The 52,786-nt window shown below is 55.6% G+C and overlaps 1 protein-coding gene across 16 annotated transcripts; it reads right to left on the bottom strand.

Annotated features, from left to right (window-relative positions):
• Window positions 1-2,856: 2,856 nt before the first annotated feature.
• Window positions 2,857-46,656, bottom strand: RIMBP2 (RIMS binding protein 2). 16 transcript variants are annotated; one of them, XM_056115602.1, is made up of 23 exons: window positions 46,585-46,622; window positions 36,162-36,259; window positions 34,921-35,025; window positions 29,090-29,140; window positions 28,654-28,674; window positions 24,010-24,193; window positions 22,639-22,781; window positions 21,901-21,977; window positions 20,622-20,731; window positions 18,742-19,524; window positions 18,296-18,447; window positions 17,648-18,097; window positions 16,597-16,740; window positions 14,348-14,506; window positions 11,914-12,573; window positions 10,725-10,842; window positions 10,250-10,434; window positions 8,664-8,832; window positions 8,405-8,505; window positions 7,900-7,971; window positions 6,118-6,252; window positions 5,557-5,603; window positions 4,061-4,167 (listed from the first exon to the last, which is right to left on the bottom strand). In XM_056115602.1, the coding sequence occupies exons 3-22, from the start codon at window positions 35,020-35,022 to the stop codon at window positions 5,577-5,579; spliced, it is 3,843 nt and encodes a 1,280-aa protein (XP_055971577.1). In that variant the 5' UTR covers window positions 35,023-35,025; window positions 36,162-36,259; window positions 46,585-46,622; the 3' UTR covers window positions 4,061-4,167; window positions 5,557-5,576. The 16 variants fall into 16 exon arrangements, with proteins under 16 accessions (XP_055971580.1, XP_055971574.1, XP_055971582.1 ...); XM_056115605.1 differs by lacking the exon at window positions 5,557-5,603 and having other exon boundaries at window positions 2,857-4,167; window positions 46,585-46,656; XM_056115599.1 differs by lacking the exons at window positions 5,557-5,603; window positions 46,585-46,622 and adding an exon at window positions 38,819-38,930 and having other exon boundaries at window positions 2,857-4,167.
• Between the last annotated feature and the right edge of the window lie 6,130 nt (window positions 46,657-52,786).

Genomic DNA, 52,786 nt, shown 5'->3' with positions numbered 1-52,786 from the left:
ACGCGGGGCCTCATGGGATGGGGGTGGAGCCGACCCTTTCCTCCCCATCCCAACGAGACCCCGAGTGGCTGCCCACTAATGGCTTCTCTGGCTCCTGATCAAGCTGCTTAATGGCCATGATCCCAGAGACTCAGAAATAAATCTCGAAACCCAGCGGCTTTTCGCAGAAATGCATCCAGACCGCGCGGTAGGTTACTGTTGCCGGGCCATCCCAGGGGAGAAAGGGTAATGTCCTTTCTCCTGCTCCCCCTTGGCGGCTCGGTGGCTACCATCCTCCAGAGGTCATGGGACAGTCAGGTTTGGGCCCTCAGTGATGAGACACATGGGGCCTCATGGGATGGGGGTGGAGCCGGCCCTTTCCTCCCCATCCCAACGAGACCCCAAGTGACTGCCCACAAATGGCCTCTCTGGCTCCTGATCAAACCGCTTAACGGCCATGATCCCAGAGACTCAGGAACAAATCTTGGAACCCAGCAGGTTTTGGCAAGAAATTCCTCCAGATTTAATGGTTAAGATTTCGGAATTTCAAAATCGCGTGGCCACTACTGCAGCCACGTGACATCATATGTTATTCATAACCAGCAATAGAAAACAAATTGTCTACTGTTGCCTTTTCAGCCGATCTGAGTGTTAGGGTAAAATCCCAAGTAATAATGGTGGGTCTGGTGTCAACATATTGAATGTAATCAAAGTAGAGAGAAATTTAGAAATCATCTGCCCCACAAGTAGGGGGAGGGTGTGGTGGAGAATGGGCACTGGTGAAGGTACAGGTGTTTCATTGTATGACCGAGACTTAAACCCAAAAGCTTTGTAACTGCTCTCATGGTGATTCAATAAATAAAATTATAAAAAATGGAAAAAAATAAGGTGGAGTTCATGCACAATTCAATCAGCCTAATCAGTGGCTGAATAAATATAAGTACTCCTACATAAAAAAAATAAAAGATTTGTCTCAAAACTTTGGGACATAAGTGGGAGTTCACCCTTGTCTTAGAGAAACAAGCATACACAGTGCCTGTGAAATTACCACTGCAGAGTAAAGGCACAGACCAAAAATGAGAAGCAGGAGGGAATGAAAACAGGCACAGCAAATTTCTACCTCCCCTCAAACCCTTGGCATTCAGGACACTAAAGTTCCGGTTCTTTATGGCTCCGGTTCTTTCCGGTTCTTTATGGTTCTTATGGTTCTTTACGGTCTGACTTGTCCAATGAGGTCACTCCTGGGGTAACTGCTGTGGTATGTGGACCTCAAGGGTACATTACAGCAGAAAATCTGCTTGCTTTTTTTGGGTGTGTGTGTTTTACTTCATAGTTTTACCTGCTTCATAGTATTCTCTAAAGCTTGTAAGTCCTGTCTAAAATGTTTCTTTCTCAAAGTCATATTCACATCACAGTCTGTGTGTTCCTTCTTGAGCACCAGGTTTGCTCCTCAAGCATCTAGCTGGATTCTGTGATATGGACCCTCATATAGTTCAGGGTAAATTCTAGTGTACGCAGATAGGAATCTGACTGCTTGCATTATTTAGGTAGATTTCAGGGCTTATATTCAGTTCTATTTGGATTCATTATTCCAACTCAGATTCTCAAGTCCCTGATGAAAAACAGAAAAATATTGGAATTTTCCAGGAAACCTGTCAGAGGTACTTCTAAGATGGTAGCAATTGAAATTCTGTATTCATTTAGTTTCGTAAAGCCAGGTACTTTTAGTTGCTTTTTCATTTTACCATAAGCAGGTTGGTGCTCACACTTCACTAGAATCAGCCCTTTTGTTGGAGATTCGTTTGTTTGGGGGCCACATGCGGTGGTGCTGAGGACTTACTCCTGACTGTGCTCAGGGATCACTCAGAGAGGCTTAAGGACCACATGGGGTGTTGGGGACCAAATCCGGGTTGGCTACATGCTAGTCAGACACCCCACCCATTGTACTATCTCTCCATGCCCTGAAGATTTTCTTCATGACCAGTTTTAACATTCATGGTTTTGATGTACAGTTGTTGCACCTCCCACTAAGACCTCACCTACCACTGTCCTTAATGTCTTTTTGAATCCACCTCTTTATTCCCTGCACCTTACTTGATCATCTGTTTTGCTTGTTTGGTTGGTTGGTTTTAGTACCAGGCCACACCTGGAGTACTCAGGGACCATATGTGATGCCAGGAATCCAACCAGGTCTCAGCTGTAGCCCCATAATAGGCAAGTGCCTTAATTTGTACTCTCTCACCAGCCAGGTGATCTCAGTTCTATAGTTAGTTGAAGAACTTTTTAACCAGGCTTTTAGGAAAATTCTTTAAGAGGTTAAATTTATCATTTTAGGGACCTGAGTGATAGGACAGCAGATGCTTGCCTTGGTTGCTGCTGACCAGGGTTCCATCCTCAGCATTCCATATGGTCCCAAAACCTGCCAGGAGTGATCCCCGAGCACCTCTGGGTGTGGATCAAAACCAAAAATTGTATCACATTAGGTTAGCAATGTTTTCTGTTTGAATCATTTTAATTGATTGACAAAGGGAATATGACAAATCTGGCTTGAATTAATTCTCAAATTGGTATCAGGAAAAGCTGATTTGTGAAGCTGGAGTGGGGAGGGCAATTGACTTGCATACAGCTGGCTGGGGTTCAACCTCGAGCTCCCCATATGATCCCGAGTGTAGAGACAGCTGAGACTGAAGCACTGCTAATTGTGTTTCCACTGAGTAGATTGTCACTGAAAAATGTGAATACGACACTCGATAAGTTACTTCCAAAACACAGGTCAAGATTTTCTTATACATGGGAAAGAAAGGGATTTGGTTTCACTGGGACAATAAAAAGTGTCTTTGCTTTTGTTTTTTCTTTAAGGATACAGAACAAACAGCATTGTACAAAATAACAAATTTTATTTTTATAAAATATTTTACACTAACTGTACACATGCACACACCCACACAGTAATTAAGCAATTTCCTCATAATCAATCTACGACATACTAATATACAATTTACAGTCATTTTTGAAGACACATGGGGAAAAGCTTTTTCATTCATTTACAAACCTTCCATAAATTACAAAAGAAAGGCAGTCTGAAAAGTATGTATAAAGAGTAAAAACAATTTACAAGCAAACAAGAATTACAAAATAGTAACGTCAAATACATCTGCCAGCAACTTTGTCAATCTTCAAGTGAGTGCCAATGATGGAGAGTGGTATGAGATATTTTGGAAAAGACTTGAATTTGGGAGGTGGCTTATGCATCATGTGAGTTACTTTGTGTGCTGCTCATTGTTGAATACTATGCATGGCATCTTGACAAATAATGAAAGTAACAAATCCATATGCCACAAAATGTAACACTAAAAGCAAATGAGTATGACCAGATGGCAGCCGGCTAGTGGGTAGAGGACTTTTCCAAAAAATTACTTTCTCTCCTCTCTCTTTTGAATGACTTTAGTAAGTAAACATTTTCCTGTGTGTTGTCTGGCTTGCATTGAAAGACAAAAAGCCAATGTCTAAAGATGCACAGCCTGTAAAAGTGGATTTCAGACCACTGTGTGTGAGTGAGGATGAAGGGCACTGAATGCACAACACAGACAATGTACACACCGTGGGTTTTATTAGACAGTACACACCATTGTGCATTTTTATAAGGCAGAACATCAAGGCGGATAAAACTAGTAGTTTCAAGACCAGAGTCAAAGTGAGCGTTATGCATCATGAGGCAAGCATTTTGAAAAGGGAGCAAAGCTGAAATCATTCCTTTTAAGGGCAGATGACGAATGCACAGAGACTGGGGTCACAGGGAGGGCGGGAGCTGCGGGGGCTACAGAAGACCCCCGCCTCGCCTCACCTCCGGCAGAGCTCGGACGCCTGGAGCAAATGCGCTCTGTCCTGGCGTGGTCGGCACGTCCCGCCCGCCCGGTGTCAGGGAAGGTGTGTCTGGGAAGCGCTTGAGTCATGAAAGCCCTAGCGAGGGTTACTGGGCGGCTGTCCGGGAGCGCTCGGTCATCTCACGGCACCCAGCCTTTTCAGCAGGTTCTTGCCTCTGGTAAGCAGCCCCTTTTTCTTTCTCGAGGACATTTCCCTGCCTCGCCCGGGACTACCAGTACCCAAAGATGACGTAGGTGACCCCGAATGGAGATGGACTGTGGGGGATGGCGCGCTCCTTGCTGTCCCTGAACCCTCAGGAGGAACCTAGTAGGCACATGGTGACAGTGTGAGAGCGCGACACCAGTGGCGCCCACCGACTCGGCCGCCCCCTGCTGCCCACCCCCCTCCAGGGAGGCCAAGGGCTTGTTTCTTCTTTCAAGCGTCGACGTATGCCATGAGCACACACCCCTCTCCCACCATGTCAGAGAGGGGCTCGCCATCCACACCAGGGCCCCACTTGGCTGCAGGGGAAGGGCAGGGTAGGGGCTTGCTGCTTTGACAAAGCAGAGCTAGGGGACAATTTGTCAGTTCAGGCCAGGAACTTGGAAAAGGATTCAATTAGGTTGACAGTGGAATTGGCCGAGTGCCCATCAGTAACCGTCAAAAGTTCTGGAAGGGAATTCTGTTGTACTTGAAAACTATGTGGGTATAGAAAAGCCTGATAGTGCATTCGTGGGTTAGTATTCTAAAGAAACACTGCAGATGGCACACTGGTTGAAAGAAAAAAAACTAAAATGAACCTTAATTACAATCAAAGAAAGCTTAAAGGCCCTTCTGGTTTGCTTTCCTTGCTCCCGGTCACGTTTCTGAGGGGGGCTGAGTCAGCAGTGCTGCTGGACGGCCAAAGGCCACACGCCTGAGGACAGCACGTGTCCTCTCCCCCTTCCCTCTTCCTAATGCGAGTGTTCATCACTCAGCAGGCAAGTGACTAAGCCAAGGGGCTTCAAGCTTGCTTGGATTTAAAATCAAGGTCTCATTCTCATGGAAAACCCCTAGCAAAGCATCCCAAAGGACACCTGAAGATACCATCGCTCCGTCTAAGCAATCATGAGCTGCGTCTCGTAAGACCTGGCATTGCATTGGTACGCCAACAGGCCTGTCTCCCCGAATGCCTGCAGGCACAGAACACACATTTGTGCTTTGAGGAGAAGCATAAGCTCCTGAGACAGTTTGGGGTCGTGAGAAAAGTTCACTTGGTATTGAGGCCAGCATGTGAGGGGTCAGAGACGGCCCCATCACCCACTCTCACTACTCAGCTCTGGGTCTTGAGTTCTGGTTTTGCAAGCAGAATTGCTACAGTAAACATCTGGTAGGTTGTGCTTTGCCCAGGAGTGGCTAACAATGCAATACGCAGCTCCCATTACGAGTGGACATCAGAACACTCTCTGAACGAACAGCCTGCTAAGAAATATGTTCCCAATGACGGCCTTTCAAATAGTCTCAATGTGAATAGGAAGAGATTGTTAAACACTATTTGGCTACAATTCAGTTGCTTTACAACTGAGGTCAAGTAAAATCTAATAATTTAGATCCAGTGATAGTTTTGAGACATATTTCTTTTTCGCCCCACAGTGACCCTCAAGTCTACCACATTAGTCCATCTAAGGCAGCTTAGGCCGGTATCTTTACAGGTATCTTCAGTTGCTCACTTACGTGGAGGCTACATTGCCTGATTAAGGTGTGAAATGAACACTCTTCTTCTGTTTCCAAGCAGATGAGCAAAGAAATAAAAATATATATATAAAAATAGAATATATAAAAACTTGTTGTGATGAAATAAAAATAAAAAATGAGACACTACACATGAATGTGATCTAATAGTTAAATATGTCGGGGAGGTCTTTGATCTGCTCTTTTTAAAAAAAAAACAACAAACTAAAACCCTAAGCGAGCAGATGGCTCTGCTGCTCGCCGCGGCTGCCGACTCGCTACCTCTTTCCACTCGTAACCGAACTGGCATGTGTGTCTCGAATGTAGGATAGGAGGTTCCTTGGTGAATAAAGCGGACTGGTTAGAAGTGAAAGGGTCATTGGAGTGAAATAAACTTGGATTTAGAATTGAGGACTTTGAGGCACACGCCATGGAAGGGCAGAGAGAAACTCGGTGCGTGTTTTCCTTCGGGACCCAGATGTGGACCTGCCGGGGCTACTTGGACCGTGGGGCCGAGCGGGGCTGAGCGGGACCAGGAGAAAAGTTAACGGAAGTGTCACTTACCCTTTTGGCCTTTGGTCGCAAGGGCGTGTCCTGTGAGTAGTGGGATGGCGCGTCCGAAAGATAGACCTCCACATCATCAGGCACCTCTTCAAGGAAGTTGGAAGGTACAAGGCCTTTCTGCCCATTAAGCTCCCCCTGCAAGCACACCACAGGCAGACCATTGGCTCCTTCCACGCGCACCTGCATACAGACCGCCCTGAGTGAGCCCACTGGGGAGAGGGAGCAGTTTTGCTGAGTAACTGCTGCTCTGTTAAGTTTTCTAAATGTGGGTTGGTTTTTAGTCGTCTCAATAAAAAGTAAACTAAGCAAATAAGAACTTTAGATTTTTAGGCCAATTCTAATCAGCTTCACAAAATGGTTCTGAAAGCAAAATCCACAACCAGAGAGAGATAAGAAAGACACGTGTCAATGTCGTTCCTGGAATCAAGATTCATCCTCCGAATAAAATGTCAGTAAATCAAGACAATTGTTCTAAAGAAGATTCTAAGTTTCCACTGTCCACCAAGACAAACAGCTGCCACAAAGTCAGCCTGGCTAACTGAGATGGGGTGCCACAGTGCCGGGGCCTTGCTAGAGCCCTTCAGGGACCACCTTTTGTGGCTCAGAATCCCCCAAACAACACCATGGGACAGTAGAGAGATGACTGTGATGAATACTGTAGAGAGACCCAGGATCAAGGTCTGAGGGAACCAGCCAATACATTGAAAAAATCTTTGTGGAAGTACTACAGACACAACCTGCATGTGCATCTATTTAAATACAATACACATTCACAAAATACAATTTTCTAATCAGTAGAGTATGTATGAGAAAAAATTTATGATAGCCAGACATTAAGAATGAACTTTGTGATCTCAAAGACAAGGCACATTATAGCAGTAAATTATGAAGAGGTAATTCAAAAGAGATTTGGGAGGAATGAGGAAAATTCAAGATATTTGACACAGCAAGAGGAAAACCTCCAAATAAGAAGTCCTGACAGGGAAAGAAAAAGAGAGTGGGAGGGCAGAGGGCAGATGCTAAGAAGCTGCCCAGTCTGAGGAGGGAGATAAGAGACTGATCCAGGAGGCCCGAAGATGCCGAACAAAACAAACACTGGCAGGACAGGCTGGAACCAAGACTGCAAGAATATTTCTTCCCCTCTTCGAGCAAAAGAGCTGAATGACAAGAACCTGCATTCAAGGGTCAGTGATCACCCAGTCTCAGGAAAACTGCCAATGACGGCATCATTGCATGTTGCATCTGACCCAGCTCTGCAAGAAACAGAGTGCCCTACTAGAAAAGTTCAAGTGGCAATAGCAAAAATGACCGAAGTCCATATAGAAAACTGACAAGTTTCTATCAGTTGTTTCTCTGAGCATCACACTCCTATGGAAGGCAGAGAGTCTGCTCAGGAGCAAACTCCAAGTCTCTGTGCTCACTAGAGGTGCCTGTTCTCTGGCAGCAAGCACAGCTCTGGAGCGGAAGGCTGGGAAGGACGGAAAAGCTAGGGTGGCATACTTGTGTGAAGACCAAAGAACATCAGAGCTAATAAAGCTACAGACAGGGATGGACGTCCCATACCGGCTAAGGGGTCAGTGAGTGGCCAGGAGGACTCACCTGTCACCAACAGTACACATCCACTCAACTCTTTCGGGGGCTGGGGGGAGGGGGCTCTCCCGGTGGTGCCCAGGGCTTCCTACTGGCTCTGCACTCTTGGTGGGCTCAGGGGACCATATGAGGTACCGGGGATGGAACCTGGAAGGCACGGGACAGACTGGGAGAGCGAGGCCAAGGACTCACGTAGTAGAAGCCATCCTCATCGATCTCCCCGAACACAGTGATGATGTCCCCAGTGCAGAACGTCAGCTCGGCCTGCAGGGAGAGCACAGGGGCTGGGCCATACTGGGGCCATTCCGTGCGCCAAGTTCCTCCTGCCTTTCTGCCTTTCCCCATCTCTTCCCTTCTCTCAGCTGGATCTGAACCCACTCTCAGTCGGGTGAGTCTGTGCGGGCGGGCGCCTCCTGCTAGGGGGCTCTGCTGTGGGGCTGCTGCAGGGGCTCGGCTCGGAAAGACCTGAGGGAGCAGGGCAATGGGGGACAGGACGGGGAGCAGCTCCTGAGCTGTGGGGGCACAAGTCTCCCGATCTGGGGGGTCCTGGCCTCCCAGACTGCCTGCATCTCTGGAGGCTCCACCTTTGGCTCCTCAGTGGGGTGCAGGTAGCAGCCACTGCATGTGAGCAGCCAATGGGGTCCCTATCTCTCACCCAGGGTCCCCATCGTCCCCCCAGCTCAGCATACACAGGTACCTCCACGTCCACGTTGGGTGAGCTTTCCCGGGGGTCATAGTCGTACAAGGCCACCATCCTCCGCGTGGAGACCGAGGGCCTCCGGCCGCCTCTGCTTCTCTCTTTGGATCACAGGGAGCAGATGGGGGCGCTTTAGAGGGGGTGGGCCCCCTCGCCTCCATGCCAGCACCTCAGCCCCAAGGCTGGATTCACTCTGCATGGGAGGGGCCTGCAGCTGTGCCCCCACCCCCACCCAGTGTCATCCTGTGGGTCCCCTCACCCGGCTTGCCCACGGGCGTGCTGAGTGGCAGGAAGCCCTGTCGGAGCAGCTGGGCCATCATCTCCTCATCGTCGGCCTGGATCTCCGACACCATGTTGCAGGGAATGAGGCCGAGGCGCGCACAGGTCTCCCCGCGGTAGAAGCCATCAGCATCTTTGTCACCGTAGACCTGGCCCACAGACACAGAATGGATGCTGGCAGGTGCGTCCCTGCTCACAGCGTTCCCTACCTGTGGCTTCACAGGCTGCTCTCCATACAGCCCCCAGTCTCGGCCTCCCCAAGTGCTTCCCAGGATCAAAGTCCAACCACTTCCCAGCTGCCCTCAGAGCTTATGGGAAACATCACCCTTAAGACTCCTCCATTTCAAGCGGGGTCTCACAGGATGGGGGTGGGGTGGCCCTTCCCCCAACCCCACCCCTGCCCGAATGAGACCCCGAGTCGCTGCCCACGAACAGCCTTTCTGGCTCCTGATCGAGTTGCTGAACAGCCATGATCCCAGAGACTCAGAAACAAGTCTCGGAATCCAGTGGCTTTTGGCAGAAATCCCTCCAGATTTAATTATTAAAATTACAGAATTCCAAAATCGCGTGGCCATGGCTATTCATAATCAGCAATAGAAAACAAAGTGTCAAAGTACAGAAAGAGTAATGTGGACATCATCTGCCACACAGGTAGGGGGAGGATGTGAGATGGGGGTATACTGGGATTGGTGGTGATTTGGAAATGGGCACTGGTAAAGGGGTGGGTGTTTCATTATTGTATGACCGCGTCTTAAACTTGAAAGCTTTGTTAACTGCTCTCACGGTGATTCAATAAATAAATTTAGAAAAATAACTTGAAGAATCATAAAAAAAAAAAGACTCCTCCACTGACAGCCCCCGAAGTGCTCTTTCAAATAGGCTGGAGCAATAGCACAGCGGGTAGGGCATTTGCCTTGCACGCGGCCAACCCGGGTTCGATTCCCAGCATCCCACAGGCCTGGTGAGATCAAGCCTGAACCCAGACAAGCCCCTCCCCCTCCCACCCCTTCTCTCTGTCACTGCCACAGCCATGGCACCTCTCAGAGCCTTCTATACACTAAAGCAAGTGTATTTGGTCACATGTGGGCTCCATGAATCATGTGAACTCTGTGATCTGCACGTGATGTGCATGAGTTGGGTGTACATGAGCTATGTGAGTCATATAAGGTATGTGTATATATATATATGTGTAGGTGTATGGGGTGAATTGTATGTGTATGTGTGTGTATTGTGTGAATACATGTATGTATGGGGTGTGCAAGTATATCTGGTGTGTAGGGGTAAGTGCATGCGTATATACATGCATGTGGGGGTGTATATATGTGCACGTGTGTATCTGTGTGCATGTGTGCCATCCTGCAGGCAGGCAATGTGCAAGGGAACCCTACTTTCCTGAGAGGCCTAAAGGGTCTCTGAAGGTGCCTATCACCCCAAATCCACTTTCACTGAGTGCCAACCAGCTGCGCCCTCTTCCCTGGGAGTAGTAGCCAGCAGCTCCAGGAGCCCCTCAGAGTTCTGATAGTCCCCCCATCAGCCCTCAGGACCCCTTACGGGCCCATGGCCCACCTTGATAATCTGCCCCTCCTTGAAGGGAAGCTCCTCCTCCGCAGCGTCCGGGTTCGGGGACATGGTGAGGGGGTCGTAGTCGAACAGAGCCACGAAGACACGCGCAGGGAGCTCCTCGGCCCCGGGGTCAGTCTCCGACCCCTCATAGAAGTCTGGGGAGAGCAGGTCCCGCCCACTGGAGTCATCTGGAAGGACCAGGAGCAGGTGGTCAGGCCACGCCCCCACCCCATCCTGAGTCTGCTAACATGCAGAGAGACACATCCCATCGGGCTGGCTGAGAGTGAGATGCAGGGACCCTGGTGAGGAGCCCAGCGCTGCTGAGCTCCTTAGGGGTGGCCAGCGCCCCTACCCGGACCATGGGCACCGCACAAGGAAAAGCCTCCGCCCCAGTTCTAACCGGGAAAGAAAGTGACCCCACGAGAGAGAGCATTTCTGACACAGGGGGGTGGGACGAGGTGCCACTAGGGTCACTGACCGATGGCCGGCCCCTTCCCTGGTCGTGCCCGCTGGGGGCCTGCACTGCCGCGGGGAAGCGTCCGGCCCCCATGTTCTGCTCTGTCGGCCCGTCCCGCAGCCATCGGGGTCCCGAGGATCTGGAGAGGAACAGCACAGGTGTGAGCTGAGCGGGCTCCGAAGGCCATGCCAGCTGGACCGAAGCAGAAGCTCTAAAGGCAACTAAACTTAGGTTTTAACTGAAAGGTTAGCTGATGGGCCTGGCCTCAGGAACTGTCTCTGCCGCTGCTGCTGTCACAGGAAGCCGCAGTTTGGAACCAGAATGCAGACAGCCACAGGCCGTGGGCAGGACAAACCTGCCCCTCAGCGCAGGAACGCCTGCACGCTTGGAGACACACATCCCCAAAGTGGCAGGAGCCCAGGGCATGGCCTCCCCCCTCAGCCTCTCCTCTAGCATGTGTGAGAACCAGAGCCGGCCCCCCGCTCAAGGGCAAGGTGTTCAGGGGAAGAAACACTGCGGGTTTCCCTCAAAGGCACTGCTACATGTGGGACAGGTGTGAGCCCAGACCGCGGTCAGCACTGCGGGCCAGCCCAGGTGCCCACATCACCAGCCCCATCTCACCAACAACATGGTGGGTGCCCTGTGGGAGCCTCCTGGGACCCCAACACTGCCCGGAGACGGGTGGGACCTACACTTGCGTCTGGAATCCCCTGCACACACACACCCCCAGAGATAGGTGAGAGGTGTGTCTAGAGCTGATGATGGAAACTCCTAGCAGTGGACACAGGAGAGAGACGGGGTGAGGGAGGGCCGGGAAAGCTGGTCTCTTCTGCAACTGCTCTCTGCGCATTCCCAGGCAGTGACAAAGCCCCCGAAAGGCACCGCCACAAAGGCCAGATCCAAGAGAACCCCTCCCCACCCGCCGGCAAGAAGTCGAGACAGGCCCTAAAACTCATTTTGAAAAGAAACTGTGTGTTGCCAAACATCTGAGGAAGCACAGCTCAGCTAACCCTTAATTAAAAGTTAGATTCAGTTGTCCTTTAATCAAAGCAGCCGTGATCGGCCTGGTTCGGGCTCATTCTCCTAAAGCCAAGGAAGGGAGCAACGGGTTTTGTCAGACAGGCAGGACGAAGGAGGAGCGAAGGCCCCGGGTGCAGAGGAGGGGGATGGCGATGGGGGGCGTGGCAAGCAGATGGGGTGATGGACACACCCAGGGACCTCCTGCAGCCCGGGCGGGCAGCTGCGCGGGGTCCCGGGGGGCGGACGGCGCCGGGCCACTCCTCCAGGCCGCCGGACACTCCTGCCCCGGGAGCTGCTCCCAGCAGGCCTTCCCGGACCTCTCGGGGCTCGGCGGGGGCTCATCGCTCCAGATGCCATCACGGGGGTCCACAAGCTCCCCAAAGTCCCCCTCCACACTGTTCTGCCGGGTCAGTGTGCGCCGCCGGGCCAGCAGGGGCCTGAGGCAGTGCCGGCAGGGGCAGGGCCCGGGCTGCCATGGGCCAGCAGGGGCTGGGGACGCTGCCCGCAGGGCCTGGGGCTGCCTCCTGACACGGACCCGAGGCTCCTCCTCTTCACTCCCGCAGTCCAAGCCACTGTCTGGGCTCCGGGTGGCCAAGCGGCTGCAGCGGCCACCCCAGTCCTCCAGCGGGCAGTCCTCGGCGTGGGGCCCGGGGGCGCGGGGCCTGGCCAGGGGCCTGGCACCCCGGGCAGCTGCACCCCCCCAGCAGGGCCTGGACCGAGTGCCAGCACCCCGTGGGCGCCAGGCCTCCCGCTGTTCCACGTCCTCCTCGGCCACCTCGGGGATGCTCGACAGCATGGCACAGTGCTGGGCCTGTGGGGGGCACTCGGGCTGGTCCAGGGGAGTGCCGTCCTGGGGGCATGTGTGCGGACAGGGGCCAGGAGCAGTGAGCGGGCGGGGAGGAGAGAAAGCAGAGAGTTAGTCTCCGAGGCGCCTGCCTATCTGGGCCTGGCCTGCCGTGGTTCTACAGAGGAATTAGATGCGGTTATGAGGTCCCAGGGAGGGAGTGCCAAGAGTCCGCGATGCAGCCTGAGTGTGGCGAGCACTTCCACATTTCGGGCTCTGGGCCCCACTGCCTGCTGCCTGCATACCCGGGGCGGGCGGCTGCTACCCTGTCTGCAGCCCTCAGAGCTTCCCTCCTCCCGGACCTGCCCACCCGAGGCGGCCCTGGGCACAGCAAGGCTGTGGGCAGACACTTGGCTCCATGGGAGCTGCTGTGTGGATAGAGCCCAGCACACCCTCCCCATCTCTGGGGGCCACCTGTGTCACCTCCAGGCCAGTTCATCTATAGGGCCACTCCCTAAGCACACCCGCTCCTGGACTCGTAGGTGCTATCAGGGCTGGCCTGGGGGTGTCTCCAGACTTAGTCTTGCCCACCCTGCCCTGTGGGGCACAGCCCTGCGCTCAGACCTGGCTGTGTTGCCCACTGCTGCCACCATCTCTGATCAGAAAGGTACTGGGGAGCAAGGGGAGCAAGAGGAGCAGAGAAAGGACTCTCGGAGGAAGCCAGACAGGGGTTTGAAGCACCCTGGCCAACCCTGTGGAGCTCGGGGGCTGCTCAGCGCAGCTCCGCAAGGCCAGAAGCCATCAGGAACTGGAGGGGCAGAAACGGTGGCCTGGCAGTCTCCGTTGGCCCCATGGGACCACGTGAAAGCACGGCCTGCTCTGCCCACCGGGACACATGCTGTGAGGCTGTCCAGGCCTCCTGCCCATTCGAGGTACCCACGAGCCCCCTCCAAGGACAAGCCCTATGCAAAGCCAGGTCTGGGGCTCCTGGCCAGCTGTGCCATATCCAGGCCACACCAGGAAGGACTCTGATGGTCCCAGAGCCTTAAGCGTGCTTCCCCAGAGGGTGACAGGCCATGTGGGTGCGGTTCTACACCGGAACTGGCCCCACAGGCCCTCAGCCCTGCATCCCCATGGCCTGCACAAAGGCCCTCAGCCCTGCATGCTGTGTCCCCGTGGTCTGCACACAGACCCTCAGCCCTGCGTATTGTATCCCCATGGCCTGCACACAGGCCCTCAGCCTTGCACAATGTGTCCCCATGGCCTGCACACAAGCCCTCAGCCCTGTGCCCTCGTGGCCTGCACACAAGCTCTCAGCCCTGAGCACTGTGTCCCCATGGCCTGCCCACTTGGGCCGTCACTTGGGCCTTCAGCCCTGTCCCGTGACCCTGTGGCCCACACAGGTGCTCCCTCGCCATGGTCTGTCTTCCTGGGATTCAGCCTGGCCTCATCAGTCCCTCCCAGTGCAAAGCCAGCCCGGGGTCCCCCAGCGTCCAGCTCATCACTTGGCCACAGCACCGGCCAGCAGAGCTGAGGCAGCAAGGCCCCAGAAACACCAGGACTGTAGCACAGGGGCATGGAGGTAGCCCAGCAGCAAGCGGTGCCCCGCACTCTCCCCGAGGGAGCTTTGCTGCTCCTCCTTCCCAGCCTGCTACAGAGCCCGGCACTCGTCCATCTCTCAGCACCCCACTCTGGCAGAGTCTGTTCCAAGAACTCCTGGACGCCCTTGAGAACTGAACCCGAGTCTGTGGGTGCCGACTGCAGACACGACGCCCGGAGAGCCAGGACCACCCAGTCCAGGCGGACGGGAGGGCGCGCCTGGGGTTACGGGGGCACTGACCTTGAGGGCGCTGTGGGAGGTGCCGCTGGGCCGCCGCCGGCCGCCCTCCTCCAGCTGCATCTCCGAGTACAGCTCCTCCTCATCCTCCTCCATGATGTCCGAAAGGTCGGAGCCCCGGCTGCTCTCAGTGTGGTGATCATCTCCGTGGCAGCAGTGTGGCTGCGGCCGAGAGAGGGATGGGCGCTACAGCCCCCGCACGGCAGAGCCGGCCCAGCCTGCAGCCGCTCGCCCCCTCTCCTCTGCTCCCATGGGAGCCAGCACCAAGAGCTGTGTGTGCACACGAGTAAGTGTGAGGGTGGGTGCTCATGTGTTTGCATGGCCATGTGTGCCTGTGTGTGCACATGTGCATGGTCACGTGTCTGTGGGTGCATGGGTGCATGTATGGTCACATGTGTGCATAACTGCATGTGTGTGCATGTGTTCATGATCATGTGTGGGTGTGTACACATTTGTGTGCATGTGTGGTCACATGTGTGCATGAGTGTGTGCATGGTCATGTGTGAATGAGTGCACATGTAGGTGGTCACATGTGTGACTATGTGTGTATGACTATGTGTGCAAGCACACATGTGACCCACTGACACGGGTCAGAGGGTCACATGTGTGCATGAGTGTGCATATGTACATAGTCATATGTGCATGAGTGCACATGTGTGCATGTAAGGTCATGTGTGCTTGAGTATGTGTGTGCATGTGTGATGGCCATGTGTGCGTGTGTGTGGTCACATGTATGCATGAGTGCATGTGTGTGTGCACAGTTGTGTATGGATGGGTGCATGTGTGTGTGTGTGCGGTCACATGTGTATCAGTGCATGTAAGTATGTACTGTGTACATGTGTATGCATATGGGGGTGTGCATGTGTATGTATGTGGGTGGGTGTGTACATGCGGGTGCAAACATATGTACATGTGCATGTGTGTAGTATGCACATATGTGAGTATGAGTGTGCACACGTACATGCACCACCCGCTGAAGGAGAGAGCAGGACCTGGACCTTCAGCTGCCCACTGGTGGACTGGGAAGCTCCCCATGCCAAACCGAGTCCCCTCTCCCCCGTGCTCTGGACTGGTCAGAAGCCACTGGACTAAGAAGATGGGAAAGGCCCCTCCCACCTCCTGGCAATGAAGCCAGAGCCAGAGTTGGCACATGGTGGCCACCAGCTCTGTCAGGCTGGAGCAGGAATAGATCAGGACAGCGAGCACTCAAGTCTCATCTCTGCCTTCTCATTTGGTGGAGTAAGTCAGCCCTGAGGGAGCAGGAGGGTCCTGTCCCCACTGGTGCTGGCACACGACTCTCCAGTCTGGTGAGGCGCCTGCAGAACCAATGGACTTTCTGGATGTTCCCTCAGTGAAGGGGAAGGTGCCTCCTGTTTCCAGCCAGCTCTTTCTTGCTTTCTTGGGTCACAGGAGGGTGTGAATGCTGACACTAGGGAAGCCAATTTGTGACAAGATAAAGGAGGACAGAGTGGACAATTCGGAAGTCACAGACAGGACAAGCCAGGCAGCTGGCTGGGCCTTCTTGGGTTCACATGGGCTTCCTTGTTGGTTGGGGTTCTGGCTCTTTGTAAGAACAAATAAAACAGAATTTTTCAGTTTTGCAGATGGAGACCAGGAGGCTGGAGGAAGCAGCCAGTGACTGTGGCAGAAGCAGGTGGGGCTGCTGCCCCTTGTCCGGGAGGTCTATGTAGGGCCTGGTCACTTTGGTTCCAGAGCCATGAACTGCTCTGACCATGCTCTTTTCCTGCTGCTGTTGTCCATGAAGGACACAACCACCCTCAGACATGGGCGGGCAGAAGCAGAAGTCTCTCTCACTCTACTCCAGGCCTGCGTGCCCTGCCCACTCAGACATGGTTGGCCAGCTAGGGCAGGCAGGGGACAGGTCATGTACAGGAATAGTGAGGCCAGGTGACCCCAGAGGCCTGTGGGTGTGAAGGTGTGACTCTACACTGGTGGGGATCCATGTCTACACCGGGTGGGAATTGTGTCTATATGTCTACACTGGGTGAGGATTTGTGTCTATACCGAGTGGAGATCCGTGTTTAAGTGGGAATTCATGATTTTATCAGGTATTGGTCCGTGTTTACAGCGAGGACATCTGTGTCCATACTCAGTGCTGACACACATCCAAGCCTGGTGTGGTTCCGTGGTGGTCCCTGCCTGCAGGGTGGCATACGGGAGCCTCGGCTGGTGCTCAACTCACCTCCAAAGGAGAAGCCGCTGGCCACCAGCCCCCAGGCCCTCCCACTCACCTGCTTGCCCAGCTCAGAGCCTTTCAGGAACTCGTCCACGCTCACAGCCCTCCGCTGGGTGCCAGGGGACTCAAAGGCATCCTCCTCATCTGAGTTGGCGTAGCGCCCAGCACCCCTGTCTAGGAACAGGCTCCGTTTCTCTAGCTTGGAAGGAGAAGGGCATCTGAGGTTGGCAGGGTCTCACCTGCTGTGGCCAGCAGCCCTGAGAGGATCTGAGTCCCCTGGCCCATGGACGGTGCCCACAGCTCCCCTGAGCCACCAGGACCCCACTGGGCATTGAGCAGATGCCCCCCTCCCCCTCCCCTCCCTGGGCGCAGCCGCCATCTGACTTGAAGAGCAGCAGAGCCCCTGCCCAGTCCTGGCCTCTGTGCTCTCAGGATGTGGAAGGGCAGCCCAGGCTGCTCTTTACTGCCAGCGAATGCCCAACCATATGCGGGCTGCTATCCAGGGAGCAGTGAGCACGCGCACGTTTGCCGCAGTCCAGCAGGGGGCAGCCCGGGCGCCCCCTACCTGCCATTCTGCCCCTCCTTGGGCTGCCTCCTTCTTCACTTGTCAGGAGCAAGTGGGTTGTGTGTCTGTCAAACATGTTTGTGTGTGTGCAGACATGCGTGAGTCTGTGGGGCTGTGCTTGTCCATGTGTGCAAGAAGAATGTAGGTGTGTGCCCACATGCGTGCACACATGCTTCTGTGTCTGTGCATCATGCAAACCACACGCGTGTCTTAAATCTCATGTCTGTGACTGAATGCATGCACCCTTATGAACACACATGCAAGTGTGTATGTGAGCACATGTGTAGCTGTGTGATCGTAGGCACACACATGAATAGAAACATAATCTGCGTCTGCACAGGAGCACACACACAAGCCTGCCCACACAGACCCTCACGAACAGCAGGGCGCAGGGCCCCAGCACTGACCAGCATAACAGTATCTGGTCTCAGCACTGTGGGAGCTAGGTTGGGTTCATGTGTGCCATCAAGTGTCCTTTCTCCCACCCAGCTGACCACAGGGACTGACCCTCTCAAGGCAGAAGAGAAGGAGCTGGCCTTACCCTGCTGCTCTCGGCTACCCTCTGTGCGGCTTCCCGGGCCATGGCCTTGGCCACGGAGGAGGACACGGGGACACCCTGCGGCTGCGGGAGGATCCGGCTGGGCGAGGGCGACCTTCTCCCGGGACCAGGCGGCTCCAGCATGTGTCCGTGTGCGGGGGCGGGGGCCCGGCTCGGCTCCCAGGCCCCGCCCACCCTGGCCTGGGGCCCTGGGTGCTCGTCTTTGGTGTTGGGGACTCCCATGGCACCTGATGACGGCTGCGGTGGGGGAGCAGCTCTCGGATGTGCGGGGGGAGGCACCAGGAGGTCGGGGGGGATGGCGGCGGGGGCCGAGTCCTCTGACTCGCCCTGTGTGGACAGCGTGCGCACGCTCACGACCTTGGCGTCCAGGCCCCGCAGCCGCAGCAGCTCCACAGCCATGCTGCCCGCCGTGGGCGCCATGAGCTCAGCCACCTGCCAGAGAGGGACACCTCAGCAGAGCCCAGCGGCTCCCACACACGGCAGGCTGGGCCGAGTAACCAAACCCACAAAACCCGAGGCAGGCAGGGACAGCTGCACGGGAAGGACCAAACAGACCCTAGGCAGTGAGCAGGGCTTCATGGGGTGCCTGGGATCTGCGGGGGAAGAGGGACAGGGCAGGGCCTCACTCACCCGCTGGCCCTTTGCGTATACACCGTAGCCGGTCACATCAGCTCCATTGGACAGGCCAGTGGCACTCAGAGCCGGCGGCCTCCAGGAAACCAGGACGCTGGTGGGGGTGGGCCCAGCTTGGACGGTGACATCTTGGGGAGGGGCAGGAGGCCCTGGCAGGGGACACAGAACAGGGTTAGGGTTAGGGGCCACCCAAGGCAGAGGCAGAATGGACACAAGGTATGGCAGATGGCAGGGGGCAGCTATGTCAGGGGACGTCCACCCTGACCCCAGATCAGTTGCTCGACCTGGAGACATTCACTTGTCCCTCCCTCACCCCCTCTTCACTAATGTGCTTGGCACACCTGTGGGCACCATGGCCCCATCCCAGGCACACACCTGTGGGCAGCACGGCCCTACCCTGGGCACACACCTGTGGGCAGCACGGCCCCACCTTGGGCACACACCTGCGGGCAGCGTGCAGAACTCCACGGCCGCCTCCTTCTTCTCTCGCTGCTCCAGGGGTAGCTGCCAGGGCACCTGGTGGGGCCGGGCCAGCACCTTCACTGTGTAGGCCGTGCTGGGCCTGAGGTTGACCAGCTGGTACTTGTACCTGGCAGCCTGCACCACCCCCAGCTCCTCCTCGTTGAGGAAGATGGCGTGGCTGTAGTTGCTATTGGTGGGCACCCAGGAGAGCTGAGCCGAGACCTGGGTGATGTTGTCCACACGCAGGTGGGAGGGCGCCACCACCACATCCTTGCCCACCAGCAGGGTGCACTGCAGCTGGTCGGAGCGCCCCCTGCTGGTCACGCACTGCACGGACACGCGGTGAGTACAGGCCGCCACACTGAGCTTCTCCACCAGGGCCTTGGTCCTGCTGCCCAGCGCCAGGCTCAGCCGCGGCTCCTGGTCCACCAGCACCATGTAGCCGCTCACGGCGCCCCAGCCCGGCGGCACGGCTGGCGGCTCCCAGCCCACAATAACACTTTTGGCGAGCTGCTTGATGAGGGTGATTTTCCGAGGGTAAGGCACGGCGTCTTCTCCGAGGTCGGCGAGGCTGGTGTCCAGCGTGCCGCTGTCAGGGAGGCTGGGCTCGAGGAGCGTGGGGGAGTGCAGATCCAGGCTGGAATGGTTGATGAAGTTCTGCTCGGGCTCGCCGGCCAGAGTGTTGGCCAGTCGAGTCTCACTGTCCTGGACAAAGTCCACAAAGTTGGAGGGCACCAGGCCCCGCTGCCCATCCAGCAGCTCACCTGCAGGCACAGGGGTGGGGTCATGGGATGGGGCCTGCACGGGCTGGACAACTGCCCAGCACCCTAAGGCTGCCTCAGGACCCTGCTGTCCGCTCCCTGCAGACCCTCCACCACTCAGCAAACTGCCTGACCCCACCTGGCCTCCATCTGCATGTTTAGGACAAGGCTCTGGGGTGAGGGACTGGTCTGCACCAACTCTCACCGAGGTGTTTCTGGAATGACACTGGCACTAAAGCTTGGGGGTGGGGGGTTGGGCAGAAGGGCACAGCCAAAGGCCACTTGTCACCCCAGGGGATGGGAGGGGAGGCCCTGTCAGAGAGTCCCCGCATGTCCACTCAGAACAAGCAAGGCGCCCCATGGCCTGGGGCTGGGCTGCCACGGGATGTGCACTGCCAGCCCCTGGGAACCGGAGCTGAGCCCGGGTAGCTTACACACGGCAGAGCATTCCCACCCAGAGATACCCACAGGGTCACGAGACCAGGAGAGCAGGAGGCCCAGTATCAGCATGGCTCCAGCTGAGGGGTCAGGGGGCCCAGCCCCCTCAGCCAGTCTAGGGAATCCCCTCAAATAAAGAGGGGTGTCTGCTCCTGGCACTATCTGGGTTCTAGAACTGGCAACGTTGCCTAGAAAGAACATGACCTATGTGGTGTGGGGGAGGAGGGGGCAGGAGAGGGAGGATGGTGAGGCATGGAGATAATGATGGGGATGACGGGAAGTGATGGGGATGAAGATAATGATGGGGACGATGGTGGAGATGATGGGGTTGATGAAGGGATGATGGGGGGGATGGTGGGGATGGAGAATGATGGAGATGAAGGGGAAGAGGGGGATGGGGATGGAGGATAAAGGAGATGAAGGGGAAGATGAGGATGGTGGGATGGTGGGAATGATGGGGATAATGGGAGATGATGGGACAATCGTGAAGATGGGGATGATGAGGGATGGGGGGATGATGGGGGAGATAATGGGGCCAGATCCCCTGATCTTCCAGAGGGAACCCCTGGTTGTGGGGGCTGCTGTGACTGTGACTGTGAACAACAGGTCCTTCTGACTACCTGAACCCACCAAGCACCCGGTCCCCAAGCCCGCTGCCCGACCTTCATAGAACCCGTCCTCATCCATGTCTCCGTAGACGTAGAGGTATTTCCCTGCTGCGAGGGGAAGTTCTGCTTCTGGGTTCTCATTGGGCCCATCAAAGGGGTTATAGCTAGAGGAGAGAAGAGCAAGTGAGCCAGCTCAGGGGACCCCATGCCAGCCTGTCCCAGACAGCCAGAACACAAAGGGAACCCTGCTGCAGCCCGCCCCGGACATGACTCAGAACACACAGGGGACCCCTCTGCATCACTGGAGGCTGCTGCCTGAACTCCGGCCTGTGTTGGCTCTCTCCAGATCTAAAGCCAGACAAGGCTGGTGGCCAACACTGACACTGGCAATCCTGTAGCAGGTGATACATGGCCAGCGTCTGCCAAATTCTGAAATCCCAAGTGGACAAAAGCACTGACTGAGCAGCACTGGAAGGACACTGCCCAGCGGTCTTGAGTAAGTACACACTCCTTTCAGCTCCAGAACTTATTACTGACTTCAGTTTAATAAATTTCCCAGGAGAGAGGAAAAAACTTTTAAAAGCTTTTCCCCACACCAGGCATCTCAGGGACAACTGGAGGGGAGGAAGGAGTGTGGATGGACAGTATGATCCCCTGCATACCCAGACACCCCAAGCATGAGAATCCCAGGGCTGAAGAGCAAGAGCCGCCGCCACAGACCACATGATGTCACACTACAGCCAGAGAGTGGGAGGAGATTCGGGACAGGGCGGACAGCCATAAGAAGGCTGAGGACAGGGTGGACAGCTGTGAGAAGCTGAGGGCAGGAAGGATATCTGTGAGAAGGCTGAGGGCAGGAAGGATGGCCGTGAGAAGGCTGAGGGCGAGGATGGCCATTAAAAGGCTCAGGATGGGGCGCAGGTGTCTGTGGGGACACCATAGCCCAAGAAGTGTGAAGGTGCTTAGTGTGGGAACTGTATAAGTCATGAAGTGGGTGGGTTCGCTGCTCGGGGCTGGGAACTGTATGGGTCATTGGAGTGGTGGTTTGCTGGTTGGGGCCAGGAATCAGGGCACCTGGCCCCCTTGATGTGACCTGTGTTGACCTGTGTCCCTAGGCCCAGGACAGAGACATGCTCTGGGTAATGGTCTTTGCAGATGGAACACTTCTCAGATGGGTGGCACAGGCACAAAGACACTGGGGAACAAGCCACCCCACACTGAATCCCAGGAAGGAGCCACTGCTCAGCCCTGGAGGGACCCCAGGACCAACACAAGACCCAAAGTTGCCAAGTGGCGCTCAAACCCCAGCCCCAGACACAGGGCGCTGCCCTACCTGTAGCGGGCAACACAGAGGCGTGCCTTCCCCGAGTATCTCTGCCTGGAGGGGCCGGAGTTCTCGTCATTGTCCATCTGCCCAAAACATAGAGTCGGGGCAGAAGCTGTGAGGCCACGTCTCATGTCTAGACACCTAGGAGCCCCAGGTCTTGACGAGTCTAGCAGGAGCCCCCTTTCCCAGCCTTAGGACTCCCAGCCACACCATGGGAGTCCAGGTTGCTCCTTAGGACACAGGCCAGGCCAGACACGGCCCCTTTGCTCTCTGCCACCCCATCACAAGAGTCTTGGGCCAGTAGAAGCGAGATCACCATGGGCAGGGGCAGCAGAAGGTGGCAGCGCACCCAGGAGAGTGTAGATATGTGAGGTGCTGCGGACCTCTCTAGTGGCGTCCCCCACTTCATGGCAGAACTGAGCACCCCACAGTCCCTGTGGCCTTTCCCAGGACTACAGCCCACCCCACACCACACACACACATGCACATGCGCACGCGCACGCACGCGCGCGCGCGCACACACACACACACACACACACACAGTGACAGAGCAGCTGCTCCCATGCTTGACCTCTGGGGCACTGGCTGGGGCTAGTTCAATGCTGGCATGTTTGTGGGCCAGGATGGCTCCACGTGACAATGAGGCCAGTGGTCACCAGCTGCTATAGTGGGTGGGACCCAGCCAAGGGCCCACACACTCACGCCTGGCTCATGGGGGACACAGTCGAGGGCCCGCACACTCACGCCTGGCTCAGGTCTGCATCGTGGGCTGTGCGGGAAGGCGGGTGTGGCAGGCAGGGGCTCCGGGCTGCCCCCAGGGACGGGCAGCAGGAGTGGCCGGGCACACTCACCGAGCACAGTGTGACTCCCCAGGATGCTTTCGGGCCCTGCCATGGGGAAAACACGAGGCAAAAACAGGTGAGCCTCCCCTTGGAACACACCACCCCTGCTGGGGTCTACACCGCGGCCGACAGCCCACCCCAGCCAAGCTACAGCGATGGGTAGTTGGAGTGGATGAGAGACAGCCAGAGGCTTGGGCGGCTGTAGGTCAGGAGGCACTTCCTTCCCTGGGATAGACACGCAGGGTAGCCCTGCAGCCACAGGAGCATGAGGAGGGGCTGGGCAGGAAGAGGCTCAGGCAGCAGGGCAGAGAGGAAGGAAGAGGCCCTGGATCGCGCTGAGCCTGAAGGTGCACCACTGCCTCTCGTCCAGACTCCTGTTGACTCACAGCCTTTTAGAGCTTGGCTGTCAATGACCCCAGTGTGGCCAAGGCTGGAACTTAGGATACACACTGACCAGAGACTCCAGGGCCAGGGAAGCCGCTGGGAGTGCTACACAGGGAAGCGGCCTGGGTGGGGATTGGACGCTGGATGGGGCCCAAGCAGCAGAGCCCCATCCCGTCCTCACTCCTGCCTCCCTGGAGCAGGCCAGGCAACTGCACAACCGCAGGTCTCCCACACGCCCCGGGGGACGGCCTAACCAAGCCCCCAGCTCTAGCCCGGGAGCAGAACAGACTCAGGCCCCAAAGGAGTCGGGTGATGCCAAAGGGCCGACCCCAGAGCAGAAGTCAGCCGAGAGGAGCAGGCAGGCCACACCTAGTCTGAGGTGGAAGGAGGAGCTGTCCTATTTCAGGGGAGGAGCCTCTGAGAGCATTCAGAGGACCAACCCCTGTGCTGGGGGAGCACCTGGAGCACCACCCCTGTTCTGGGGTCTGGGCTGTATCTGCTCTTGGCCCCACTGCTCCAGGCCATGTCCCCCCAGTCGCTAGCAGCTCACCCCCATGTCCAGAAGTGCGCCCTCGGTGCCCTGGCTTATCCACAGCATGGGAGGGAGACAGCCCAGAGGCCAGTGTGGCCAGTCACGTGACCTGCTGAGCCAGTCCTGCTGGGCAGGTGCCCACAGCAGCCCGAGTCTGGCACCAAGTCTGGTACCTGGGTAGAACTGGCTGGTGTCCACTGCAGGAAGGGCTTCTGGGGACCAGGGCAGCTGTGGGGTATCCTTCATATCTCTGTGTCCTTATCCAAGGGACACCCCCCCAACACGCATTGGTCCACCTCCATGCCCAGGCCCCTCCCCCACTCATCTCCCACCGCCACCTCCCACGCCAGCGCCTACCTGTGCCAAGGGAAGTAGCGAATCCGTTCATGAACTGAGGGAAAGGCTTGCCGGAGGCCGTGGGGCTGCTGGCCAGCAGGTCGACCCTCCCTGCCTGCTGCCGAAACTTCTCCAGGTCCCGCGACAGCAGGCTGAACTGCTCACTCTGCGCCCGGCATCGCTCCTCCAGCTCCCGCACCTTGTTCTGCAGGGCGAGCACGTGTGCCCATGAGTGTGCATGTGCGCCCATGTGTGTGCCCAGGCCTCCTGCCCCGGGGGTCTGGCACCTGGGACCGCCAGGATTCCCCGTGCCAAGGGTGTGAGCGTGGGAAAGTGTGGGGTGCCAGAGAGCAGCTTGGGGCTGGCACTCTGGGGCTGGCACACCGCCTTGGGGCTGTGGGAAGGTGGGCGTGCAGCCACAGCTTGGCCTAGGTGTGGGGCAGCTCGAACGCGCCCACACTAACACATCTTCCTGGGTCCCTGCCCTGACCTTGAGAACCAGAGCCACCCCCCGGGACTCCCATAGGGAAGAAACAGGTGGCCCTGTCTGCCAGCCCCAGCTGAGGAAGCTCGGCCACACTAGAACCAGGCCCAGGTATGGACATGCCCGCCAGAACGACCCTCAGCCTCCTGCCATTCCCAGGCTGTGCTGTCCCGGGCTGTAGGTGGTGCCATCTGGCTCAATGCTCCCCCCAGCATCCTGGGGCACTACATGAGAGGCGGCCCCTGCTCTCCCCCTGCTCTCTCCCTGCTTCCCTGCTCTCTCCCTTCTCTCGCCCAGCTCTCCCCCTGCTCTCTCCTGCTGCCTGCTCTCCCCTGCTGCCCTGTTTGCTCCCTCCCTGCTCTCCTCCTGCTCTCCCCCTGCTGCCCTGCTTTCCCCCTGCTGCCCTGCTCTCCCCCTGCTCCCCTGCTGCCCTGCTATTCCCCCTGCTCTCCCCCTGCTGATGCTCTCCCCCCTGCTCTCCTCCTGCTGCCCTGCTCTACCCCACTCTCCTACTGCTCCCCTGCTCTTCCCCTGCTCCACTGACCTACCCCCTCCTCCCCTGCTCTCTCCTTCCTCCCTTGCCCTCATCCAGTTTTCCCACTCTTCTGACCTCACCCTGCTCTCCTGTGCTCCCTTTGCTTTCTCCATGAGTTACCTCCTCCTCTCTCCCCTCACCTGCTCTCCCCTGCCCTCCCGCTCTCCCCCCTGCTCTGCACACAACATCACATGCTTAACTTCCTCCTCAGGGAAGCCCTGTGAGGGCATATGAGGAGGCTGTCTTCCACCCATGTCATGGCACTTAACTCAGCACTGTCCTTGTGCATGGGAGAAAAGGGTGCAAGGTATGACACAAAGAGTGCAGGGAGGACGAGTGACCTTCCCCGGATTGACAACTTGGCCCAGACTCCTCCCGCCCTCCCCCTCCACTGCTTTAAGCTTTTCAGCTCTCAGTCCAGAAGGCAATGCTATTTATGTCTGAGACCACAGATTTCTAAAATTAGACCTAACAGATCCCAACCCTATAGTTAATTTCTTCAATTCATAAAAGAGGGGAAAGAATCTCAGCAAGCTTCTTCCTTCAAAGGCCACGTGCCCTGTGCTCACGGGCGCCCCAGGAGGGTGTGGCGGGGATCCTGGTCCTGGCACAAGTGGGTGACCTGCACCGGGGCCTGCCTGCGCCCAGATCCTGGGCACTCAGTGCCAGCCGTTCTCCCAGGCCCAGTGGCTGTGAGCTCCTGAGGGGCCAGAGGGGAATGTTGCCCGGAGTCAAGGGCGGGCCCTGCTCCCGAGGACTCAAGTGACATATCGCACCTTGCTGGGAATATGGCGCTCTCAGGATGGCCATGTGGATGGCCCCTGTGCCATGGGGACACCAGGTCAGACTGTGGAATCTGGAATGAGTTGGCCTGGGTAGGGATTCTGTAGTCTATCCGGCCGAGGTTCCCGAAAGACTATTGGGGAAGACGTTTCTTTTTCTTTTTTCTTTTTTTTTTTTTTGCTTTTTGGGTCACACCTGGCAATGCACAGGGGTTACTCCTGGCTCTGCACTCAGGAATCACCCCTGGCGGTGCTTAGGGGACCATATGGGATGCTGGGAATCGAACCGGGGTTGGCCGCGTGCAAGGCAAACGCCCTACCCACTGTGCTATTGCTCCAGTCCCTGGGGGAGATGTTTCTGAGCTGTATCTTCACAACCAAAGCCCCAGTGACCCTTCCGAAGCCATAGCTGGCCCGTGGGGCCAGGTGGTAGGGGGTCTCTAGCCCTGCCTGGGATAGCTGACCCCTCTGGGAAGTGGGGTGCTTCCCAGAGCAGAAACAATAGCCTGATGGTGCAGCAAGCACCTGACAAGCACAGCACACTCGGGCACCCGCACCACTGAGCCCGGTGAACAGGAAGAGCCTCTCTTCTCAGCGGGGACACGGTGACTCGCCACCCCAAGAATCCCAGGAACATCCCCAGAGAACTGGACCTGCTCACCACATGTCCTCACCTGTGGCACACCGTTGGCCCATCCACAGTGACGGAGAGTGTGTCAGCCTCAGTTCCGGCTTCACTGTGCCATGAGGACCAGTAGGGCCTCTGAGGACAAGCTTCCCAGGACCTCCACATGTGCTGGCATGTAAGCCCAAGGGTCCCAGGGAGGAGATGCTGTGCCCCACACAAGCCTGTGCCAGGAGCACTCAGTCTGCACTCAGTGACCCTGAGGCCTGCGGCTGTGCCTCAGTTTCCCCATCATCATGAAGACAAAGATGACAGTTTTCTCACTCCATCAGAGCCACTGCTGACACCTACGTGGTCCTGACGGGGTTCTCACACCCTCACGGGCCCTCACAGCCTCAGAGACCCTGTCACCCTCATGGGCACTCTCACCCTCACAGGCCCTCAGGATCTTAGATCCTCAGGGCCCTCACAGGCCCTCATAGCCTCAGAGACCCTCTTACCCTCAGGTCCTGACACCTTCACAGGTTCTTGCAGTCTTATACTCTTACAGGCCCTCACATCTTCCACAGCCTTATGCCCTCATTCCCTCAGATCCTTACATCCTCATAGCCCCTCATCACGCCCTCACAGCCTTACACCCTCAAAGGGCCCTCACACTCTCACAGGCCCTCAGGCTCTGCGGCCCTCAGAGACCTCACACAAACATGCCCTCAGAGACCACAAACAAACCCTCACTCTCTCACGGATCCTCACACCCTCATGAGCCTTAACACCCTTACACCCTCAGTCTTACACTCTCAAAGGGTCCTCATAGACCCTTACACCCTCACAGACCCTCAGGCCTTAGAACCCCAGGACCTCACAGTTTCTCATACTTTCCTGGCCCTCACATCCTCATGGGTCCTCACGCCTCAAGGCCCTCACATCCCGTGGCTCCTCACACCCTCACAGGCCCTCATGCTCTCACATATCCTCACACTCTAACATGCCTTCAATATCCTCACTGGCCCTCACATCCTCACAGGCTATAACACCCTCACAGGCCCTAACACCCTCACAAACCCTCATCCCCTCAGGGGTCCACACACACTCACAGGGTCTTCATATCCTCAGAGGCCCTCATAGCTTCATGGGTTCTCACGGGTTGTCACACCCCACCAGGTCCTCACAGCCGCCCCATCACTAGATAAGCCCTCAGGTGGGAATCTTGCTAGGAGAACCCAGAGTGATCACACCAGGCTCTTCCTTCTGGAAAAGCTCCTCCTGTTCTAGAATGTTCCTGATGCCTCTCTCCAGGTCACTGCAGTCCTGCTTCTGTCTCCACATGTAGCCATACCTTCCCATTGCTTCCCCAACATCTGGCACTCATTCATCAGAAAATGGGACTCAGGCAGTGCATACGGCTATGTCTGTTGATGGGGCCTTGTGGTGCTCTCTGCTCCCACCATGAGACCCCCTGCCCAGGGGCTCGCTGTCAGTAAAAGGCCCTGTGGGTCACATATCACACTCCAGGAACTACTGACCCTTGTGAGAAAAGCTGAGGGTGGTTGTTCTGGGCAGGCATCTGCTCTGCGGCCTTTGCTTGTAGGGAAAGTTAGGGGGGACACCACAGACCAATTTCCCAGGAGGCTGATTCTGAGGGTCTACACCTCAGGAGTGGCCTTCTTCCAGAACCTTCTCAACACCTCCACGTCAGTCACCCACTTCCTAAGCATCCTGGCCCTGAGTTTCCACCCACAGGTTCCAGGCAGGCCACAAGACTTTCTAGTCTGTGGGCCCTGGGAGCTCTGTGCGTCTGGCCGTGGGTAAAGTCATCGACAAAAGCTCAGAACCCATGTCTGAGGTATCACTGAGCCTCGCCTTTCCCCGGCGGGCAAGGAGCTTCTGGTCAGAGTAGGGGCCACCCCCAAACACACAAGGGGAAGAGTTGGTCCAGGTGCAAGGCAACGTGTGAATTCAAGGGGCCCAGGGTCTGAATGCTGACACTCAGCTGGGATTCCTTGGGTGGCTGCACAGCCCCCCCGCCCCCTCCCCCGCACACACACACAGCCCTCCCACCCCCGCTATGGGAATTCTCATGCAGCCTGGCAGGAAGTGGGCAGCCAGAGCCCAGCCCACTGATGCCCCATTCCCAGCAGGCCTCAGGACATGCTGGGCCAGACCCCTACCTCAGCCCCCCTCCCACTGTGAGGGGTGGCCTGGGCTCTGGCTGCTGGGCACACAGGGGAGGCCCGGATACCTGTAGGCTGTCCAAGGTGCGCTGGCGGCCGAGCAAAGCAAGACACAATCAGAAGGGAGGGTTGGGGGCCGCCTCCTCTGCCTCCAGCTGCTCCATTTCAACAAGACAAAATGCAGGGGACTGTCCCAGCATGGAGAGGCACGTGTGGTCACCCGCCTGGAGACAAGGCCTCAGTGGGCCCTGGGGGCAGCCTCTCCAAAGCGAATCAGAACAGCGTGGGCAGCACAGAGGCGACTAGGGCAGATGCTGGTGCAGGGACGTGCTGCTCCCCGGGGCCCTGACCCAGGGCGCAGGCCAGCAGCAGGAGCGCTGACCCGCCCACCCCTCTCGGCTCCCTGTACCTCTTCATGGCCTGTAGAAGGGGGGTCCGAGCCACCTCCAACACTACCCTGCCCTCTAGCTGTCTCCCCCTATGAGCCCACAGGATCCCACTCACCTCTAGCAGCTGCACGGCACCTTCATGCTCTTTCTTAGCTTCAACCTGAGCCTGGTTGGAGAAAAGAAGAATGTAAGGGAGGTGGGGGTCACTCCAACAGGGTCCCAGATGCTGGAGACCTGAGTCTCCCTCATCCTCAGGGCCCTCTGTGGCGCCCAGGAATCCAAAGGCTCTGTGTGTCTGGCCAGCCCGAGTCCCTGAGTATGAGTCCGGCACACCCCATGTAGGGAATTTCCCAAGGGTGCTGTTGGAACTCGGCATCCGCATAGGCCAGCACAGAGGAAAGCACAAGAGTCAGAGACCCCACATCAGAGCCGCCTCAGGGTCCAGAGAAATCCTCCCCCGGCCCCCCTTCCCATGTCTCCAGCAGATAAGAGGCCCCAGGAGCACAGCCCTCAGTGTCAGAAGAGAAAGGACAGCTTTTCCATTGCAGAGTGCGAGGGTGGCCCGGGGGCCGTGTGCCGTCTAAAGAGGGTCTAGAACCCTGACCCAGAACCAGCCTCAAGAGGAATCCAGAGTCCCAGCCAATCTCCAGGGAGCTAAGGCACTGTGCGAGAAGCGGCTGCGCTCTTTCCCTCCCTGTCAGCCCCGAGTGGCACCTCCCCGCTTCTCGCTTCTCCCCTTGCCAGCACAGACTAAAAATGGAGCGAGCCTGAGCTCTCCAGCGAGTTCATTCATATGCTTTTTTTTCTCGCACACTTCCAGCACCGTTCTGAAGCACTGGAGATGTGAATAGAACACAGCAAATTAATTACCCCATTCTCAAATTCCGCTGCAGAATCTCCACAGACTTCAAATTGTTCTTTTCAAAGTAAAAACAAGAGCACTAACAGACAGCAACAGCGGGCTGGGTGGGGGCAGGCAAGCGGGCAGAGAGCGCACAGGCGCGTACGAATGACACCACCCGCCTGGTGAGTCAAAGAGGGTTTTCAAGTGGCAGGACGGGAAGCAGCAGGCGAGAACCCAGCCAGGCTGGCAGCGACAGCCCCGTTCAGCTTCAAGTGAGAACCAGGATTTCAGCGTTGTGTTCCAGGAGGGCCCCTTGCGAGGAAGGCCATTTGGACAATGGGAACAGGCGGCTGAGTCAGCAGTCAAAAGTGGCCACTCTTGGCACTTGCAGAAGGCAGCAGGGGCTTTAGCAGGGCTTCTGAGGGAGTCTCCAGCCACTCCTATCGTTCACATGGACAGGTTCCCTGACATGGTGAAGTCCTTGGGTGGGGCGGAGTGGGGTGTGCGGTATTTACCTATCTCTTCTTGGACACTTCAGTTGTTCCAGAGTTTGGCTCCTGTGAAGTGTTACAATCAACGAATAGAGGAGCATAGATATCTTGGAATAGTTTTTGGGACTTTGTGATAGATGTCAACAAGTGGAACTGCTGGGTCATAAGGAAGCTCAATTCTTAGTTTTCTGAGACGTGTCTGTGCTGGTTTCAAAGAGGTTGAGCCAGTCAACATTCCTGGCAGCCACGATGTGGCTCCTATTTCCCCATATCCCTGCCAATACTGGTTGTTTTGTTCTTTCTATGGGGAAGAGGGAATCACAGGCTGTGGTGCTGCTCAGGGACTATTCCTGGCTCTGTGCTCAGGTGTGACCACCTAGTGGTACTCAAGGCACCGCATGAGATGCCATGGGTCGAACCCAGGTCTCCTTGGCTGCCACGGCTGCACACAAGGTAAGTGCCTCCCTCCTATAAGTCTCTCTGGGATGTAGATGGCCTCACTGCTTGCTGTGAGGTGATCTCTTATTAATGTTTTGCATTTCCCCGATGACAAATGAGGTAAAGAATTTTCTCAAATACCTCTTGGCTGCCTGGACATCCTCTTTAAGAAAGTTTCTATGCATCTCTTCTTGCTTTGTGTCTGTCTGTCTTGGGACCACACCCGGAGATGCACAGGGTCTACTCCTGTCTCTGTGCTTGGGAATCACTCAGGTTGAGGCTCAAGGGACCATATGAGGTCCCTGGATCAATTGCCAGTTGGCTGTGTGCAAGTGCCTTAGCACTTTTCTCTCTCTCTCCAGTACCTTGGATGTGCTATCGATAGCACAGCGGGTAGGGCGTCTGCCTTGCACGCAGCCAACATGGCCGACCCGAGTTCGATTCCTCCGCCCCTCTCGGAGAGCCCGGCAAGCTACCGAGAGTATTCGATATGCCAGACACAGTAACAACAAAGTCTCCAATGGAGACGTTACTGGGCCCGCTCGAGATCTGGTATCTTTAATCCGGGCTGGAGCGATAGCATAGCGGTAGGGTGTTTGCCCTGCACGCGGCCAACATGGCCGACCCGAGTTCTATTCTTCTGCCCCTCTTGGAGAGCCCGGCAAGCTACCGAGAGTATCTCACCCGCACGGCAGAGCCTGGCAAGCTCCCCGTGATGTATTCGATATGCCAAACACAGTAACAATAAAGTCTCCAATGGAGATGTTACTGGGCCTGCTCGAGCAAATCTTTAATCCATTTTAATTGGCTTTTGTGCATGTGTGAGAAAGGGATCTGAATTCATTTTATTACATGTGACTGACCAGTTTTCCATTTGAAGAAGCTTTCCTTCCTCCACACTTCACACTCTGCTCCTTCATCAGAGATGAGCTGCCCATGTGCTGAGACAGATCTGTGTGTGGGCTCATGGACCTGCTGGCATGAGTCTGTCTTTAGCCCGGGACTTCACCGTCTGGACAGCTACGCCCATGCAGGGGGCTTGGAGCTGGGGAGAAACCTCCCATCTTTTTTCCTAGGATGGCTTTGGCTATTCTGAGGGTTTTATTTCTTCACATAAATTTCAGTAGCATTTTGCCTATGTCTCTAAAAAATGTCATGGGTGTTTTTATAGGGACTCCACTCAATATATATAGTGCCTCGTGTAGCACTGACATTTTGACAGTATTAATCCTTCTAATCCATGAATAAGGGATGTGTTTTTATTTCCTTGTGTCTTCTTTTATTTCCTTTAGTAACGCTTTACAGTTTGCTTTATATAAATCACTTACCTCTTTGGTTAAGCTGACTCTCAGGTACTTTTGAATGGGACTGTTTTATTTCTCTCTTTTCTATTTCATAATTTCTGAGATGTACTTTGTAGCCTACCCTGCACTGTATAAGTTCGTTGTTTCTAGGAACTTTGAGAATTTTATGACTTATCGATGTACATGGCAGCTTTCTCAAACCTCCAAATAGGTTCCCTAAGTATTTAGTTTTTTTTTTGCTTTTTGGTTCACACCCAGCGACACACAGGGGTTACTCCTGGCTCTGCACTCAGGAATCACTCCTGACGATGCTCAGGGGACCATATGGGATGTTGGGAATCGAACCCGGGTCAGCCACATGCAAGGCAAACACCCTACCCGCTGTGCTATTGCTCCAGCCCCAAGTATGCCATTTTAAAGGTGAAAAAAAACATTTCTTTAGAAACCAAATTCCAATCAGGAGAGTTCTGTAGTCTACAGGGCCTCTTAGCATCAGGCCATCTGACTTCCTCTTTTCTAATCTGGACACCTTACTAGTCTTTTTCTGATCTATGGCTCTCGAAAGGACTTCTGGTACTGTACTAACCTAACACTGGTGAGCACCAGCTGCCTTGTCTTGTGGTCCTATGCCTGTCTTCAAGGGAATGGTTTCAGTTTTTCACTGTTGAGTATGATGTTAGCTGTAGGTGCGTGGTAAGTGCATTTTACTACACTAAGCAAAGTTCCTTTTTTTCTTTTTTTTTTTTTTTACAAGTTCCTTCTATGCCCATTTTACCTGGAGTTTTGGGTTTTTTTATTGCATTACAGTGAGACAGACCATTACAAAGCTGAAACATGATTGGATTTCAGTCATACAATGTTTCAACACCCACCCTCCACCAATGTAATTTCCCAGCACCAGTTTCCAGAGTTTCCCTCCCTGTTTTTGGATGTTTTTTTCTTTTTTATCATGAATGGGTATTGGCTCTTGTCAAATACTTTCTCCTCCTCTACTGACATGACGGCATGATTTTTATTTTTCCGTGTGCTGATACAGAGCATTAGGTTGATCAACTAGCATACCTTGAGCCATTAGGTGCTTATTTTCCTTTGCATTGATGTTCTGCCTTATGCTAACAGATTTATATATACTTGTGTACACATCTTGCATCCCTCAGATAAATCCTGCTTGGTCATGGGGTATGACCTTTTAGTTGGATTTCTGCGTTCAGTTGGCTGATATTTTGTTGAAGATCTCTGCACCTGTGTTCATCCAATATATAGGTCTACAGTTTTCTTCTTGGCCTGTTTTGGATTTTTTGGGGGGGATGGGGGGCGGCATACCTGATGGTGCTTAGGAGTTATTCCTGGCTCTGCACCCTGGCAGTACTCTGGGGACCATATGGCATGGGATCAAACCAAGGTGGCCGACATGCAAGGCATGCACCTTATTCACTGAACTATATCTCCAGTCCTGGCCTTTTCGTTTATTTTTGAGCCACACCTGGCGATGCTCAGGGGTTACTCCTGGATGGGCACACAGGGATCACTCATAGTGGTACTTGGGAGGCCATCTGGGGTCCGGGAACCAAACCTGGGTCAGCCGTGCAGAAGGCAAGTGCCCTCCCCTCTGTCCAAGGGCCAGCCCTGGTCTTCTATTTTTTTGAAGTGGCCCCACCAAAAGACAGCAACAGGCTCTTCTCTAACCCCACTCCCCTGAGAATAGCCGTGGGCGGCTTCATCATTCTCCACTGAGCAAAGGTCCCACCTAAATCCATTTCCTTTGCTCTGGTTGGCTGGCTGCTGGTCATCAGCAGATAGCTGGGCATTGGTTTGTGAGTGACCATCAGCCAAGGGAACAAATGAAGGCATGAATGAATGAAGCAACCAGCAAGTTCAGCATTCCGGCATCTACAAGAAATGACCTAGAAATGGGGGTGCTGAAGAACACCTATCTCATGGAATCTGCAGTCTCCTGTTGGAGCCAGAGCTGAGGACTGCCTGATTGGGCGGTGTGTGCTGCCCCTCCTCCATCTGCCTCCCTCACAAGGTGCCAGCATCCACGGTGGAGCCAGCAGGCCACAGGGGCTGTGGGGAGGATGATAGGCTGGGCTGGTCCTGGTGTGGCTCCGCAGATGCAACCCCATATTCCCCACATTTCCCCGGTGGAAAGTTCCATTGCCCTCTGCCTGCTCTATCTCTGCAGCCTTCTGGGTGTCCGGGGAGGACCAGTCTGAGGAGAGCTCCTGGTGACAGGCCAACGGCGGGTGGAGGGCAGGCCCAAGCCACAGACCAGGGGGGAGAGTAGCTGCCAAGTATCCCAGCAATATCCGCTCTGCCACGTTGGATCAAACACACCTCTCAGCACGACGATCCAGGAGGACATGTGCTCAGGGCTGGCTCGGTGAGATCTGAGATCTGTTCATGACCCCGCCTGATAAGAGGCTATGACAGTGCCCAGCCTGTCTGGATGAGAAGGGTTCTCTGCTCCCAGGGGCAGCTGTCTCTCTGCAGGCAGAGTAGACCCACTGCTGCCCCTGCCCCGCCAGTCTGGGCTGGACTATGAGCTGAAGCAGGGGGTCTGGCTCTGGAAGGGTCAGTGGAGGCTGGAGGAAGGGGGGAAGGGGCAGCTCTCTATATGCCAGGAGATGAGGGTGCACCCTGCATGCCCTCTGGGCTTCCAGACCCTTCTCTCCCTCTCTCTTCATGGGCCCAGACTCTGGGCCTTTGTTACTAGATCAGGTTCCGGCTCCACCCAGGACAACCCCTCCCTCCCAGCGCCCCCATAAGTAACAAGCTGCCCAAGCCCCATGCTGCTGCTTAGTGGGTAGATGCACGACCACCACATGGCACCCTCGCAAAGCCTCTCCCACAGCCAGCCCCAGCTCACCTTCTGCAGAAGGTCGATCTCCTGCTGCTTCGCGTTGAGGACAGCCAGGGCTTGTTCATGCTCCAACTCCAGTTGCTGCCGCCGCCCAGCAGCCTCACGCATGTGCTGTGGGGACGGTCAGGCCAGGCTCGAGCAGGAACCTGCCCCCTACCATCCCACCATGCTGTGCCCGCTGACCACAGCCCAGGGACTCCCAGGCAGCAGCTCTTAGCCCCAGCGGGGGCCCATCTGCTGGCTACAGAGCAGGCCCAGGAAGAGGGCAGAGAGCAGTGGCATGTCCCCTCTTCCCCAAGGCTCAGGGCTTCTTGGCACATCCACACTCTATGTAGTGAGCCACATGAGGATCAGTGCCCGGGCCCAGGGGAGTTGAGGTCTTCCTCACCAGGCCACGGGGAAAAGGGGGTCCTCGGGTGATGGCCACCCCAATACCCTCCCTCAGTCCCTCAGCATAGCACAGGGACACCTCTGTGCTCCCTCCTGGAGCAAAATGGGGAGCACAGCCTCTGCACGGCCTCCGAGATGGGTCCACCCAGGGGCTCCAGCCAGGCTTTCACCTGCTCACTACTCCCTCTGCCCGACCAAAGTGGCCATCAGGGAGCCCGTGTCCAAGGAGTGCTCGAGAGGGAATAGCCCAGGCGGCCACTAAGGTGCTGCCCTGGGACATCTGGAAGGTGATACACATGCATACATGCATACACACATGTGCGCGCGCACACACACACACACACACACGTGCACATACACACTCATTCACATGCGCACTCGCCCAGGGCTGGTCCTCAGGAGTTTGGACAGGATTTCAGCCAGGTGGTTGAAATGGCCCCTGGCCCTGCCCTACATGGCAGCTTCCGCCCAATCTCTTCAGAGCCCAGGAGGGCACAGAGCAACACTGGGTTGGGGTTCCCTGCTGGGCCACCCCCTCCCAAGCCAACAAACACCAACACTGGGACAAGGGAGGAGACAAGGAATTCACACAGCCCGGCTAGGGGCTCCACAACAGGACGGCCAGCCCCTAGATACATGGAGCTCCCCACGCCCTCCCGCAGCCCTGGTCTCCGCCTGAGTTCACGGACAGGGAAGCAGTCCGACCTGAGCCTGAGAGACCCCCAGCCCGAGCAAGTGCCCAGAGGATGCCCAGCCCTCGCCCTCACTCTCGCCCCAGCCCAGCCAGAGCAGGCGCCCAGAGGGATGCCCAGCGCTCGCCCTCACCCCAGCCCAGTCCAGGCAGGTGCCCTCCCTACCTTGAGGACCTGCTCGAGGTTCTCCAGTGTGGCTTGGACGAGTCTCTCCTCGGCACTACGGGGTGTGTGGGGAAAGGCCAGGCATGGTCCACTCTCACCTATGGCGGAAGGACCGCAAGGCCTGCTCACACACCGGCCCTGAGCTCTGTCTGCTCACTTTCTCTGCAGCATCCCAGGCCCAGGCGCCCCTCCCACCAGCCCTGCAACCACTGTGGTCGGTCCAGAGTGAGGAGCATGACCCAATCTGGAGGTGGTGATGGCCAGGGAGGAGCCGCACCACAGGGCCCCCTGAAAAGGGGTTACTGGGCCTCCAGGGGGCTGAGACACTAGCTGGGAAGCAGGGCATGGAAGGTGACCCCATGAGGGAGAAGTCAGTCTGAGCAAGAAAGAATGTCTAGGCAAGACCACCTCCTGGGGCTGGCAGCTGAGCATCTAGATCACACTCTGCCTGAAGGTGGATTTTCCTTCCAGTTATTGTACCAAAAAAAAAAATTCCTTTTGTTTATCCCGATTTAAGTGAGCTTCTGTCCCCCTTGAAATGAACATTCTGATCAACACAAAGGAACTGATGTAAATATACCACCAGACTCATCTATAACTCTCGCTTTACTTACAGGGGACTGTCTGGCAGGGAGTGCTCTGCAGCCCGGAAAGTGAACAGGACCATGGACAGACAGCAAACAGGTCTTGCTGAGTCTGTTACTTGAAAGCAGTGAGAAGTATACTTGGTCTTGCATTCCCCTCCCCAGCTCTCTTATTCACCACTGTGTTCTTGTGGTCTCATTGTGGAAGGGCTACTGGCCCATCCACAGAGAAGAGCCATGGCCAGGACTGTTCCATGGAGACATCTGTGGTCCACATTCTCGAGAATGAGTTTTCTTAGTTGGGGAGGTGAGACAGGGCAGTGTCCCCGCACTGAGAACTGCATTAGTAAACTTTAACTCAAATTCTCTTCTTCCCAGTAACATGAAATCAGCAAACTAATAGTCCCCAAGGCAACTGCACAGCTGTGTCAGGGCAAGAGCTGTCCCTACAGCCCACTGGGCAGCCCTGCACTTGGAATCCTGGCTGGAAGGAACACAGGGACTCTGGCATGCCACTAAGAGAAAGCACAGTCAGAGCGAGTGGCTGCAGAGCTACCATTGCCCGGCAGACAGCAGGAGCCAGCAGGCTGCGAGGCTGCGTCTCCATGGCAGGCAGCCCGCTGAGGCCGCCCAGTTAATCTGGAAATGAGCACAGATGAAGGCTCCCGTTGCTCCTTTGTCTGCCCAGGGGAAAACTGCAGCGAGGAGGCCGAGCCCTGTCCAGGGTGCTGCTCCACGAGGCTGGGCCAGGCCTGAGGGTTCCAGATCCCAGGAAGGAGAGCGAGGAAAGCAAAGAGCCACCAGATCTGACAGGCCCCAAAAGGCACACGCACTCGGCCTCGCCCTGCACCCACTGGGCCCAGTGTGGTGCTGACCGCCACCTTCATTTTCTGCTAACAGCTGTGACTGCCTCTACAACAGGTCCTAGCCGGGTCCCCACCCTTACAGACAGGTGTGAGAGCCAAGTTAGATCCCGATCAGGCCAGAGTTGTAGAGGGGGGGCTCAGAAATCTGGCGCAGCCTCTGCCTCCCCGCACCCTGCCCGCAGCAATGAGGAAAATAACACAGTGTCATTGTCGTTCATTCTCCTGAGAGGGACGGGAGCTGGGGGGAGCACCTGGGTCTGGAGTGTGACTGAAAGGGAGATTCCACTTTGCCTGTTTTTTGCCTTGCTCCAGCCCTGGCCCCCAAGGCACTGTTTCCTTCCTGTGCTCCCCCATCCTATTGGCCGGCCCCTAGTCTTGTCCTGGGGCCCCCATTTATGTGGCTTACACCTGTGTCCCACTCCAGACTATTCTGGGGACCAAGGAGGTACATAACGACTGCCCTCACAGCACAAAGTAGGTAGGAGATGTGGCTCAAAGGGCTACTTGTGAACCTCAGGAGCAAGGCCTGACCTGTCAATGTCCCCAAAGCACCACCAGGGCCCCAAAAAACACAACAGGAGAAGCAGCTGGAGAACTCGACTTTTCACTTGACTCCTGTCCCAAATATTTATGTGCTGTTCTGAACATCCTGTGAGGGTGAATTTACTCAGGCAGCACCATGGAGAAGCTGGGGTCAGCTAGAGGCGGGCTGGCCTGGGCAGGGCAGGTGGGCCTCTGGCTCAGTGGGCATTCACTGCCCTGACAGCTGACATCCGCTTAAGGGAAGCACTTCATGGAGGCACAGGCCCCACGGGAGGCTGAGCCTGATCCCATCCTGCTCCTGTGGAGGCAGCGCCAGGAATGGCTACAGCTGGGCCACACCTCTGCACACTGGCAGGGCCACTGCCGGTGTACCACACATAAAAGGGGCCCACCGCGGCAGCTCTGAGCCCACTTCACTCATTTCACTGCACCGGTCAGAGGCACTATTTTCCTGCAGAAAAATGCCTAGTGTGTGACTCGCCCACTTCTGGGGCAGTCTCCGAGTCCCAGCCTGAGGGGGCGCAGGCCCGCGCTGCAGGGAGTCTGCCCCCACTGCTTCTGTGACTCTGACCTTGGTAGGTTTTCTCTCCCCCTCCTCATTCCGTCTTCCCCTGCTCCCCCCTCTCTCCCTCTTCCCTCCCCCCTCTCTCCAGACTCACAGCACCTTCTGCAGAACCTCCCACCAGCCCGAGGAGGAGGCGTTGTAGACCTTGGAAATCGTGCTCGTGTCTGGCAAAGCTGAGTGATCATCCGGCTCCCTTCTGGGCAACAGTCAGGAAAGGCGAGCGCAGCCCAGCCCACAGACACGCAGAGCAGGCGGGAGCGGGTGGGGGTTACCACAGCAACTGCCTGGCTGGCAGGTCCTCGTGTCCTGTTCTCCGCCAAGAGGGGGAGCAGGAGCAGCCCTGGGCCCCAGGGCTCAGAGCCGCTTCAGACCATGTTCCCCAGAAGGGCTGATGGTGGGGCTCTTTGCATCTGTGCTGCGGGCCCAGTCCACAAGAGGGGGAACCCGCAGTCCTGCTGAGGTGGCTCCAGAAGCCCCAGGGCTGTGTCCTGCACAGCAACCTGCTGTCCCCGCAGGCCTCTCAGCTCCAACGCAGCGGCTAGGTGGAGCACGAGAAAGTGGGATTGACCCCTACATGACATACAGGCGAGATGGTGCAGACAGCGCAGCCTTCCAGATCAGAGCTCCTGGGGAAGAGCTGGGTTCTTCTGCATCACTAATTGGGCCACCAGGGAGTGGGCGGTCGGCACCCCACCTCACTGGGATGCGTGATGGAGATGAAGCTGGTCACTGGGAGGAAATCGGGAGCCCATGTGTGGGGCGCCAACAGCCTGTGAAGGGTAAACAAACCTGGCCCCCTCAGCTGGACTTTACTGGACATCCACCACTCGGTTGGACCCCGCAACCCCACAAGCCAGACTGGGCCCACACGATCTCCCAGGCGCCCTGCAGAACCCTCTCCTCCATCCTCGGCAGCGTCTCAGCTGCCCACAGTCCTGCCAAGGCCATGGGATCACACATCTGGCCTCATTTCCAGGCCCACAGGCTCTCCCTACACAGGCTCTCTGGTCGCCCCTCACCTGTCCGCCTTTGCTCCGATTTCATCTTCCATGAGTCACCTGGATCCCCTTTGAAAGTGCTCTACTTCCTGCTCACCATCCCTCTATCCCCAAACACCAAGACCTCCCCAGCGCAAGTCCACAGAGACCTGCAGGGGTGCTCTGTGGCCCAGGTGAGTTGTGCGTGTCGCCAGCTCTCAGCGCAGTCTGGTGAACTTGCTACGGCTCCGGGAGCTGCCACGCAACCCTGAGGGGGCTCCTTGGTCACTATCCTTTGTCAGCTGCAGGGCCCAAATGACCCCAGATCAGAGGCTATGTGTGGGAGGAGCTGCAGCGGGTCAGGCGCCGGTGTTGGGGTGCAGCCGCTCACGGCAGGGCCTGTGCGAGGGACAACAGTCCTCAGAGACCTCTGAGGCCTCAGGGTCCACAGAGGGACAGAGCTCGCTCGGCAACTCCCTGCAAGGCCATGCCTCCCGGACAGGCAGAGGTCCGCCACCCCATCTGTTGGCGGGGCCCCCCAACAGATCCAGAGCCTCCTGGGGTGTGCAGGGACAGCTTCTCCACTTCAGCACCCCCAGCTGAGGCCAAGTGGGACGCACCTGCCAGCACCCCGCATGCGCGCGGTTTCTCGGCTTTGTCCCCGCAGCCACACCTGCCCTGTGTTCAGCCTGGCTAGGTCCTTCTGCCCAAGGGCTCTGCTGAAGGGCGCTCACCAGCCTGCACCCAGCTCTCTTCTTCACAAGGAGGCCCACACTGCCAGCACCCCGCACATACATACATAGTGCCCTCCACCTCCCAGGAGGGGGGTGGGGGCCTGTGTTGCTCACACCCTTCTTGATCCTGGAGGAAAACCCAGAAACCCAGAGCTCCCAGAGGGGAGGGAGGAGCAGAAAAAGGAGAAGATTCTGTTATCTCTCTTCCTCTATCTCTCCTCTCTCTCGCTCTCTCTCTCTCTCGCTCTCTCTCTCTCTCTCTCACTCTCTCATTGTGAATGTCCAGTTAAACTGACATTCCCAGGGGCTGGAGAGATAGTGCAGCGGGTAGGGCGTTTGCCTTGCACGCAGCTGACCCAGGTTCGATTCCCACATCCCATATGGTCCCCTGAGCACCGCCAGGAGTAACTCCTGAGTGCAGAGCCAGGAGTCCCCTGTGCATCGCCGGATATGACCCAAAAAGCAAAAAATAATAAATAAATAAATAAATAAATAAATAAAATAAACTGACATTACCAACAGAAATCCATCCCTTCCAGCCCCAGAGGAAGGGTCAGGATGGGTGCCTGCCTGGGGGCCCCTCCACACTTCCTCACTCCAGTGCTCCACCCTGGTCCCCACAACCCAGTTATTCTCTCCCCATCCTCAAGGGTCCCGGATCACAGCACCAGGTCTGGCCCATCTAACAGAAACCCTTCCTGAGCCCTACTCCAATCCCTTTCCAATGCTCAAAACCCACCTCCTCCAGGAAGCCTTCCTTCCCTGCTTCTAGCTGCTGGTCCTCCTCAGGTTTAACTCCCTCAAGTGCCCACCTCAGGCTAGAGGCCTCTGCATTGAGTCTCTGGGACCATGTCAACACACTATCCCTTTGGGGCTTCTAAGTACCATTATTCAGATAGATCCATTTTCACTTCAGAGCAGTCTGGAGCACCATCATGCCTGCACACACAGTCCACCTGACATGCACTGAGAAACTGGACGGGCCCGCACACACTGTCCATCTGACACACCCCGGCAGAGACTGGACAGGCCTGCATACACCGTCCACCTGACACGCACCCTCAGTCAGCCCTCAGACTGAGGGCCTCCTATCTGCCTCCATCTAACAGCTACTGTAGTGCCTGCCCCGAGGCAGCCAATGGGCACATGTCTACCCCAACACATGACCAGATCTCTTCCCGGGTGCTGCAAGTTCTGGCAGAACCTACGGACCAGAATCAGGGTCCTCTGAGACAGGCCTGCAGAGAGCTGGGTGGAAGGTTCTGTCGGGTCTGGCTGGGGGAGGAATGGCTCTGGGCGCCACCCTCTAGGCTCAATGCAACCTTGTGGTGTTGTCCAGGCCACCCAGCTGCCACCTCCTCTAGGGAAACAGCCCAAGTGCCCAAAACAAAGATGTGGATTAATGGAAACTCATCAGGACACTTTCACAGAACTGGCAAACCCAGGGAAAAGTGTCTCCCAGTCTGTGGCGTTAGTCCATTCATGCACCCCTGCCCCACTGCTGCCTCATAGCACAGACACAGACGATGGGTGGCCTCAGGGAAGTAGCTGGGCTGACCCCTCCCTCCCTGAGAGAGGTGGGAACACCGTTTGCATTCTGCTCACTGCTGGCTTACTGGGGAGACAAGCCGGAGCTTCCCCCCTGTGGGAAAAGCCTCTAGGTCCCTCACATCCAGGGACACAGGGGGCCTCCAGACGGCACTCTTCCTCAACACAGAACAAAGCACCCTTCACTGAGTTAAGCATATGGCGCAGGAGCCAGTATTGCTGCCACAGACAAACTTGACACTGCACCATTCCTAAGGCCCCTACCACCTGAGGCCGCTTCTGCTGCCTGGTGACTGGCCCTGACAGGGATGAGCCTTTCCAGGAGCAGGTCAATTCATCCAAAGCTAGACAGGGCGGGGGTGGACAGGGGAGGGGGGAAGGCAAAGGCCAAGAGGCTCCCGGGTCTGCCACACTCTGCAGCCCACAGAGTTCAGGGTTCAGCTGAGTGGATAATGGGCCCAAATGCAGCCCCTTCTGGCCACCCTGACAACAGGACTCCGGGTTCTGTCAGGTTCTATCCTCAGAACCTGAGCAAATGGGCCCGGAGCCAAAGCTGGTGGGTGGAGCAGACAAGACACCTGCTCCAAGATCCCCTAGGCCCTTCACTGTCCCATTCATTCTTCTGGAAAATCCCCTTCTGAGACAGGACTGGATTCTGCTGTGGGCATCAGAGCTGCTCATGAGTTTGCTGGAGATGCAGGTTGGGGGGTGAGCCCCAGAAATCTGCACACAGTCACAGCTAAGAAGGCGGAGGGTGAGTCTGCTGGGTCCTGCTCGGCAGAGGCGAGGCCCTGGACCATGCAGCCTGTGATGCCCAAACCCCCTCTTTGAAATGAAATGTCTGTGAGTGTGCTACAGACACGTGCATGAGTCAAGACTGCAGGACACATTCCAGACCCCGGCTGTCCCAAACTCAGACCATCAACATCAGGGACAGGGTGGCAGCTCCATGGTGAAGCACCTGCCGTCCACCTGGGTCCAATCCCTGGCACTGGAGGATGAGTGAGGGTAGGAGGCAAGACAGCAGAGCTGACATAATCTCAAAATACTGCGCGAACTCTTGCATCAAACCCATCCTGAAGCCATGCTTACTGCTGTTCTTCATTTCAAAGTCAACTCTCCTTCAGGAACAAGATCGTGAGGACTGACTTTCTATCAGCCCCCAGCTAAGGAGGCTGACAGACACACTCACAAGTCCCATGGCTCGAAGGCCTTTCTGGGCATGCTGCTACCTAGACAGCCCCTTCTCCCCATCCCACACCACAAAAGGAGAGGTCAGCCACACTCGTGGGTCAGCCACACTCGTGGGCCTAACTTGCCAAGTGAGCTGGGTAGAGCAGACAGTCACAGACAGCTACAGTGCTGCTGCAGCCCCTAGGCCCTCACCAAGCCCATCCACACTCCCACTGCTGGTGACTGCTGGGTCAGGCCAGCGAGCAGAGGACAGGGACTAAGCAGAGATCCGGGAAGATGTGGGGACTCGTGGCCGCATGAGCGCTATTTGGAGCTAGAACCTCAATATAACACAGTCCAGCCATCCAGACTTGTCTAATAACTAAGGAAGGAAAAAAACAGGATTAAAACATGGAACTGCTTCAGTCTTGCAGAGCAGCAACATTCAGAGCCATTTCCCTAGAAGTCTCCACACAGACAATATGTCAAACTTCAGACTAAGCCACAGATGCAGCCAAGAGTCCCCCTAGAAACATAACCTTTTGTGTTTCTGTGATCCAACATGAATCTCTCCATTTAGGACTAGGACATGCTGCAAAGAGTTGTTTCCACAATTGCCATGACACCATCACCAACATGCCAGCAGCTCCGCCTGCTTTCACCCAGAACTTTGGTTTCCCAGTAAATAGATGACTGCACCTTGCAGCTGCTTTGCCATCTGAGGCACTCAGAATCAGGCGTGGCTCCCCTCAGGGACAAAGACGTCAGCAGGCCCCTCTTCTGCCCTCTCTCATCTGGACACCTGCTCTGTCTCAAGAGAGGGAGGCTCAGAGGGTACTGTCATATGCTGATTTAAGTTATTTGTCACAATCTGCTATAATATTATGTAGTTTAAGAAAACAAAATTTCAACTGTGCTGGCTGTGTGAGTCCCTAACAGGCCCTGGGTAAGTTCCTCACAGACCCCAGTGAGTCCCTCACAGACCCTGGGGTGAGTCCCTCACAGACCCTGGTGAATTCTTCACAGATCCTGGGGTGAGTCCCTCACAGACCTGGGTGAATCCCTCACAGACACCAGAGGAGTTCCTCACAGGCCCTGGGGGGAATCCCTCACAGACCCCAGGGGAGTCCCTCACAGACCCTGGGGAAGTCCCTCACAAGCCCTCAGGTGAGTCCATCACAGGACTCTTGCTCCTCGGGGTGAGTCCCTCACAGGACTCTTGCTCCTCGGCAGAAACCCCTCAGGCTGTGGGCAGATAAGCTGGTGAGCCTATGTGAGAGTTCTGAGAGCTCTAAGGCACAGTCCAGAACACCAATCTGCAGCGAAGTCACTGTTAGTTTAAAGCACAAACAAACCTGAAGAACAGACTTTCTGTGGCTCTGTCCACACAGCCATAAACAGAGAAAACCACAGGCACGCTCAGTGGGGCAGAGTGGAAAGACGAGATGTTGACTCTTACATTTCACAGAACTGAGCCACCTGTGGGATGAAGACTACGTGTGTATGCTGCAGAGCACATACACGCCTGGATATATAGACCACAAATGTGCAACCCGTGTATGGGTACCAGCCCCTGCTTCACAGCAAGGTGGGCATTGTACACAGGTGAACACTATGGGCAACAGAACCAGGCCTGAAAAATCTGAGTGCAAGCACCAGACCTCATGGAAACGAGGTGCTGGCACATCCCCAAGAACAATGACTCTTGTCTCTGCCCCTCTGAGATGCGACTGATCACTGAGCATCAATGGCGCTTGGCATGGGTCACAAAAAAAGAGTATAGTAGCGGCCCACACAGCTACCACCCCAGGGGAAATTATTGACGGCGTGAAGGGGGAACATTCTGGTGCCAACACCTCACTGACCATGAATGGCCACTCTCCAAGTGCTTTCCTGGGACAGCAGGAAGGCTGTGGACAGCAGCCAACCTCCACGCTCCAGGCAGCCGCCTGTCCCCGTGGTCATGAGGACTTGTTTTCCGACTCTTTCTCTTCCTGATGAAGTAACTCAGACATCCCATTCCTTCTAAAGCGAGAACAAGAGCTAAATTTAAACGCAATCACTTAATGGGGCACCTGCAGTGCCAAGCAGCTAACAATCTATCAAAAAAAAAAATCAGCCCATTCCAAATACAGGAGAGATTTGCCGCGTGTTTATCAGCTGGCTCTGTAGCTCTCAGCCCCAGGGTGGCCAAAATAAAGAGCACCCGAAATCAGGCCGTTCCCCAAATCAGCTCCCTGCACCCCAGAGCACACATAACAACTCCCAGGTCCCTTGGGCATGTGTGAGCAATGAGCACATACCCAGATGGTGACTGACACCACCCGGAAGGCAGGCCCTCTGGGAAAATGTCCTCAGTGACACCGTCTGCAGCAGCGGACGCAATGACAAACAGGTCTTGTAAGAGGAACTGGATCTGTTGAACTGCCAATGGTGACAAAGGACTTGGAAATATTTTCCAGTCATCTCCACATTCCCAATAACCCAGTCTTGATGATTAAATGACGGGACTATAGAGTACACACACATATACAACACAGCTGAGAGTCACAGACAGATTCTCTCTGCTGCCTTTCAGGACAAGGTAAACCATAAAATAGAAAAGTATAGGTATACTTTGGTTACCGCTTTGGTAACCAAAGTCAAGTGAATACAACCTGGCTGGGTCCATTCCAGCCACCATCTCCTCTACCATCTCCATCATCTCCTCCATCTCCATCCCCACCACCATCTCTACCCCCACCAATTCCTCCACCGTCTCCACCATCTCCACCATCTCCCCACCATTTCCTCCATCTCTATCATCTCCACCAACACCCCCAAAATCAAACACTAAGCAGAGGACTGAGCAACCCTAGGTTTCGCCTTCAAACTCTAGACCTGGTCATGTAACAGCTTATCTTCCAGAATGCAGGCGTAAGTCAAGCTCAACACTGATCCTCAGGGTAAAAGTGAACTGGAATCTCACTCAGTCTGTGGTTCTACTTCAGCCTCTGTCACAGGAAGCACCTCTCCCTCTCTGTGGCACTGACTCTCATGCCTGCTCTTTCCTCCTCCTGACTAGGAGTCTCTTCACCACCAACAGCCTGGCCAAGACCCCAGCACTGCTCCTCAGTACTACAGGTCCAGAATCACTCTCCCCACATATCCCCGCCTGGGATGTGGCTATCGGTGTCAGGGGCACGCTTGGTCCTGTTACTCCCCTCTCCCAGACACAAGCCCATGCCCTCACACAAGCCTGATGACTCAGCCTTGTCTGGACAACCTCTTTTCCTACAGCAAACTCATTCCTGTCTCAGGGCTCTGCAAGGCTGTGCCCCCAGACACTGCCATCTGCAAAAGGCACAGGCCACATCAGTCTGTCTTCATGGGGGGCTACCACACAGATTGGGCATGTAGTAAACTTGACAGACACATCCCCAGGAAGACTCACCGTGTCCCGCTGCTGAGCTCCTGGTCTCAGGATGAGGCGAGGCTGAGGAATCCAAGTAAGGTCTTCCCGCAGTCAGGAAGGCAGGTGCGCTCGTTCAGGTAAGAAGGGTCATCCTGCGCGGAGAAACACACAGCCCATCGCCATACAATCCCTACAACCACTGTGACCTCTGTGCCCCACCTCGGCCTACACCACCAATTCCTCACACCAAGGGATGAGGGACACATCCTGGTTTTGCCCACTGTCATGATCCTTTTCTTCACCCACATGTCTGTATGAAAAGAGCAGGAAGACACACCCAGGCCAGAACGACCATTCCATGACTCAGTAAAACCAAGTCTGGATGTGCTAGACAGTGGGGGCCTGTGAGGGGAACCGTACAACGCCTGAGTACCATGGCTGACTACAGTGCCATCAGTACTGAACCTTCAGAACTGTGCCCTGAGTACAGCACCCTGAGTACAGTGTCCTGAGTACAGCACCCTGAGTACAGTGTCCTGAGTACAGTACCTGAGTACTGAGCCCTGAGTACTGGGTGCTGGATCACCCCAGGTAGCTGGATCTCCAGGCTGAGAACTAGGGGCCTTCTCAGAATGGGGGTGGATCCAGGATGGAGTCTCTGTCCTGCCGAGAGGCCCAGAGCCCCACCCACCCCCAATATCCTCTGGCATATAAATGATCTGGCTCCTCAAGTAATCTTAAGGACACGCCAAGTGCAGCACCCCAAGTACTGCACTCTGAGTACTGTATGCCATGTACAGAGCCCTCAGTACTGTGCACTAAGTATAGTAACCCGAGTACAGAGCCCTGAGTATAGCACCTGAGTACTGAGCCTGAGTACAGTGCATTTCCTGTCTGTTGTACTTCCACTCCAGCCTGAGCAGTATTTACAAATTCTCAGACTCCAGAAAAGAAAAGAGGAGTTGGAGTAACTCAATTTTCATCAGAAAGCTGATGGGGCCAGCAAGAAACAGTCTTGCACATATGTGACCCAGGTTCAATCCCAACAACCTGTGTAGTCCCAAAGCCCCACCAGGAATGGTCCCTGAGAGCAGTCAGGATTGAGCCTGACCACAGCTGCATATGGCCCCAAAACAAAAACAAAAAAATTGTTTTGCAGCCTAGCTCCACAGCAGCCCTAGTGATCTCGAAGAGATGCCCAGGTGCTGGATCACCCCAGGTAGCTGGATCTCCAGGCTGAGAACTAGGGGCCTTCTCAGAATGGGGGTGGATCCAGGATGGAGTCTCTGTCCTGCCGAGAGGCCCAGAGCCCCACCCACCCCCAATATCCTCTGGCATATAAATGATCTGGCTCCTCAAGTAATCTTAAGGACACGCCAAGCCACTCAATCATCTCAACTCCACACCTGTGTGATCACATGACACCCCCAAATTTTACGGTACTGACAGCCCAGCAGGAAGTGAGATGGGAAAGTTGTGTAGAAGCCCACTAAGCTCAATGAATGAAAACAGTAACACAGACAGCTCAACTAGCAACAAACAGTTCAGTTCGCAATGACTTTAATAACAAACACCTTTGTGAGATATAACACTTATCACAAAATTTTCTCTTACTGAACTAATTTTTGATAATTCCATTTTGCCATGTAGTTGTAATAAGCAATACAAAGTAAATTATTCTGAGCCTGCTAAGGGGGCAGGTTTGAGGGGTGGATGGGAAACTAGGAACATTGGTAGAAGAAAGGTCACACTGAGTATTGAAACATTGAGAGCCTAAAACAACAGTATTATGAACAACATTGCAAAACAGTGTTTAAAGTTTTGAAAAAGATTTTTTTTTAGGGTGAGAGAGTACAGCAATTAGGGCACTTGCCTTGTATGTAGCTGACATGGGATTGATCCCTGGTACCCTATACTGTCCCCCGAGCCGCACCACAGTGAACCCTGAGCACAGAGCCAGGAGGAAGCCCTAAGTACCACAGGGTGTGTCACACACACACACACACACACACACACACACACATTGAAAAAAAGCATTCAAGAGAGTTTGGAGGCTGGAAGTAGGCAAGGGTTGGGGGGTGAGGCAGGCAGCAGCTGAGGCTTTAGCGCGGAGTCTGAACCAACAGTCTGCAGGACAAAATTTGCTTGCCTCGACAGAGTAAACATTTCCTGGTCACTGACCAACTTCCTGGTCATTGTCAAGCCTAAATAAATCAGTGCCATCTCGTTCAGAAGCCGGCCTGCCAGGCAGACTGGGAATGTTCCTGTCCTGGTTCGAGTGAGACAGTAATGAGATTTCTAACGACACGCAAAGATGTGTGCAGAGATGTCTAGACAGAGACAGGGTCTGCTTCCTGGAGCGGCGCCTGCAAGCCGAGACTCAGGCAGCACACACTGGAAGACTGGCAGAGACCCTACAAGCCCCCAGCCCTCACACACGACGCTCACTGGAGACGGGACTGAGGCCTGTGCACAGAATAGCCTCCCTGAGGAGACCCAGAGCCCACAGGCACCAACACCCCAACACCCACTGGCTGCAAAGACCAGTATTGAGCAGTTCATGAAGAGCTGATGGATGAAATGTGGAGACTCAAGTGTGCTCCAGATTGTCACAGCGTGAGTCCCTGTCAGTCCCCTCCACTCACGGTGTCAGTCCCTGTCAATCCTGCCCCACTCACCATGTGAGTCCCTGTCAATCCTCCCCACTCACCATGCGAGTCCCTGTTAATCCTCCCCACTCACCATGTGAGTTCCTGTCAGTCCTCCCCTACTCACAGTGTGAGTCCCTGTTAGTCCTCCACCTAGGTCCTCCCACGTGTGGTCTCAGCCTGCACCCAGCCCATACCAGGAGAAAACATGACCGCACTCATTGTCCCCTCATCTGGACACAACTCTGCCCCTCCACAGCTCTGAGTTGGAAAACACAGGCCCAGAAGCAAGAGTCTACTGCAGAGCACAGCTATAGTGTGTGCTTGACACTGTGGACACAAGGCTCAAGGAACACACAAGGGGACATGGAGCTCAGGTCACACACAAGGGGACATGGGATTCAGGGCACAGACAAGGGGACACAAGACTCAGAGTACAGACATGGGGACACGGGGCCCAGGACATACATAAGGGAACACGGGGCTCAGGGCACACTCAAGCAGACATGGGGCTCCAGAGTGACAGTTATCATGGGACTCAGGTTAAAGATAAATGGACATGTGATCAGGGCTGACACAGTGGACACAAGCTAAGGGCACAGAGAAGTGACACGGAGCTCAGGGCTGACACGGTAAATAGAGGGGTCGGGGATGATACAGTGACATGGAGTACAGGGCTGAGACCGCAGATACAGGACTCAGGGCTGATATGGTGAACACTATGCCTGCAGTCCCTATGCCTGCGCTGTCCTTGGTCCTGACCACCTCACCCAAGGATCCTGCCTGGGCCACAGGCCCCTCTCTGACCTGGGCTCCCTGCACTGTGGACACTACCTGATCTAAGCAGTCCCAGAAAGGTGACAACAAAGCCCCTGGTTGCACAGACCCCTGGTTTCAGTGACCACCTGTCTCCAGTTCTAAGCCCCATCTTGCTGGCTACCAGAGTGTGCCATCCAAGCAAGCCCTGACAGGGACACTAACACCCTGGGCCCCTAGACCCTGCCTCTGCTGTTTGCTCAGAGCCCGCAGGAAGCCTGTTTACTTATTCATGTCCAGGAAAGCTTTATGTCAGCTAAGCAGGATGGGAACTCGATCTCTGGGCAGGCACGGCACATACTCGGCATGTCCAGCCAGGCACGTCCGTCACTGGGAACAGCACAGCTGCTGAGCCCCGCCAGGTTGTTTGGGCCAGTCTTTCTCTGACCCTGCCTCACTCAGTCCCCAGGAGTGGAACAGAGGTCTCAGCCCAGGGAGCAGAAATGGGGAACTCAAGAGCTGGAGACTGCTGGGTGCAAGCAGCAAGAGGGGCACTTGGATCTCAGTGACCTGCCTGCATTCTCTCCAGGACACACCACAGGGCCATGTCCACACCATACAGTTCCCTCCCCTGTGGGCGCTATCCACACCAGAGGACCAGAGGCTTGGAAACAGGGACCCCGAGCGCCGGGCTCTACTCTTCTTCTTGCCCCTGTTCCAGCCTTGCAGCACCCACTGTCTGCTCCAGCACACAAAGCCCTCCCTCCATTCACTCACATCCCCAGACACCCCTTTTTGCATCTCTATCCTGAGCTGTTTTCCATCAGCTCCAGGGAAGCCTGGTGGGACCCCCCCACACACACACTCCCGCCTGCTTCGTGGTACTCCTCAGTGAACTGTCAAGAGGGGAAGGCAAAGGGAGCACAAGGGTGATTTAACTCCTGCCAAGTACCATACCAGATTCCACACCTCAGGTCATACTGCTTCCTGCTTGTGTCCAATCAGGCTCCAACCAGGTTCCACCTCAGACCTACCTGACGGGGACCACTGGGGAACGTAAGCAGTCAGATTTCAAGGGCAGGATGGCAAGCAGGGCATCCAAAGAACTCAGAACAGACCCCAGACAAGACCTGGCGTAAGGCCAGCAATGACATTACCTCAACAGAGAAAGCGAGGCACCCAGGCACAAGAAAAACTCCTGAAAGTATGGCTCGGTCCAATTCTGGCTGACTTTGGGCAAGCCAGGCCATTACCTACAGACCGTCCTATTGGTTCCCCAGTAATGAGCCACTGTGTCTTCCACTTCTACTGCTTCTGTCACTGACCTTCTCTACTGTCTCCCTCAACCCCGTCTCTGTCATTTCCAGGGTCATCACCTCTGTCTCCACCATCTCCACCATCTCCACCATCTCCATCTCTGCCACCACTATCTCCGATGTCTTCACTCTTAGATCTTCAGGATTAGGCTAAGCCACTGTTCGCCCCTTGCAGGCTAAACTCAGCCCTGATTGTGGACTTTACTCCATAATCAGAGTAGCCTTGGGTATCACACTCTCCACTCAGAGTACACTGCTCTGGAAAGCCAATACCAGTGCCCAGATAAGAAATGAAGGCAGAATTGAAAACCACACACATGTACACTGTCGAATGACTCCCCAAGCCTCTGGCTCCTTTCTCCATCATGGGCTATCGTGATGTTCAAAGGATGGGAATCTGGATGAAAGACCACGGCCCCACATGGTAGGAGTGGGGGAGGCAAGCAGGCCATTGGCGCTTAGGTCTGGACTGAGGGCTGCATGGAAGAGACCACTATGTGCATGCTCCTCGGCCCCTTCCACTAGTTGAGTCCACAGGAGAAAAAGGCCTTAGTGAGTCAGAACACAGCTCTCCCCAGAATTCAGCTCACAGCACTGGGCTGTTGGCCGGCCTCCAGACCACGAGGAAGCCATTTCTGTTGTTGACAAACACCCAGTCTGGCATTCCCCACCACCCAGCAAGGCACCCAGACATCCCATCCCATCCCTTGGGGGTGTCCAAAGTTAACTGAGAACTTAGGGAAAGCCTTGCCCTCACCTTGCCCTCACCTTGCGTGTGTGCGGTCTATGCTCAGCAGGCAGCCTGAGATGATGTCAGAAGCTGCTGTGTGACTGCAACAGCTGAACCCAAAGAGCCTTAGAGGGGCGGCAAGAACCTGCCGGGCGGCAGCCTGGCAGCCGTGTCTGTACCAGCCAGTCAGTGAGTTCCTGGCTTGCCTTTCAGTATGAAGCCCTGGCGAGGTGCTTTTAGCCCCCAAATCTCAGAGCAAGCCTTTGCACCGGATCCTCCAGGTTTAAGCAAAGATCCTTCAAATGACAGTCACACTCCTTTGTTTGTACTCTGAGCTGTTAAGGGAGCAGCAGCGGAAACAGCAGGGCTCTCTGGGCCGCGCCCTCGCCCCAGGCAGGCCCAGTGAGCACCGAAGCTACTCACACATTGGTGATTAATTTGTTTTTCCAAGGCTCTTAGCAAATTTCGACTTTCGGTCCTCATTTCCGCCTCCAGGTAGCCTTTGAAGAGAGCTTTTCTGGCAACAACCAAAGGTCAGCAAACACACAAGCCCAGGGCGTGGCAGGGGCCTGCTGTCATGGAAGGAGATGCTTTTAGTAACCAAAACACCTTACCTAGCTTCCAGCCACAAGCCTTTCTGGTCATCTGTCCAGAACCAAAACCACAAATGGACAAAAGGTTCAGGCCCCAGTGCAGTCCCACAGATGGCCCTCAGCCCACAGAAACCATGTGAGTGCCTCCCCAACAAAGTGGCCAACGGCACTGGCCTCCCAGCCAGGGCATGGGACATC

This window comes from Sorex fumeus, unplaced genomic scaffold (genome assembly GCF_029834395.1).
Source record: "Sorex fumeus unplaced genomic scaffold, SorFum_2.1 ptg000029l, whole genome shotgun sequence".
In the NCBI taxonomy this organism is placed as follows: Eukaryota; Metazoa; Chordata; class Mammalia; order Eulipotyphla; family Soricidae; genus Sorex; species Sorex fumeus.
The sequence above is the reverse complement of the archived record's forward strand: the minus strand, read 5'-3'. Positions and strand labels throughout refer to the sequence as shown.

Excerpts from the sequence above, each read along its gene's own strand:
- RIMBP2 (XM_056115605.1), bottom strand. The coding sequence starts at position 35,022 with ATGCGTGAGGCTGCTGGGCGGCGGCAGCAACTGGAGTTGGAGCATGAA. Across the intron at positions 8,833-10,249 it reads AGGAGGGGCAGATTATCAAG|GTCTACGGTGACAAAGATGC; the intron begins GTGGGCCATGGG and ends TCTGTGGGCCAG. Across the intron at positions 4,168-6,117 it reads TGCGACCAAAGGCCAAAAGG|GTTCCTCCTGAGGGTTCAGG; the intron begins GTAAGTGACACT and ends TGTGCCTACTAG.